Genomic DNA, 63,014 nt, shown 5'->3' on the forward strand with positions numbered 1-63,014 from the left:
GCTCTGAATATCTGCTTTTCTGCACTTCAGACATGTGTGTATTTGTTATGTAAGGTCAATAAACTTTAATAGAAAATGGAGTAAGTTAATAATTACCCATAGAACTCTGGGGAAAAAAAAACAACTAAAGATAGAATTTTGGCTAGATGTTGTGATTGTGAACTGGAAACTAGCTATATAAGCAGTCCTTTTTAAATCCCTAATTTCTGATTGCCTAAACCAATGTGAGAAACAAGTTAATTTTGAAATTAAAAGTAAACGAGCTATTCATAGCATTTGTCACAAGATCCTGTACAATTATTGATGACAAACTGATGACTAGCTGCAATTCAGAATAATATATGTATATACTGGGTATCAGGATCTTCTGTTATCATCCTGTTATGTCAAGTCTTTGTGCCTTAATTTCCCTAGCTGTAAAGTGGGAGATAATGCCTAGTTCAGCAGGTGTTGTGATGAAAAGTTAATGTTTGTAAAGTGTGCTAAAGATGTAAAACTGCTATATGGCTATGAGACAAAGCCCATGAAAGTCAATATGCAGCATTCTGGTGCCGTCAGCAGGCTCTGGATCAATGCTAAGTAATATTAACAACAACTAGGTAGAGAGAGATTTTTCAAAAGCATTTAAGTGAGTAGGACACACAGCTCCTATTGAGTTTCACTGAGACTTGGGCACTGGCTACCCTTCACCTCCCTTGAAAAGCCCAGCACTCATAACTACAAATGGAAGGAATGAAAAAAAAAACAGGTTAATAAAAGTCACTATTTTTGTTCTAAATGGCTGTATTTTAAACTAAATAAATAATGAAAAAGACAATATCAGTATTTTCCTTTATTTGAAGTTCCATAAAAATATAGAAATCACGGCAAAAAAGGTCATGTATAAAATCAGCATAAATCCATTTCCTCTACATGCAGGAAAAAAGAGCAGTTATCCATTCAAAATTCATGCTTGGGAATGAAATACAAGTCTATGCCATATACATTAAAAATTAAAACCAGAGATATAGACCCCAGTTCAGCAAGGTACTCAAGCATGTGCCAAATTTAAGCACATGAGTATTTTCACTGACTTACCTGGAACTACTCATGTACTTAAATTAGGCACATGCTTACATACCCTGTGCTGAACAAAGACCATAGTTCTCATTTTCATATTTTTCCCTATTTAAATATAATACAAGTTTCTGTTTAAATTGCTTTCTACACACTTCTTGGTACTTTCCCCCCCGTTTCAAATATATCTTTATTTAAAAAAATTTCAGGCAGAAAATAACATGGTAACACACACCAATGCAATTGGATGAAAATATTGATTAGAAATGGAGTGAAACTGAAAGTAATAATCAGAACCCCCACTGAAGTCCTGTCTCTGCAATCAAAGGCCCCAGTCCTTCACATACTTATTCATGTGCTTCACTTAACCACTGTGAGCAGTCCCATATCTGTCACGTGCATAAGTGTATGCAAGCTCGGGGCCTTAATACGTAGGCACTAAATGGTAATTAACAACACTCGTAATATTTTTACTGTGTCATAACTGTTCCAAAAAGCATTAAGGTGACTTCTCCTATTCATAACACCTTCCAGCTTTGATTTTGAAAAAAATTCACTTGGGTTTTCCCAAATTTCATAAAAATAAATATTTACATTCAGATATACATTACTTTCCCCTCCTTCTGAGTAAATGTGTTTCCCTTTTGCCAACATTTAAATATCAAGAAAAAAATGAACTGACTAATGGACAGTTCTGTAAAAAAGTGAGCTCCCTCATTTCTCACCAAATAGTGTATAAGCAAGGCCCCAGTCAGCAGCAGTTAAGTCAGCAGAAATTTTAGCATCAACTTCAGTGGAAGTGGGATCTGGCTCTTGATGTCAAATTTTAACCTGCACCTCCAGTTTTGAGTCTGCAATTTTACAACATGATTTAGGTCATTTACCTGATAGCACCTGCAAATCAGGTCCTATAGATGTCTAAGTGATCTCAATTATGCCTGAATCTCTGGCCCTACATTTCTGCTCACAGTGGTGGAAAGAAGAGGGAGAGCTATGTTTGCTTCATGTGTTATTTCATGACCAATAAAAGTAAGTAAAAATATGGACAATTAAAATGCTTGTGTGCATTACATCAAAGCTGGTGCAACATGTCAAAAAGTAACTGACTTCAGTATTCAGTGGTCTGCAGACAGCTCAGCTGTCTTGCTACTTACACTCCAAACTATGTGCCAAGGTGCAAGCATTGCTTTGAATGACAGGAAATGCTGATTTCACAGCTTCTGGCTATCACTCCTGTGAGTTCCATAAGCAGCATTTCTGGGAACATAACAGGTTTGGCTGCTTGGCTTCTCGGCAGGACTGTGCCCCTCTATTTTACTTTTATTTTGGCTTACATTGTGGCACATTTATTTTGGCACAGTGTGAAAAGAAAATCTTTACAGACAAGATCTGCAAATTATTTAGGCGTCTTGAGGAAATATTGCAACAGAAATTCTCATATTTTTCTCGGTGCCTGGACTGGAATCAGTACAGGGAAAATTTCCTTTTAATTTTATTATGTAAGCATTAAACCATAACTATAACCAAAATTCACGAAGAAGAGAGAAGAATGGCCATATTGGGTCAGACAAAAGGTCCATCTAGCTTAGTATCCTGTCTTCCAATAGTGGCCAATTCCAGGTGCTTCAGAGGGAATGAACAGAACAGGTAATCATCAAGTGATCCATCCCCTGTTGCCCATTCCCAGCTTCTGGCAAACAGAGGCTATGGACACCATCCCTGCCCAATTGAAATTACTTTTTCAAGGTAACATGTTAAATAGTTTTATCTTTTTCAAGTTTATTTTCAAGGCTACGGTATTAAAATGTTTCTTAAAAAGGTAAATATGTAACAGAAAGATGGGGCAGAAATCAAAATTCAGATTAGATGTTGAAAGATCTGGTCTCCTATGTGACGTCAACATATGCCGAACACCGATAAACCTACTACTCTTTGGGGTGCATTCACAGGAACAGGTTTTCCTAGCTCTGAGGTAGTGTGCACCTCACAGCTCGAGATCATTATCTGACTCAAATTATTTCTGAAATTCTGACAAATTCTTCCATTTGTAAATCTGCTACAGCCTGGGATATTGCATATACAGCCCCCATCTCTGTGGAGAAAAGTTGTTTCTGGTCCTTTTAAATGAGAGGGAATGAAACTGATGAGTAAAGGTCCAGAGCTCCTGCAAGACACTTTAGAACACAGGAGACAAACGGTTCATAGAAATTTAGTTTAACAACATTTTTGGTTGGTCATTACAGTGTTTTTCAAGACTTTTCTGGCTTTCTAATTATATCATCTCTGCATGTGGGTGATGGGTTTCGCCTTCATCAGCAATATCTTACTTATGATGAATTATACAGTAGGAGAAGGAAAAAACAAGGAAACATTATTCCTATTAATTGTCCACCATGAAAGCATTGCTATAAAACACTGTAAAGTCAGCTGCTTTTTTTCCCTTGGTCATATTTCTTATTTACAGAAACGACTAAGAAAATTCATGCCATTTTTACAAGCACAAGAAAATTGAGATCTTGAGATACTAAAAAGTTGCCAGTGTTGCTGGTAGAGATATAAATGATGCCTAGCAGAGCTGTCTGAGGGATATGTATTTTATGAGCGAGTATACTGTACAGTGCTGTATTTTGTGACCTTTGAAGACTTACTCAGGGTAGAAGAATCCTCCAAACCTAAGCCTGTTTGGTTAAATGGCGGGTCTGTGATTAGTATACGCTCCTGCCTTCTAGGTCCAGACATGGTGGTCTGCCCTCTTACGCTTTGCATCCCTGAAACCTCGGCTGGAGTTGTGTAACTAGCCTGCAGCCCTGAGGTGGGTGTAACCACTCTTTCAGTTATCACCACATTCTGCCCCTCTGATAAATCGGGAATGCTTAGCGAGGCCTTTAGATCTGAACTAGGTACAAGCAGCCTCTCCCTCTCCCTCACAACAATGTACTGTGAATCAGGGAAGTCGTGAACTTTTAAGAGTTCAGGCATAGTGTCATCTGACCTAATCAGCCTTTCTGTTACCCGAACATTATGTCCATTTGGCAAGTCAGGAATTTCTAACATGTCCTGCAAACCAGAAGCCGGGGCGAGCACTCTTTCTGTTACAAGAATGCTCTCCTTAAACTGAGGATCAAGAACACCTGTGGTGGGTCGCTCCGTGGGGTCAGCAGCATAGGATGTTTCTGTCACTATAACATTGCTATTAGCCAAGGGATCAACAATAGGCCTAGCTTGTTGCAGGCCAGGCCTAGAGGCATAGGATGTTTCAGTGACCACCTCCCGTGTCACAGTTTCTGAACCTATGCTATTTACTCTACGCACAGGCTCAGGTGGTTGGAAGCTGGTGCCTAAAGAATAGGTATGTTCTGAATTGAAAGCATTTTGCTGATCTAAGAACAGTGGCAATGCATCATTAAGACACAAACCTGACTCATTCATGGCTGGACTAGCATTCTTGTCTTTCAACACATGTGAACTACGCTGGCTGACTTCCAGTTCTGCATGTTTGCCCAGACAGATATCTGCTAGGGTCTTAAATTTATCTCCTAAATCATCCAGAAAACGGTCATCCAAGTCATCTTCAATAAAGCTGCAGCAGCCAATGGAACCATGTGAGGAGTCTGCTTCTTCCTGACAGTAAAGCAAGAGACAGTCTTTCGCTAGTTGAGCTTCATCTTCACTAGCAAAAGCATCAGCTTTCTAAAATAAAGGAAACAAAAGCAAACAAAAACTGTTTAACAAATGTTGTTTCAAAACTTTAAAGGGACATTACCAACTTTTAAAAAACAACTGCATTTTTGTTGGAATATTTTTTACTTAATATTGTTATAACAACATCTAAGGCCACATCTAAACTATGAGCTAGGGATGTGATTGCCCTGCTAACATACACATATTTGCACTAGCTCTCATTGTTCTAGGATGAGTATAAATCACAGTGTAGCCACGGTAACACAGGTAACGACAGCAGAGTCACAAGCTGTACTGATTACAAACCCACCTGAAACTGGTGGGTTTGTACTTGGCACAGCTAAACCATGCCTCCATTGCTGCTACCCATGCAACCCTGTCTACACTGCTATTTATTTTCATCCTACCTCAGGGAGAGCTAGTACAAGTATATATGCACGAGCAGGGGAATCATAGCCCTATCTTGTAGTACAGACTTACCCTCAACATACTATAACTAAAAGCCAACAGAAGAAAAGAAGATTTCGGTCTTTTTGCGTAGATGGCAGCAGTTGGTGTCAGTCAGTTTGCGGATTCCTCTTTGTAAGTGGATATTTCACAAAGCAATTGATGGTGCAGAGAAAAACATGTAAACCAAATAGGAAAATTTGACTAAATCCCCCAAAATTATCAGCAGGATTCAGAGACAGTAGCTAAAACCAGTTTGTACTCACTAGAGAGTGATTTAAAATTGATAGGGCCCTTAAAAATATTTCACTTTTTTGGAGCAAATCAACTATTATTACACTGGTGTCCATTTATGCTCTTCCTTCCCTCATCTCCCCAAAAATGTATCCCTTCATTCTTTTGGAGATGCGCTAGAAAACTTAATTGGTGCTTTTCATCACTAATTTCTATGATGTATTCAAATCATTCAGTTCATACAAGGTGTAATAGCTGGAAGTGGAAAACAGTGCATTCTGGTTTAAATGTGCAGCATTTGTGTAACACTAAAACCCTGATCCTGCAAAGACTTAATGTGTGTAACTTTACTCGTGGCAATCATCCTATTGAAGCCAAAATAAAGGCACATGGTTATGTCTTTTGCCAGATTGGGCCTAAGGAAAACATGGCAGATTGTGATGACAACATTTATTTTAAAACAAAATATATATCATATAAACAATCCTGATAATTCTATTTCAAACCTAAAAATATTTTAATGGCCTTTAACAACTTGTTTCCACAAGATTTACTTATTTTAAAAAAATAACATCAATATATTGATATTCTCAAGCAGGACTCTTACCTCACTGAAGTATTCTCTGAAAAATGCTTCATTTATGCCCACTTCAGGTCCTGTCATCATGGCCCGTCCAGCTCCCATTGCCATAGCCCCGCCAGCTCCCATTGCCATGGCCCCGCCAGCTCCCATTGCCATGGCCCCGCCAGCTCCCATTGCTCCATATTTTGCACCAGAAAGAAGTTGTCTTTGCTCTTCCCATCTCCCACTGCTCATGTTAGCATTACCATAGCGTCCGTCAATATGAGATCGAGAACTGCCTCCTCCTGTAGCAGCTGCCTCTGCACCCATCACTGCTGCTGCTCCACTGCGCACATTTGCTGCTGAGTTGTCCAATGCAGTGGGAGCAATGAGGGTTAGCATTCCCTAAAAGAATAATTAAAATACAACATGAAACATGCTCTGTGCTGCTCATAGAATTCTCTAAGCAGTTTGGCTGAGGATCCAGGAGTGAGGTGGTTGGCATGATTGTTTGGTTTGGCATTAGACACTTTGTTACAACGGGCAAAGTGCCCCCTGAAAAAGGGTGCAGCCTTTATGACGGTGTAGCCAAGGAAGCTCACAAAAGCCATTTTAGGGCTACATTATATCATTCCCTACTAAAACCAATAAGGGGTAAGTAAGAAAATCAGGTTTCAGAGTGGTAGCCCATGTTAGTCTGTATCAGCAAAAACGAGGAATCCTTGTGGCACCTTAGAGACTAACACATTTATTTGGCATAAGCTTTTGTGGGCTAAAACCCACTTCATCAGATGCATGGAGTGGAAAATACAGCATATATATACACACACACACGCCAAACATGAAAAGATGGGGGTTGCCATACCAACTCTAACGAGAACAATCGATTAAGGTGGGCTATCATCAGCAGGAAAAAAAAACTTTTGTAGTGATAATAAGGATGGCCCATTTCAACCAGTTGACAAGAAGGTGAGAGTAACAGTAGGGGGAAAACTTAAAGCATGGGGAAATAGTTTTTTGTTTGTGTAATGACCCATCCACTCCCTATTCAAGCCTAATTTGATGGAGTCCAGTTTACAAATTAATTCCAGTTCTGCAGTTTCACATAGGAGTCTGTTTTAGAAGTTTTTTTTGTTGAAGAACTGCCACTTTTAGGTCTGTTATTGAGTGATCAGAGAGAATCAGGAAACTCCAGCGAGCTTACTTGGCAAAATTTTTCAAAATGCTCCTTTCAGTGAAAAAGGCATGTGATCTCATGCCGCACCCTAAACCCTCAGATCCTAGAGCCTCTGCAGGTTCTGCCGGCCCTTCTATGATGCTGCCTGGCCTTCTTCTCTCTCATGGCAGCTTGGCCATATTGCCACTTTCTCTTTCACCAGCTGCTTTTCCAAGGGGGATGCAGGCTCTAAGGAAAAGCTAACGCCCCACTAATTCCACCTGGATATTTACCAGAGTCAGGAGGGATGATGCCAATGTTAGTAATTACTCATCGGTTCTGCACAGACCCCACCTGAGCCTCAGCCTTATGCAGTTGACACACTGGGGCTTTGTGGGGCAGCCAGCATGCCAAGTATTCACTTTTTCCCTCAGTTTCTCCTCCATGCAGCCATTTCTGATCCAGTTAAATCATATTTTCTCTCCTCCATACCTCACTGAAAGGGAACACTGGGCACTTAAGTTTGGATACCGCCCACAGACTTTAAATTAAGAGGCTATGAAGCTTCCCATTCCACCATTTTTCTGCTGCATTAATACACCCACCGACTGGGACACTTCTTCCCTTGTGAATGGAAATATTTCTCTCTTTTGTGGTTCAGGTACTGGACGCACCCCAGTATTTCTCCCACACTCCCACTCCTCACTTTCCACTCAGAAAAACAGCATCATCATGGCAGATGTGGCAATTTCCTGCAATACATAAATTTAAATTGCCCAAAGGTGTTATTGTGGGCTCGGGATTGTATGTAATTCCATGGGGTAGGATGACCAGAGTTCTTCCAGGAATTAAGAACAGTGAGGAATGATTAGGCAAATTCACCCAGGTTGTAACACCTCCCTAGAAGTACCAACATCTGCAAAGGCTCACATATACTGATTCAAACTGGATTCTCCAAAGGCCAACAAAGAAAGGGCTTTTGAATAAATACCCTGAGTTTACACTGACTCTCAGGGCCTTCTTTCTGATCCAGAAAACAGACAGGATCTTTTATCCAAGGTGGTCAGGTAGGAGGGAGAGGGTGCCCAGTCATTGTGGAAGGGTTTGAAGGAGTGACTTTTACCAGAGCTACTACTGGAGCTGTTGGGGATAGGGGGTGGTGAACTCTGGTAGACTTATTAGTAAAAACAATAAAAACCTATACATGTGCTAGGTTTTCTCTGGAATGCTTTCACCTTAAGAATATACGTGTATACTTTGGAAAAGCTTGCGGTAACTTGTAACTGTGAGCAACTGCAACTGTCATAGCCTTTGGGAAGAAAGCAAAGGATAGACGCAATCCTGTTAGGCTGTCTGGCTTGCTGGAGAACTCACGGTGTAGATAGAACTATGCAGCTTGGAAAAAACCCTGTTCGGTCTCCACCCAGGAGAGGTGATGGATGGGGAGCCAGAAGGCAAAAGCAAGTGCCATTGATGGACCACGAGGAGGAAATACAGGTGCAGTTGTCATGAACTGTGAGAATCACTATTTGCTTGATTATTTCACTCTTCTTTTCCTTTGCAATTTAGACACTTTGGTTGATATATCTAGAGTGACGTATGGAATTTAGCCACACATTTTTTAATTAATTAATGTTAACATGTGGCTAAATCTCCTGCACTGCTTTGAAATCTCAACCCACAATCTAAAACTGACACCAAGTGAGAAATTGAAATACTTAGGTTAAAAGAAAACAAAGATGATATTGGGCTAAGGTATACTTGCCTTGTCTTCAGGTGCTGCCCCTTCGCTGTTCCATTTACGTAACATCTCTTCACTACTGTCAGGTATTGCTGTGAATCCTTTAGCACCTGATCCACAATGGCAAAACAGCAGTAAGAGTGGCACAACTGTAGGGGAACACAATGTATCATTAAATGTCCAATAACTAGAGTTCAAATCATGTTTAGGTAACTGTCTGTAGTTAGGTAATAAACATCTGGTCTGTCTGCGCATGCACACAGGGTAGATGCAAGTTTTCCAGAAATTTAGCGATTTAATGCAGAGTTTATTTAGTTATGGTCAATAGATAATGAATGTGTACTATGGCTCCGATTCTGCAAATACTCATGCATGTGCTTAACTATGTACATATAAAGTAGTCCCACTAAAGTCACCACCTTGCCGAACTGAGCCCTCATTAAGTCCACCTGCTCCAGTTTTTGTTGTTGTTTTTTTTTTTTGCTATAAATAGCTGACTCAATATACAGAACATCTTGCCACTGCCTAAGTAGAGGATTCCACCCCAGTCTGCTTGTGTTTTCAGCTGGGTTACTGGAGTAAGGAAACAGAGTTGACACTTTGAAGAGGGGAGGCAGCAGCCATGGTGACATTATTTGAAAGGAATGGGAAGGCTCTGGTGGTGATTCAGTGGACCATAAGAGGAGCCCTAAGAAAAACCAAAAGGATTTCTCAGTGCTTTATTGTCTGTCCTTTAGCATATCATAAGCAAATGTTAATTGTTTGTTTAAAAGCCACTGGAAAGACTGAAACAGTTTCCTATTGCCGCATCCTAGTTCTAATACTTCCAGGGTGAAATCCTGGCGCCACTGTAAGTCAATGGGAACGGTGCCATTGACTCCAGTGGGCTCATGATTTCACCCACAGAGTATACTTAGATTATAAACCCCTTGGGGTAGGGACCATTGCTTCTTCATAGAACATGCAGTCAGTGCTTAAGAAATAATATAAAACAGTTACTTACGTAGCAATAATAAAATTGCCAAGATAATTAGTGCAATTGCTCCAGCTCCCAGCCCAACTGAAGAGTTGATTAGTCTGTCTTGACAGGAACCCCCATTCACACAGGTACAAACGGTCAGTGTAAGGATCTGCTTTTCAGCACAGCTTAAACCTTGCATATCTTTCACTAAAATTTGAACTTTATTTGTGCTGGCCTTTACATCTTGTGGTAGTAACAGCTGCATGGTTGTTGCTTTGTGGGGACAGGACCGGGGTAAAGGAAAAACATAAATCAGTGAAACAAGAACTGGGTGGAGAGAAAGTTAGTAATCACTCTCTAACTAAAGAAAAACAAACAAAAAATTCTACCAATGCAATAGAATTGACTTTAATTCACAACCAATTGCTATTTTCATCATATAATTCACACTCTGGCAAAAAAGAACCAATGTTTATTTCTAATTTCTACTGACTGTGGAAAAGCCTTGTTAAAATTTGAATTGTCCGTATGAACCCCCCCAAAATACTATTTGTCTTTGTAACAAGTTACAATTGTCTAGTCCTCTCCCACTTTCAGAAGGTAAGAAGGGCCCTGACATAATGGAAACACTGCAATTGTGCTGAGAAGGTGGGAGCAGGTTCCTAGGAGTATCCCTATAGGTATAATGAAGAACAGCTCTGCAACATGTCTGTGTGCATTGATTTTTTGGGGTGGGTATGGGAATCAAAGGATTCTCCCTCATTCCCTGATTAGATGTGAGCACAAGTGCTTGGGAGGATTTCTCCCCAGCCATGCCCTCATGGAGATTGTGTATTATTTGGGTTGGGCACTGCGGGACTGATTCTGGATAACACGGACATGTTTAACTTACCATCCAAAACAATGTAGCTGCAACTATGTGGGCTGCAGCAAATGTGAAGGCTGTAAACGCTAGTTAGGCAGCAAGCAAGCTAATCTGTTCTGGAGAGGTGTTACTCTGCTGTGGCAGCCCTCTGGCAAAGCTCTGCAGTGGTGAATTGTAGAGCTGCCTAGGAAGTGGAGGATCAGCAGTTGAGCAAAAGAGCTCTTTGATTTACCTGGAGCACTTCTTCTAAAGTACCTGCACAGGTATTTGGGTGTGGCAGTGTGCAATGGGAGGCTGCGGGAAGTGGCGCAGGCCGAGGGACTTACTGGCTGCCACTTCCCGCAGCCCCCATTGGCCAGGCACCGCAAACCGCGGCCAGTGGGAGCCGCGATCAGCCGAACCTGCGGACGCGGCAGGTAAACAAACTGGCCAGGCCCGCCAGGGGCTTTCCCTGCACAAGCGGCGTCCCAAGTTTGGGAAACACTGATCTAGCTCATGTGCAGGGCAGTTTCCTATTTCTCCATAGCTCAACTGTTGAACTGAACTGCCATTCAGGAATGTGAGCCCTGCAGCTGACTGCAGTTATATGGCTGCAAATTCAGTCACGCAGAGAGGAACATCTGTCACCTAAATGCTGTGGGGACACGGGGAGGGAAGGGGTCTTAGTTCCAACATCATTCTCAAGAGCCCAATTATAATACACAAGTGATCAGGTTACACAGAACCACTTCAACTCCAAAATACATAATTCTGTATTCCATGGCCATTAGAAATGAACAAGGGAGGAGACAAACTTCAAACTCTTGATGCGTCTCCTAGTGTGGCACAGCAGATGTGCATGTCCTTTTTGGCTGGATCAAGCCCTAAGTTTCTGATCTGACCAGAGTTAACAAAATGTGATATAAATGCAGAACTACAAAGAACTGAAAATTATTTTACTAAAATGTTTATTATAAATCAAATTGATACTGTCTTACCATTTATGTCTCCAATTACCCATTTATTTGCCATCCCTTCAGGCTCATCAATGACAGTAAAAGAGAAGGGAGCACTATTTGGATAAGCATCTCGATCCTCAGCTGTAAAACTGAAGAATTTTGCATCTGAACACACAGTCTGTGCTGGAGTCACAATGGTTGGACAATTATCATTGGCATCCACAACCTGAATTACAATGGTACCCGTGGCTGTTTTCTTAGAATAATCTGCAAATATAAACGTGAAAGCTTAAATTCTTGTGTGTGTGCAAAAAATTTTGCTTTTAAAAATATTTCAGACTTTTTCCAGGATTATAAAAAGCAGTAATAGGAATTTAGGATCTAATCCTGCTTCCATTGAAGTCAATGGTAGTTTTACCTTTGATTTTAATGGGGTCAAGATTTAACTCTTAATATTTACAGAAATATCTGCAAGGTTATACTAAATCTACATCTATTTCTAAATCTAATACATTTTAAAAACTAAGTAAAACAGAACTATAGTTCAAAAGTACCATTACAAACAACAAATGAGATACAAAAAGAGAACACGAACCACATACTTCAAAAGACAAAGACCATGTATTTGAGAGTTCTTTTTGCATTGTATTCAAACAGCATAGGACTACTGAGACTTTTCAAATTTTCTACTCATAATACTGAGAGATTTCAACACTTCCACTTTGACAAGCGGTATTTCAATTAAGCCTGTTCTGGACACAAACATTTCTTGCAATGTAGTCCTATCAATAAATAGGTAATAGCCCCTAAGCAAAAAGGGTTTAGGATCAAATGACAGATTTTAAAAAAAAACCAACCAACCAAATTCAAAACCAAATTTTACACTGTCAACAAAGCCTTTAGGTCAGATTCTGAGATGCATCTCTTTGGATATATCTATATTGCAAATGAAGGTGGGAATGCAGCCCGGTAGAATCATAGAATATCAGGGTTGGAAGGGACCTCAGGAGGTCATCTAGTCCAACCCCCTGCTCAAAGCAGGACCAATCCCCAGCTAAATCATCCCAGCCAAGGCTTTGTCAAGCCTGACCTTAAAAACCTCTAAGGAAGGAGATTCCACCATCTCCCTAGGTAACCCATTCCAGTGCTTCACCACCTTCCTAGTGAAAAAGTTTTTCCTAATATCCAACCTAAACCTCCCCCACTGCAACTTGAGACCATTACTCCTTGTTTGGTCATCTGCTACCACTGAGAACAGTCTAGATCCATCCTCTTTGGAACCCCCTTTCAGTTAGTTGAAAGCAGCTATCAAATCCGCCCTCATTCTTCTCTTCTGCAGACTAAACAATCCCAGTTCCCTCAGCCTCTCCTTATAAGTCATGTGCTCCATCCTTCTCGTACTGTGGGGCCCAAAACTGGACACAGTACTCCAGATGAGGCCTCACCAGTGTTGAATAGAGGGGAATTATATCCCACTACCCTCATTAACTTACACCTAGCAAAATTAATTATACAGCAGACAAACAATTAGAGAACCAGATGGATTAACAATAGAAAAGTAGGGGCCATAAAGATAAAATGTACAGAAATGAGGGTTTCACAACCACAACTATTGAGAAGTGATTTCTTGCCAGACAGGATGCTATCAAACTAAGTTTTCTTTAACATCTTTCTCTGGAGGTGATGGGCATTATCAGGACAGGATGGTATTCCGAACAGCCCAGTAGCACCTTATTTCAATGTGACCGTTCGCTTGCCAGCTTATGGCTGCCTCTGCTGCTTAGCCAAAGGCCTTAGCTGAAGAACAGGGCCTCAGACTGTCACAGTGAGAGAAGGCCCTTACACTGGCAGACAGTGATTTTGATTCTTTCTTTTGTACCTCTATAACTAGCTAAAGGATAAACATATACCTAAATTCTTAAAGTATCGGCCTTTACAGACAGGCCTGAAAAGCCCCAGCTCCTGGAAGCGTGTGATGAGGTGAGACTCTCGGCTTTCATTTTCTATGCAATGGAAGATTCTAGCCCTCTCGGCTGCAGAGAAAATCTAGAAAAAGTGACCCAAGTGCCACCTACAGGTCTGAGCAACCAAAACCCAAATAGAAACAATCTAATATTTATTATTATTACATTTCATAGAGTCATAGAAGATTAGAAAAAGACTTCAGGAGGGTCATCCAGTCCAATCCCCTGCTCAAAGCAGGACCAACACTAACTTCATGATTTTGAGGAGCCTGACTTGTGCTTTGTAAATGCAGGGGGTTGGCAATACTGTGCCACACTTCTAGTTTCCCCTGGAGGTGCTCCACTCCTTTGCCCCCTAGAGCACATCACAGAATATCAGGGTTGGAAGGGACCTCAGGAGGTCATCTAGTCCAACCCCCCAACATCACTTAGGGCAGGCCAGGGGGTGGTCACTTAAGGAGAGGAGGAAGAGCAGGGGTGTGGCCACTGAGAGGGATCGGGCGGGTGCAGGTAACAGTGATAGAGAGGATGAGGTAGCATGAGCTAGTCTCCCAAAAAGAAGCCTGCCTGGTTATGTGCTTGTGTTGCTGGCCTGAGCCAGGGTGCATACTGCCATATCTTCACTGCTATTGTTATCTGTGCTAGCTAGATTAAAAACTGGTGCAGGTATGGCTACCTGTGCGACAATCATGCTATCATTTGCGGTTAGCCACACCTTTCAGAGGCACAGCACATAACTTGCAGACCAGTGGGAGGAAGTGCTATTTGGCTTTAAGCCACTTCTATACTTCCTGGATTCTGGACTGCTCTGGGGGGCCAGAACCGCCCCCAGCATAATTTAGACAGTCTTGGGGAACTGTCCGTGTTATGGCAACCTGTCCCTGGCTTTCTACAGGTGTAGAATCTTCACAGTGGTATGTGCTGTGGCCCCACCCCCACTTCAGGCCAGTACTTGCAAGGTCTCCCACAGTTTTTGTGCCAGGAAAATTCTCCCCAGTTGGAACTGTGGCTTTCAGAACCCCTTTTTGCTGCTCCTACCCTTTTACCTAGCATACGGGTCAGAGTGGGGTGGGAATCTCACACTTTAATCATCTTGCAAAACAGCTACAAAAAGGAAACAAATCAAAATGTTGAAATAAAACAATGTACAGAATTTAGAAACCTTTTTATATTTATATGTGGTGTTAAAAATGACAGCAAAAACTTCTTCCAGACAAATTTCCAGAATGCGTAAGGACTTCAAACTGAACAAGGAAGTGACCATAATATACATAAACATTGCAGCCAAAGGAGCCCTGCCTGCTTATGCCAGAGAACCTGACCTTTACACTATTAAGGATTAGACTATACAGCCCTTGCATGGTGGTGAGCATTTGCTTTCATTTTCATGGGAGTGCTCATCAAGAGAAGGCTGTAATATTTAGCCCAGGGATCGGCAACCTTTGGTATGCGGCCCTTAGGGTAAGCCCCCTGGCGGGTTGGGCTGGTTTGTTTACCTGCAGGTTCGGCTGATCGCAGCTCCCACTGGCCATGGTTCGCCACTCCAGGCCAATGGGGGCTGCGGGAAGCGGCAGCCAGCACATCCCTGGGCCTGCGCCACTTCCTGCGGCCCCCATTGGCCTGGAGCGGCGAACCGAGACCAGTGGGAGCTGTGATCGGCCAAACCTGCAGACGTGGCAGGTAAACAAACTGGCCCGGCCCAGCAGAGGGCTTACCCTGGCGGGCCGCATGCCAAAAGTTGCCGATCACTGATTTAGCCCGAAACGGGTACTGATCAGATGGTAAGACTACTCTCTTGCTGTGCAACATTAGGGTCAGGCCTCAGCAATACAAAAAGCTTGTAAAGAAAGGTTTATGAATACACAGGACATGACATCTAATGCCTCACAACTTACCATTAGGTATGGCCAGAATGTTGACGGTGTAGGTACCATTAATTAAATAAGATGACTCATAATCAGGTATTTTTATTAGTTTGATTTCAGCTGTAGTAGAATCTATCATGATCCAATTATCTTCATCATTTCTTTTGACATATCTGTTAGAATTTTTTTTTTTTTAAAAAAAAATCAAATTATAATGAGCAAGACAACCATGGGGGCTGAAGCTGCTTTGCACGCACACACACACACACCAAATATTTGCTCTACACCACTGTATCTGCATGTTCATGGGATTTCTATAGGTTTCATCCTAAATTTAAGTCCACAGTCTGAAACCAAAAGTGTCATTGGTATACTTGTAGATTTACTAAATGGATACATCAATACAGACTGTTTCTGTAGGGAGATGCACTTCTCATCATATGAACTAACACAAAACCAAATTATTTAAAAATTAAAAAGTCCATACTTTTATATTACAGTATAAATGAGATGGGTATTCTACATAAAACCCTGTAGAATACCCATCTCATTTATACTGTAATAATTATTAGACACATCTATCAAACAGCATGACTATGAAATAATTTCAGCCTAGTGATTGTTTGATACAAAGATTTAATATTACATTCTATAAATGGCAACGTTGCTAATTAAAAAAAATATGATGCTTACGTGATATGTTCTGCTACTTTTGAAGTGTCTTCATCATAGGCTTGATATTTCCCAATAATCTGGTTTATAGTCATAGTCTCATGTGTCTCAATCACCATTGAGTGGGGTTTGAATACAAGGCCCTCTGGAACATTTTTTACCTTAATCGTTACTGGAATTGGTTTTACTTTGTAGGTACTACTAATTGATTTGTGAAATGCTGCTTTATTTGTAACGACAACGCTCAAGTTCATGCTTTGTATTTCCTCATAATTGATCTCCTGCAACAAGCGCACACAGACACAGACACAAAAACAAAACTTCACTCAAAAAGTAAACACAGAATTTGACATTGAAATAATGTTTAAAAGTTCAATCTTTAAAAACATTTTCTTTGTCAAAAAAAATGAATGGATTAAGGCTAGCTAAAGGTGCCCGATTGACGGCACCCGAAAAAATAAGTATTATTTAAACTTGTCAAGTCTCTTTTCAATATATGTCAGGTATATCAAATAGTATACAGAATAAGGATACAATATCTTGTTATTTGTATGGATAAACTAAAAGCAATAGCTTCAGGTTGCTGACTTTGGAGAGAACACTATCTTCTGGCCTTGGGGATGGACTCTCGCTCCGTGCGTCACAATTGGAAAAAGGAAGTAGAATGCACCAGTTTCAGACTAGCTGTCATATATTCTAGCTTTTGCCCTCTAATCATTATCATATTTAGTACTCAAAGTGCTTTTCATCTGTAGGTCTTAAATCACTTTATAAAAACATAGTTAAGCATTGTTACCCACAAATTAAAGAAAGGGAAACCAACCACAGAGATATAAGACCTGATATGCTGAGAGTTGCTGAGCATCCTCAACTCGTGTGGACTTTTGGGGAAACTGAGGATGCTCAACAGCCATAAAATCAGGCTCTAAAATGATTTACCTGATGTCACACAGAGAATCAATGACAGAATTAAGAATGGGACCCAGGTCTCCTAAACTGAAGGGAAACATGCTTTCCTTTGTTTTTATACTCTGTACATACAATTACTCAGTACATCGAGATAAAATATAGAAATGAAGGAGTGTTCCACCAGTACATTATTTGCCATTCACATGCTGGTAGAATGTAAATAATTTTCGTTAAAATTAATATCCAGTGTAATTTATTCTAATATTTAAAAAAGTCTCGTTATGATTTAAAAAAAGAAAGAAAGAAAAAAAAAGACACTCTACAGTATACACTTACCTTCACAAGAGTCAAAACTCCTTCATTTGTTTGAGCATCTGTCTCTATATGGAAATAATCCCCTTCATTCCCAGAGGCAATTGTGAAGTTTGCCAGCCAATTATCAGAGAATTTTTCATCTTTGTCAAATGCTTTCAGTCGCATAATTTCCACATTTGCTCTGTTTTCCTCGACACTGCCTTCATACTGCAATCATACAACATGGCTTTTAAAAAATGTTAAATCTACTCTAGTTCACTGTGGCAAAATGAGTCCTTTGTGTACCATGTGATAGTAAATTACCTGTTACTATCAGACATAGGAACATACAGAAGCTGTTAAACAAACAAATACTTACTGTCTGCCTTTCAAGAACAGGAATATTGTCATTGACATCCAAAATCTTGATTTTTACAGTACAGTTTGTAGCTAGCCCAATTTGTTCTCCATCTCTGTCTCTTGCTTCTACAGTCAAAGTGTAGCTACTTTGTTCCTGTGTCACATTCAAAAAATAAGTGTTTAAATCTATACAGAAACCAATTACAAAATATTTTTTGCTCCAGTACATTATCTCTATTATTTCATTGATACGGAATGGCTGACTATGGCAGTATGTTTAATTAATATTAAATTTCATTCATCATAACCATCCTGATAACTGAATTGTTCCACCAGAGTCCTGAGCTCAGGAATGCACTTAGCACTTTCCCAAATAATTGAGTAAATGGAGGGTGGAAAGAATTTGAGAAAGATAAAAGAAACAAGAACAACCACCCCAGCACAAAGGGCTTTGGGAATTTTATGATTGTCCTTTAATTGGGATTAGGAAATGGTCACTCCATAACTGGAGGAAAGGGAAAGTTAATGAATATTATATATGATAAAATAATTATTGTTAAATTATTACACACAGATTACAGAAATTAGTAAAGGTTTAGACTAATAATTTAGTTATTTCCCTTCAGTTTTTAGTGAACTTCATGATTATGGTACCCATGAAAATGTCAGACTGATAGTACTGGCTAGAGCTAGGCCTGCTATAAAGGTAGAATGTACAAAGGGGCTTAGGTGCCTACGTCTCCTTTTTAGGTGCCACCGTAAGCCACAAAACTCCTGCTCAGCTGCTGCCTAATGCTATAGGCACCTTAAGTCTATTGGCATTTAAGTTTTTGGTGCAAAAGTTCCCTAGGTGCCTACATTTCTGCCTCTGGGCATGTACACTGCTGCCTCACTCTAGGCACCCAGGCGCCTGTCTCCCCACTATGCCCCAGAGTGATCCACAGATGAGGGAAAATACATATGTTCTTCCACCTAAATTGTATGAGGGGCCCAATCCAGTAAGCGTGCCGAAAGCCCACTTAACTCCACACAAAACAGATGGGGGAAGAAAAAGAGGAGGACCTCCTTTATAACCGTTAGCCCAGTGGTTAGGGTACTCATCCAGGATGTGGGAGGCCCTCCATTCAAGCCCCTTTCTGCCTGATGAGGTGAAGGGAATTGAACAGGGGACACCGGGCCAATACTCCCCTCCCCTGTGCAGTTGAGGACAACTGGGTAAGCAGAGCCTTAACTCTTAACCCCCCAAAATGCACCAGCCAGCACAGCTGAGCAGACACAAAGGGAGAAGGCCGATGTAGGAAAAGGGCTAGACCTTCAGTTCCAGGAGGGCCATGGAGATGGAGGTTGGGGGTCAGAAGATCTATGTATCCAATCCTCACCTAGTGGGCAGGATGAAGCAGCAATGAGGGAAGAGAGTTGAAAGAGTGTTGTTAAAACTCTGGGAAAGAGCCAATATAAGACAGTAGTTTACCTCTCTGTCAAGGTATAACATTGCTGTTACAACCTCACCGGTGGTTTTCTTAATACTGAATGCAGGTGGCAGAGAAGAATCTTGAAGAATCTTGAAAGCAATTTTGGAATTTAGATTATTCTGCTCATCTGCATCGGTTGCTTTTATCCTCATCACAAGTGTACCTGAGAATTAAAAAAATTATATATATAGAGAGATTTATATTGCCCTTGTTCATGTATTGGCAAGTATCATTTATAGAATACAAAATGGAGAGTTTTCAGACCCATTTAACTGTTTTGTGTTGTACTTCTAATTACTGTTTTTATTAAGAGATGGAGAAATGTCTTATTTTTATTTTTTAACACTTTATGTCATTAGATAGTATGTACAACCAAACAAATGCACATCATGGATATACATACTACAACCTCAGTATGACAAATGGCCTAATATGGGTGGTCTTTACCTAAAAGTTTTTAAAAAATGATAGAAACTTCATGGGTATAATTTAATATAAACAGACAAAAAAGTCCTTTTAAATTATCTGCCCTACCTCCCATGCCTGACTCTCAAACTGGTTGCTTGATGAAAACAGTCCTTTGACCATCATGTACGTTTGCCACTACCCTCTGTTGGCTACGGTCAGAACTACTCATTTATATATCATAGGATTTATAGTGCTGGCATATAATGGGAAGTCTCTTAGCTCAAGTGACAGGAGTCTGTCCTTTTGAAGAAGGCGGATCTTAGTTCAAACTGGGGTCTCTAGTTAGACACTTAAATCTATATTTAATTTTGCCTGAATCCTACCTGATTTTCAAAGCTGATCACTAAAGAGCTCCCATTTGAATTGAGGAAGCTCAGCACCTCACAAGAGCAGACCCTCAATAACCTCTTCCATATGATCACCATCAGGCTGAAATGGATGCAGTATAAAAGATTTATCAAGCTGTTTTCCCAACACTCCTTTCTTAACTACTGACAACAGATGTTTTCACCTCCCAGAGGCCTGATTTGAAACCACTGAAGTCAACAGACAGACTGTAATTGACTTCAATGGGCTTTGGATGAGGCCAGCATTTGGTAGGGGTGAAATATTCCTCTCTAAACCACAGTTAAACATGCAAGTGAATATGCTTTGCTTGATGAACTGAAATGGGAATGAGGGTATGTGATCCACTCCTGAAAGCTGAACCGGAATGGGGCTGCAATCCCGCACACTCCTTATAGGGTTTTGTGGTCACTGGATACGGGTAATCTCAGACGCAGTGACCATTTACCTACTTGCTTAGCTGTATATCCTGGGCTATGCAATGCTCATGAGGAGTCCAGCTGCAGCATCACAGGGGTGCGTGGAGTTCCCCTGCCTACTTGCTCTTCAGCCACCCTCCCAAATCGCCACTTGAATGTCCTGAGGCCTTTCCACAGCCCACATTATCATGTGTCAGTTTGATTTACTATAGGATCAGCTACAAGCATTGTCTTTGGGGTGAGATCTGAGGTACAAATTGATCTGGAGTAAGTGACTGGTCTCTTAGGACTGGAAGCAACCTGAATCTTTTGTGATCTTTGGTGTACAGCAACGAACTATCACCAGTCTATCTTGCCACCCAGGCAAGCTGGATGGAAAGATAGACTGGAGTGTCTGTAACTCTATGGTAAGACTGTTACAGTGTTTCAGGAGCTCACATTTGTTATGGAGTTGTGAAATCTAATTTCAATCCAATCCATTTGGGGTGTCTGCCCTGCTTTTTGACAGTCTGCTCTGAGGTTGGCACTCACAGTTGTGAACCACTCCAGACAGAATGACAGTGCTATCTGCTGATACAAGTGTCTGTGGTCACGGGAAAGGTTTTGTGCTACACTGCAGGCTTAATGAAGCAAGAATCCCTATTGCTTTTCAGTATCTGTTGGACATGGACATGAAAGCCTTATGTAGTGTTAAGAGTGCTATGGGCTATATGAAGTGATAAGGAATGCAGGAGACTTTTCCTTTAAATTATTTCCATGCTTTTCAGGTTTTGAGTTGGTAGGGTGTGTCCCGATGCAACCTTAACTGTCACTAAAAAAGTTTGTGTCTGTTTACTTTCAAGAGTCTTTTTCCTGAGAGAATAAGTAAAATCAAATATACTGCTCTAGGTAGGAAGTGATGAAAAGCATACCATACAGGACTGTTATAAAAAAGTAACGACAGGAGAGGTTAAGTGACCACATAGCACCATTATTTAATATGTTAATACAATTAGAAAAATAGTATTTTACCTGATTCACTTAACTCTTCAACAGAGCCAATAAAAACTTCCTCTGAAAACACTGGGTAATTGTCATTTATATCCTTAACTTTAATTCTCAGGTCTATTGGCTCTTCCACGTTTTTCCCATTCTGATCATGTGCATAACCTTTAAGCTGAAATAGACAAATAAATAATGGGAAAATAGGAATATCCATGTTGATAGAAATTGTTAATTATCACTTTGCATTGGAGAAAAAGTCAAGAGACATTAAAACAAAACGATGGCAATTAATTTGAAAAGTTAAAGAGAGCACATATAGAAAATAGAAAGTTATAGCCCACTAATTCAACTTACATTGAACATTGGAGTTTTTTCTCGGTCAACTCTTCTTGTTATGTTCAGTTCTCCAGTTTTTCCATTGATAACAAACAAACCATCGGTCACTCCTTGGCCAGAAATTGAGTAAGTAATTACCACTCCTGGATCGTCTGCATGATCAGAACTTATCTAACAGGAACACAACAGAGTTAATTGCACTCAGTAAATGGAAGTTCTTTAAAAAAAACATATAGAAACATACTATGGACAACAAGCAAGATATATATTTGTATGTAGTAGTACATGCCCTTACTATGTAGAGGAAGCTACGCTGCATTCACTTTAATTTTCAGGAAAAATGTTTAAAAAAGGACAAGAAAAGATGTTACTCATATTTTTACAATAACTAACTACAAAATTAAGGGCTAGCTTTTGCCTGTCCCTTCTTTAGGTGCAAAGAGGTAGTGAAGGATGCAAGGAGCTCAAATCTCTCATGTCTTGTGCAAGGACAGAGTGCAGATACTATTCCTTCCTACCATACCTGAGAAGCACAAACTACACCAAAGGGGGTGTGGAAGAGGAAAATCACGGCCTCCCTCACCACTCTGTAGTGATTCTCAGTACCAATTGGGTATGCCACAGTGAACGTACTGTACCATCATTAGGATTGTAGCAATTTTGTGCACTTTGCTGTGTATCTGGGAGCCTCCTGAGGGCATGTCTACCCTTACCTCTGGAGCGATCGATCCAGCAGGGATCGATTTATCACATGTAGTGAAGACGCGATAAATCGACCGCCGAGCACTCTTCCGTCTACTCTGGTACTCCACCGGAGCAAGACGCGCAGGCGGAGTCGATGGGGAAGCGTCAGCAGTTGACTTATTGCAGTGAAGACACCATGGTAAGCAGCTCTAAGTACGTTGACTTCAGCTATGCTATTTTCATAGCTGAAGCTGCGTAACTCAGACCAACTTAGCTCGTTCACCCCCCGACTGTAGACCAGGCCTGAGACATAATTCATCTCAGAGCTGCACCTACAATGCAAATTATACAATCTGGTCCTAAAACATTTGCTTTATGTCATTATAGGCAGGGCTGATAGCACCGTCTATTATTAAGATTGCCCAACACTTCCTATTATAAGATCCTCTTTTCAATTGCTATAGCTTTGCCAAACTTAAACCATTTGGCTAAAATTCTTCATGCTGGGTGTTTTCATCAGGCTGAATTTTTTTTGAAAGTTTCCGCCAAAACAGTTCAGCCATTTCTGAGAACATGGTTGGGAAAAGTATTTTGCAATATTTAAAATGTTCTAAGGATGCATTTTTGAATAGATCTAGTGCCCTCATGCTATGGACCAGGGGCATAAAATTTGATATGAAGGGTTGTTTTTATGTCAAGAATATGCCTTTTGCAGTTCTTATGAAAATCTGTCTAAATTTGGCCAAGTGAAAAGCCTTTGAAAAACATCAGTTCATGCCTATGCTTAGTAGACACTTCAGAAGATTCAGCTACTAAACTCTAAGAAGATTCCAGACTTAATGTGCATGTTTCATCCTCTCATGGTTCCTATGTATGGTGGAGTATTACCATGTGCCATCACCACAGAATGACTGAGCATGTTCTGGTAGCCCAGCGCTAAAAGGGCAAAGTCAGACTTCCCTTGTAATTAATACTCCGGGCTGGGATCATGCTGGGCACTGTAACTGAGAGAAGAGAGCCTGGCTTTCCTGTGCTTTCAATGACCATCCCCTGCTGGCACTGGCAAGGCAGGGAGCCTGGGTGCGGGGGGAGGAAGCAGGAAGATTGGGACTTCTTGGTCAAGAAGACTCAGAGCTGGTGAGGGGATGACTGGAAGCCAGTTGGTGGGCGTGGGAAAACACTAAGATCAGATGAAAAAACTGGGAAACAGGGGAAGATCTGGAACTGGCTGGGCAAGAAGACAGACTGGGAGGAGAGGTGGAGACTGGGACTCAGATGGGGAGCCTGGAGTGGGAGACAATAGTGACTGAGCAAAGGGCTTGGGATGCGAAACCTGATAAGTGGAGACTGGGATAAGGACATGGTTGGGGTGGGAAAGAGAAAAGTTTGACTAGACAGGACACAAGTGGGGAGGGAAGGAAACAAGAAGAAGGGTCTACATTTACCACAGCACACCTCCCTCCAGAGACCAAAATGGAATCCAAGATTGATGAACCTTACCAGTCCTCTGCTGTTAGCAGATATCTGTGAATGCCACTGTCAAATGTGTGTTTCATTCCCTTGTTGTTCTGATCCACACACAGGATGAAAAACTATTATTGCTATCAGTTACTCCTTTAGCTCAAGTGCCTGAGAACTGTGCAAGTGGATCTAAAGATTCTAGTCCTGCTGTTGTCATTATACCACATGATGGAATTTCTGTTTCGGATGTTTGCTTTTTTAAAAACCTAAGAAATTACATGCTAAGGCTGCAAAGTCAAGCACTCAGAAGTCAGAAAATGCTCCCCGAGTGTACGCATTATGACAGTATTTAATTACATCATATTTTTTCCATAGGACCACTGCCTCATTCAATGAATAAGACAGACCTGCTCTAAGGATGACTCAGGGTAGAGAAGTAGGCTGTAGAACTGCTTCCTCATTTGTTGTGGAAGTTGAAAAGTGCGTAGTGAATGAGGCAGGGAACTGCAGGAAAAGAATTGAGGATCTCATGGATAAGGCAGTTGGATGTTGCCCTGGAGAACTGGATTCTGCTCTTCCTTCTGCCACAGACTTCCTATGTGATGCTAAGCAAGTCACCTAAAACAAGTTTTTCACTCGTGGCCACTAACTGTGCATTCCTCATTTTCTGAGTGCCCAACTTGACACTGTGAATTCTGATTTGCAGCAGTGCTGAGCACTGACAGCTGTAACAGAAGTCAGTATTATATAGCAATCAACTCCTATTAAGTACTCTGAAAAATTAGGTCTTACGCATCTTAAGTGGAGCACCCAAAACATGAATACTTTTGATTTTAATCTCTCTGTGCCTCTGCAGCCCATCTGTAAAATGGGGATATCACCCCTCCACACAAACACCTCACAGAGGGTTATGAAGATTGATTAATCAATCTGTCTGTGAAGCACTCAGATACTCCAGTGATGAGCACCATATAAAAGTCCAAAGGAAAATTAAAAATTCCTTCTTCAGATCAGAGTTTGAACAGTGTGCAGTAAATAAGACCTGAGGCCACATATTTAATAATGAGTAGGGACACACACACACAGTTCATTAATAAAGCACCAACCTTCCTGTGCACTGAATGAGGCTGGGTCATGTGCAAAAAATACTATTTGATCAGATAATTAAACACTGTATCATAATGCATACACAGAAGGCAGGAGGGGCAAATTAAGGTTGCACAAGCAACCTTACTTCTGGCATTTCCTAACTTGCAGTGATTGACTTTGTAATGTTAACATTCTTTTAACATAGTTTTTTTTACAGGTAATGCGAGTATAAACTTTGTGAACTAAGAAGAAAAAAAAAATAGGTAAAAATTGAGGCCAACCAACATTAAACAGTGTCCACAGACACCATTTTTTTTTTAAAAAAAACAACCCACTCTTAAAGAAACACTGAAAATAAAGGAACTTGATACATATACTAAGTACTGCACAGATAAAGTTGTTCAGATGTTGTGTAGAACCTACAGCAACGGTTACATTTGTTTGATTTTTAGTTATTTATTACGTATTATTCATTGTTGAACAGATACATTGGGGAAGAAAACCCCAATTTTGTAAGGCATAAGAGTAACAGTTACTGTTGGCCTAATCCTGCAAAGCATTCATGCTCAAAATTCCATTTTGGGGATCATTGCCAAGGTAACATTTTCTTTAAATTGCTGGCTTAAAGAACTGGAGGGTGGTTTTAACAGTGTGTGTGTGTGTTTAGAGTAGGCCCCAGCTATATTTTACATGCAACAATGTACTTTCAATAATGTTTCCCCGTGTCTTACTGGGTTTCAGCTGTTCTCTGACTTACTTTAGCAATTGGATTAATCTTCAAATTGTCGTCCTCTTCTGAAATCATGGCAGGCGGAACAACCCATTCCCGCTTCTCTCTGATTTTACTATTCTGATTAGACAGGTCATCATTTTTGGCAGCTTGATTAAAAACCTAAGAAAAAAGCAGGTTTAAATTCCAACATTACATTTTAGCCATTAAACACTAACACTCCTCTCAATTGACCACTGCTGTGCCTAGAACTTCTGGATGCCATTTTTCACATGTAATTTTAATTAAACAAGCTGATTGTTTAAATTTACACTCTGATTTTACTGTAGATTTTTTTTTTCCTAATAAGTATGCTTTATTTTAATGGTAAGGGTCAGACTCTTCCCTGAAAACCCATGTAAGAAGGAAATGTGTCTGTTTCTTTTAAACACTCACTTAAAAAGGCCAGGTTTAAAATAAACAAATATAAATTATGTGACAACTGGGAATTAGTCAAATCTCTCAGAATGGGTGTGAATTAAAGTGGTAGCTATCAGATCAGAGGAGAAAGTTATCTATGCAGTCCATTTTAAAGAGCTGAGGCCTCTCACATTTCCTTGTTTGCCTTCCCCTCAAACCTCCCTCACCCCAATCAAATGACCTCCATCTTCTCTCTTTACTGCTCCTTCCACCCTGTCCATAGAGCCTCACATCCATCCTCCCACTGGCTCTTTGTCATCCACCCTTATGTTATAATCTTGTCAACCCCAGAGACTTGCAAACTACTTGCTTCCACTACCTTATCCTCTTTCCCATGGAAACCCACCTGTTCTCTCCAACTGCCTGGCTTACTCAGTGCAGCGGCTCTCAGTATCCAGATTCAGATTTGGGATGGGATTCATGACAGAGTCTTAGGTGCCTAAAATGGCAGCTAGATGCCTAAATCCAACATACAGGCACCACTGGCATTCACAAAACCACTGCTTAGCTGCTGCCTATTCCTGGAGGTGCTTAAACTCCTTAGGTACCTACGTTTCCTCCATTAAAGTCCCAGAGGTTCCTAAATTTTGGTTGCTGAGCATGAAGACAGCTCCCTAACTCGACACTGCTGAGAAGTTTGGTTCCTTACTCGTGCCTAAGCCCCACTGGGACTCTCAGACTAGGTGTTCCTCCACTGTCTTGCTTTCAGGGCCCGGTGCAGTAGGAATGCTCTGTGCATACCTAAAACTGCATAAAAGATGGTGGTGGTGCAGTGCCTAAGTCCCCCTTGTGACTCTTACCTTGATACCAGCCAGAAACTAACAGTCACTACCATTAACTCAGAGAATCTCAAAGTTGATTCATCACAATCATAATATTCTAGGGAAGTTTTCTCCCAATGGAAAATAGCATTAATGTTGATGGGTTTAGGACTAGGCCTATTCAATTATATTTCTGCAGTAAGCAGTAGATATGACTTTTGTGTTGTGTCTACATCAAAGCAACTCAAGCTATTTACCAGTTATAAGTAAAGTGGTCTTTTCTTGTTTACTGTTTGCTCAGAAAACCTTTTCTACACATGGACATTGTAGTTATTTCTCAACCATTGCCTACCTCTAGGTGAAGTCCATTTCCAAAGTTCAAACAGATCTGTCAAATAAACGATATAGTCAATGTTATTCATTCTGCATCTGTTTAGTAGCATTAAGGTACAGTTTATACAACCACACCCAAAACAAACTTCAAAATATAAAAAACAAGTAACAGTCTGATATTGCAAGGCAGGGTGGATTTGATTTAAATCACTAGTCAGGAAGACTCAATTTAATCATATATTTCTACATAAAAGTGCATTCTTTTTGGTTGTTATAACCTTAATACATATTCTTCAGAACTCAGAGATAGATGTAGACTTCATTTTTAGAAGGTACACACTACAAATTTTTTAAGTGATTTATTTTGAAAACTTTTCAGATTAGTTTTACAGCTATATCAGAAAATGGTAAATGAAATAACCAAACAATCATTCAAAGGTAATTGAAGCAGATATTTATGAAGTCATTGGGTGAACTACTTCCAATTCAACAGGTTAATCATTACTATTTGGAGGATTTTCTTGCCATGCTGTATGAGGAGGAGAACATCATCAGACAGACATTTAAATAGTTTTATTTAACTAACGAACACACACACACACACGTTATGTTTTCTGGATTTTTTCTTCAACAGCAAACATATAATATTTTAACAAAACAAGCATATGAATTTTTGAATTTAGTTAAACATTCAAGGTTTTTTTAAATCAGGTTTGTTTTTATTAAAATTGTTTTTAACTAAAATAGTTAAATGAATTTAAAAAATAACAAAACAAAAATTAAATCGACTGTGTCAGCCAAATCAACATGAAAAACTTAAAATATTGGCTTCTGCAGCTAACTCAGTCGTCTTCACCTTCATTTTCCTGTTTGTTCATAATCTGCAAAAGGAAAAACAAGTTTTTCTGCTTTTTCAGGTCCCAAACCATTTCTTGATTTGGAATGAATTAGTCCAAAGGAAGAAAATATTCTTTCTACAATGGCTGAAGAAGCTACTGCTGTTAAAAGTGAGATTATCACTTCAACACTCTCTGAATCCAAGTGCTTAAGTGACTTCCACCAGTTCACAGGTGTGACTTTCTTTAAAACATCATCAGCAAACATATATTTCTTGAATGGTTCACTCTTAGCTCTGAAGTTTATTAGAGTTGACATTATGAGGGATGATTGCTGGATGTCCATGTCATAACCAACTCCTCTTCTTCAGCAGTTAAGGTTTGACCCTGGTACCAAGTACTGAGAATATCTGCAAGAAAATGAGCTGAAGATAGGGCTTGTCTCATTTGTTTTTTTAATGCTTGTAATTTAACTCTGTCATTGCAGATTTCTCTTTTTAAGATCTCACCCAGTTCCTTCCAAATTTCAACAGCATAAGCAATAAAACAGCTATTTCCCTGCATTTTGTTCAAGGCTACAGAAATAGGCTTCAGGGTACTCAGCATGTGTTCAACACTTCTCTTCAGCCCAACATTGAGAACTTTGGCTGTGAAAGTGTCATCTATTTTTTCATGATTTTGTTCACAAACTGCCATCAGATTAGGCCAGTTCTTGATATAGTGCTCAAAACATTCCACTACTGAGTTCCATCGCATGTCTTGTGGGAGAGTTAGCTTGGTTCCTCCCACTTTTTTCAGAGCGGCTGCTGCAAAGTGGTTGTTATGGAAGTATTTTGCAATTTCAACAACATTAGCCTTTATTTCTGGAACACTGAAGTCTTTGGCTAGGAGGTGTATCAAATGAACACTGCAATTGTAGGTTATTAGCTTTGGACTCTCTTCTAAATAATTTCTTCTCATCTTGGATACATTTGGAGCATTGTCTGTGACCAAGCTGCGTACTACACATTTGAATTTTTTTCCATAGTTTGTTATAGTTTTTACTGCAACTTCTTGTAAGTATTCTGCTGTGTGAGCATTTCCTGATGTATCAATTGTTTCTGTAAGGAAGACATTCCCTTCTTCTGTCATCACACAAGCACATAAAACAGGATCATTGTGGACATTGCTCCACCCATCAAGACTCAGGTTAATAATTTCACTCTCTAGACATTTTGCACACTGCTCAATTTCTCTTTCATACACTTTATCCAGCAATTTGGCCTATGACATCTGCTCTCTTGGGTGGACTGTATCCTGGTCTTAATGACTGAACCATGTTAATGAAGTGTGGGTTCTCCATCATATGGAAAGGAAAATTTGTTGCATAAACAAACCGGGCAATTTTTTCATCAATTGCCTCTTTTTGTAATCTGCTGGTTCTTATCACAAACTTATCTATGGTTGTTTCTAGATAATGGAGATTTTTTTCTTTTTGCTACAGGTGATATACTGTGGCTATGTGACATACATGATGTGACTGAAACACTATCATTGGCAGATAACTCTGAAACTATAGAAAATGATGCTGATCTTGAAGGTTTATAGTTTTCAGAATCCTGTATGTTGAGGATGGATTCTCCTAAACAAAATAAGTCAATGCAGTTATTATTATTACCATACTGCTCATTTAGTATTACTCATTGTAATCACTGACACTCAGTACTACTTTAAAGGTGAAATTGTAAAAGGAAGATCTGCCTATTTCAGCTATTTATTTTTTATCACAACTGCATCTAAAATGATAGTACCATAGAGTAACTACATTTTTTGCTCAAACATGAGAATTCAAGAATAGTCCAGAAGGAAGACAGGCAGTCCTTAAGAAAGAGGTATGAAATAAAAAAAAGTTTACCAACCTGAAGATCCTGCATGTTCAGACATGTTCCTTTCATCTTCAGCGCAGCTTCCTCCTGAGACGGAATGCTTCTCACGATGTTGTTTCATTCGGGCAAGCAGGCCTTGCATTTCTTTGTTGCACTGTTTGCATTTTGCACGCAAGCCTGTCTTACCCACAGGTAGAGGAACTTAATTAAAATATTCCCAAACTGGGTCTCTTTTACGGACTGCTGCCATTATAGCTTTTCCCTTCTAGTGAGAGAATGGTATGGTAGATCACAGATCAGTGAAGGCTACACTCAGAAAGACCTCAAGACTTCTGGAATATGCTGCTCAAACACTTTCACTTTTGTTTCTACTGCCTGTTCCTCTCTTCTCATTTATCTCCAGACTTCTCCTTGTCCAGATCTATTCCACCCCCAACAATCTTCTATTCATTGAACTTTTTGAAACTTTCCATTTTTAGAGAGAGGTAAGGGATTTACTCTGTGTACACAAATTTGCATAGAGATAATAGGGTTGAGGTCTATTATTTCTCACCTCTATATATTATTTATTTATTTAAAAACAGTTTTGCTGTTAACAAGCATGTTATCTCTTGAGACAAAAACCCACAGTTTGAGAACTGCAAAACTAAGCATCTGTGATGGTATCTTCTAGACGGAGTACTGAGTCCCATTGGGTAGATAGAAAGATTAACCTAACTAATCTATACAGAAGCCGCCGGAGCCCCATAAGATTGGGTCCCTAATCCATGAACTATTGGAACTCATTTACAAAATGTTTCTTAAACATTACATGAATATATTGTCTCATACTATAGAATTAGAATTTATAATTCCTACTCCATGATGAGATATCTTTGAGCTATAGTGTATCTTAATTAAAACTATCTTTAGATAAGTTTTTTCCTCAAAAAGCATTTTATCAAAAAAATCACTTTTTATCCACCCTCATTGCAAGTCATTTAGGTGCTTTTGAAAATTTTACCCACAGTCTATAAGGTATACAAATATTTTATAATTAGAAAATTAAATAAGGTTAGGATCTTTGCAAGCCTTTATTTTAAAAAAGCAAGGAAGCAAGCAAGAATTCTCTTTTTCTTATGCATAAGTGATCACCTCTTGGTTCAACAATAAGTCAATGGGAGCCTTCTATTGACTCAGACGGGTGTAGGATCAGGCCAATAATGCTGAAACTAGCAGTATTAGGGTGAAACTTTGTCTCTCCTGGAGTACCTCTGCTCTGTTAGGCCTTGGATCATGTAGGAGCATCAAAAAGGTTTCAGGTAATGTCTTAAAGCAAGGATATATCAAAATAACTTCATTTATATTTATGAAGTGAAAGAGGTAATTCTGCGCCTAGAAACCTTTACAGTAATAGCCTTCAGCTCCATGCCCTATACTCTAAAATGTATTAGATATTTTTTCCAAACACACGTGTCTACAGTGTGTGCACAGTTCAGGGGAACTGCACCTGTATTCCCCCTCTGTGATCCCTTAAGCGCACCACTGTAGACTCCCAGCGCCTCTCTTGGGCTAAGGCCTTAGGAGAAGCTTAGCTCCCCTAGAACAAACCATGCTATTTCCAGGGCCTCAGACGGATCAGTCGAGATTCACAACATTGGTGAGGCTGCTCACCTGGTATATTTGTTATACCTCACCTGGCGCTGGACTCCATCTTGGGATGTCAGTATTTTAAAGAATCCTTATTGAGGTTACAGGGACAAACCATCCCGATGTGTAGAAAGAATAGTAAATATGGCAGGCGACCAGCTTGGCTTAACAGTGAAATCCTTGCTGATCTTAAACACAAAAAAGAAGCTTACAAGAAGAGGAAGACTGGACAAATGACTAGGAAGAGTATAAAAATATTGCTCAGGCATGCAGGAGTGAAATCAGGAAGGCCAAAACACACTTGGAGTTGCAGCTAGCAAGAGATGTTAAGAACAAGAAGGGTTTCTTCAGGTATGTTAGCAACAAGACAAGAGTCAAGGAAAGTGTGGGCCCCTTGCTGAATGAGGGAGGCAACCTAGTGACAGAGGATGTGGAAAAAGCTAATGTACTCAACGCTTTTTTTGCCTCTGTCTTCACAAACAAGGTCAGCTCCCAGACTACTGCACTGGGCAGCACAGCATGGGGAGGAGGTGACCAGCCCTCTGTGGCGAAAGAAGTGGTTCGGGACTATTTAGAAAAGCTGGACGAGCACAAGTCCATGGGTCCAGATGCTTTGCATCTGAGAGTGCTAAAGGAGATGGCGGATATGACTGCATATTGGCCATTGGCCATTATCTTTGAAAACTCATGGTGATTGGGGGAGGTCCCGGATGACTAGAAAAAGGCTAATGTAGTGCCCATCTTTAAAAAAGGGAAGGAGGAGGCTCCACGGAACTACAAGCCAGTCAGCCTGACCTCAGTCCCTGGAAAAATCATGGAGCAGGTCCTCAAGAAATCAAGTCTGAAGCACTTAGAGGAGAGGAAAGTGATCAGGAACAGTCAGTATGGATTCAGCAAGGGCAAGTCATGCCTGACTAATCTAATTGACTTCTATGAAGAGAAAACTCTGTGGATGACGAGAAAGCAGCGAACATGTTATTCCTTGACTTTAGCAAGGCTTTTGACACGGTCTCCCACAGTATTCTTGCCAGCAAGTTAAAGAAGTATGGACTGGATGAATGGACTATAAGGTGGACAGAAAGCTGGCTAGATCATCGGGCTCAATGGCTCCATGTCTAGTTGGCAGCTGGTATCAAGCAGAGTGTCCCAAGGGTCAGTCCTGGGGGCGGTTTTGTTCAATATTTTCATTAATGATCTGGAGGATGGTGTCGATTGCACCCTCAGCAAGTTTGCAGATGACACTAAACTGGGAGGAGAGGTAGATATGCTGGAGGGTAAGGATAGGATACAGAGGGACCTAGACAAATTAGATGATTGGGCCAAAAGAAATCTGATGAGGTTAAACGAGAACAAGTGCAGAGTCCTGCACTTAGGATGGAAGAACCCAATGCACTGCTACAGACTAGGGACCGAATGGCTAGGCAGCAGTTCTGCAGAAAAGGACCTAGGGGTGACAGTGGACGAGAAGCTGGATATGAGCCAGCAGTGTGCCCTTGTTGCCAAGAAGGCCAATTGCATTTTGGGATGTATAAGTAGGGGCACTGCCAGCAGATCGAGGGACATGATCGTTCCCCTCTATTCTGCATTGGTGAGGCCTCATCTGGTGTACTGTGTCCAGTTTTGGGCCCCATACTACGAGGAGGACGTGGAAAAATTGGAAAGCATCCAGCGGAGGGCAACAAAAATGATTAGGGGACTGGAACACATGACTTATGAGGAGAGGCTGAGGGAACTGGGATTGTTTAGTCTGAGGAAGAGAAGAATGAGGAGGGATTTGATAGTTGCTTTTAACTACCTGAAAGGGGGTTCCAAAGAGGATGGATCTAGACTGTTCTCAGTGGTAACAGATGACAGAACAAGGAGTAATGGTCTCAAGTTGCAGTGGGAAAGGTTTAGGTTGGATATTAGGAAAAACTTTTTCACTAGGAGGGTGGTGAAGCACTGGAATGCATTACCCAGGGAGGTGGTGGAATCTCCTTCCTTAGAAGTTTTTAAGGTCAGGTTTGACAAAGCCTTGGCTGGGATGATTTAGTTGGGGATTGGTCCTGCTTTGAGCAGGGGGTTGGACTAGATGAACTCCTGAGGTCCCTTCCAACCTTGATATTCTATGATTCCCTGGGGAGGGGAGACCCAGTGTGTGGGGGCAGAACCCCAAAGGCACTGGGGCCCAGGAGGGATATGGGAGCCATGAGGCAGGCAAGCCACCAACCAGCAGAGGGTGCTCTGGAGGCTGGAGAGCTAATTCCCAAGACGACCAGCAGGAGGCACCGCAGTAGTGAGTCTTCACTTCGCTACAAAGTGCAACAATATTTAGAAATTAAAAGAAAAGGAGTTAAATTGTTGGAGACAGTGAGATTGTTTTGATTTTGGAACCTGAAAATTTGAGTTTTTTAGAAGGAGATTAGAGTAGTTTAACTCTCTTTTCCTCTAGCCCCCTAGATTTTGCACCCTGGAATAATTTTTGGCTTTGTTAGTACGCATCACATGACAATCTCTGGCGTGATTTCAGATTCAAGTCATTCAGTGAGTAATTCTTTATCCACTCTTCAACTGGGATCTAGACTGTGACTAAGCTCTGCAAGTTAATTTCTCCTCTGATTCAGAATTAGTTGCTCTCAGTTTCTCTGCAACTATTCTTTCAACTTCTGCAGGAGGCTTTATTTCTTTTCGCACACTATTTCGTGGGTGCTGTTGGGAGATTAGACTGAATGTTGTCTCAGCCTGAGAACCAAAAAACTGTTCCTGAAGAGGTCTTTCCTAGCATATGTATCCTGAAGGATAATTCTGCCAAGTAAAATCTGGTTTAATTTGTGCGAACTGGATGCAGAAACATAAATTGGGTATAAATTCAGGGTGGCCACTCTGAGAAAGAACCTGAAGTCTGATATCGGGAGAGGCGTAACAACCAATGCATTTACTAAAGGGTAACACAAGATGCAATCGCAATAGCTGAACAGTGACAAAAATGCTGGCAGGCGGAACATCTCCCTACACTTTAAAACCCCACAAAAACTTTAAATACAAGGAACAAAAGACTGAAAGTGAATAAAAGTCGGGAACTATGCGTGTGTTGAGCTGAGTCAGGAAATGGCAGTCTCCCCCAGGATTGGGAGGCAGTGCCCATAGCGCTGAAGTAGCCTACAAAGGCCTGCTGTAACTCACCCTACATATTGTCTAGCATATCCAACCCTCTGGTGGACACACTGGCCATATTACTACCATCCCAACTAATCCCCTACTGCAACAGAGAGATTGGTGTGGAGCCTCAGCTCTGTGAGAGGGACGGAGATGCAGAGTTCCCCTTTTTGAAACTTCTTGGCTCCCTGGTAACTACACACAGCATTCTGGTTATGTAGAGGGCTGCTGATTGGAGTCAGAAGGCCCTGATCTGGTTATTCTTAAGTCTTTCCAATGTGTTCAATGGGAGCTGGATTAGTGATCACGTGATCGTTCCCCTCTATTCGACATTGGTGAGGCCTCATCTGGAGTACTGTGTCCAGTTTTGGGCCCCACACTACAAGAAGGATGTGGATAAATTGGAGAGAGTCCAGCGAAGGGCAACAAAAATGATTAGGGGTCTGGAACACATGACTTATGAGGAGAGGCTGAGGGAGCTGGGATTGTTTAGCCTGCAGAAGAGAAGAATGAGGGGGGATTTGATAGCTGCTTTCAACTACCTGAAAGGGGGTTCCAAAGAGGATGGCTCTAGACTGTTCTCAATGGTAGCAGATGACAGAACGAGGAGTAATGGTCTCAAGTTGCAGTGGGGGAGGTTTAGATTGGATATTAGGAAAAACTTTTTCACTGTGAGGGTGGTGAAACACTGGAATGCGTTACCTAGGGAGGTGGTAGAATCTCCTTCCTTAGAGGTTTTTAAGGTCAGGCTTGACAAAGCCCTGGCTGGGATGATTTAACTGGGAATTGGTCCTGCTTCGAGCAGGGGGTTGGACTAGATGACCTTCTGGGGTCCCTTCCAACCCTGATATTCTATGATTCTATGACCCAAGACAATGGTTAGTAGAGCAGAATGTTTTACTAATGCTAATTTCAGTTTAGTTTGCAAACAAAAAATCTGCTGCAGCACACATGAGAATGCAGCCCACAGAAATCACACTTCACTGACAGAATATGAAACATACATACAAACTTGATAGATGAAATCCTAGCCTCAGTGAAATCAATGAGAGTTTTTCCATGGGTTTCAGTAAGCTCACAATTTCACCCAATGAGTAGAAAATGTACACTTGCAAGGATTCATGGGTAGGCTGTTACAAAGTAAAATTAAATATGCCTCAGTCGTGACTGTATTTTCTTTTATTAAAAAGGCATACAAAGCTTCCGAAAATCCGTCTCATATGTTTAGATTGTAAAATTTTTGAGTTAGAAACTGTATTCTTACTTTATGTATGTAGAGTGCCTAGCACCGTGGGATCTTGATCCTCAACTGGAGCCTTTAGACACTACCCCCAGTATAAATAGCTTCCATTATCAAAAGCCATATCACTGGCTTTTTGTCAAGGAAGCAGTTTGAAGGGAAGAATATGACTGCTTTATGGGGGAGAACCTGGTCCCATTGATGTCAATGGCAAAAATTCTTATTGAGTTTTATCAAACTAAGATTTAGTCCTATATGCTTTCCTAAAATAATTAAATCTAGAAGTCCAGCATTTCTAAAACTTAGATATTTCATATTTGCTTTGTGTTACAAGTATCACTGAGAAAAAATTAAGCTTGTGACATAATGAAATAGTCTTATTGTGATTAGAGAACTTTCCAAACACACAAAGTGTCTTTCACAGGTGCGTCAAAATTTTTGACTATAATGCTAAAAACACATACATGTTCTTAACTTTCTGCATGGAGGGCTTGATTTCGCTGGGCTTTGGCTCAGGATCAGCGTCAGAGGGACTACTTAGCTGTGTAAAGATAGTCATATGCATAAGCGTTTATAGGATTTTACATAGTGCTGTGAAATCTGTGTTCCACGTGTCAGCGTATTAGATGGTGCCAAGAGGGGGCTGATAAAGAGATTATCCAAGAACTAAAATGAGAAATTTAATCTTCTTGTCCATTGCATAATAAACAGTCTTTTGGATCCACTTTTTATTAGGAGGCTCAAGGTCCACGTATAAGATTTTGCAGGCATTTCCTACAACCAGCTGCCTAGCTAGCCATTTGCTGATGCTTTCATCCTATCACAACAATAGTGAAATTGACAAATACAACTTATGGCAAGTGGCAGGCCTTCTAAAATCTAACCCCCCTCTTAAGGGCTGAATGAGAACTCCTCAGGTTGAGGGCATCTCCTACACCCTGTTGACAGAGTCTCTGCATTAGCTATAATGGGGATGAACAAGGGAGGTGAGCTTGCAGTGTTCCAGTAGCCCCAGTACCCTGCAAAACTGATACAGAGGAATAGCTGCCACATCAGCAGCAGATCATCCACACTGTGCTCTTCATGTGGTTTTTTTTTTTCCCCTCCCTAACTGCTTTATATTCTATTTCCATAGAGCCTGAACGCTTGGGCTTTGTGCAAGTAAAATGAAACTCAACCTAAGTATATAACCATAGGTTTGCCTCAGACACCTTATTTTTTTAAGTTTGGCCTTTATGTTTTTGGAATGGGGGAAGGGTTGACAATATCCCCACCACAGGGTTTTTTTGATCCATACATTTTAAATTTTAAAAAAATAAATGCAATGTGCTTAACTTCTCATACCAATGAGCACTGATTGTTTTAAAACTGCATTTAAGTCAATGTGAAGTTTATATCTACTCACATGTGTGAAAGGATGGATTCTGAGAATTGTTGAATACTCAGTTTTCACTGAAACCAGTAGAAGAGTTGAAGCCACTAGGTGAATCAAGCCAATAATGATTAAGAATCTTAACTCATTTATGTATTTCTTCATTACTAAACCTTTTAAAGCATATACCTTTTCATTTTTGTTACTATTTTAAATGTTTCTGGGATGTTTTCTGAGTGTAGAGAGGTTCAGTTCTCCCTATGAATCTGATGGTTTACACAAGCCCTTTTTTGGTACTATTGGGTGACAGAGATCACAACCTGTTACCTTTGAGTAAGTGCATACATTGTTATGCAACTCCTGACCCAGGGCTGATCTACACTAAAAAATTAGACCGACCCAACTACATTGCTCAGAGATGTGAAAAATCCACAACCCTGAGCGATATAGTAAAGCTGACCTATGCCCCCATATAGATACGCTAGGTCAACAGAAGAACTCTTTTATCAACCTAGCTACTGCCTCTCAGGGAGGTGGATTACCTATGCCGGTGGGAGAACCCCTCCTATTGGCATAGGTAACGTTCATATTGTAGATATATAGACTACAATATAGACATTTTGCACTTCAAATGTAGACAAGCCTTCAGCCTCCCTGGTAGTCAGACTTCACATTCTATCTCTGAGGTGCTCCACCTGGCACGGTCTTGAATTTGTCACCACACCCAATTCCAGTCATTACAAATTAGATCAGGTTTTATTGATAGCATAGGGAAAAAAAGACACAAGAAAATCAAAGCTGGTTAAATAAACATTTTTATTAAATTAGAAATAAAATAAAATCTGGCAGGTCACTACAAAAAAGGCTCCTATGGGTAGGTCTACCCTGTATTTTGGAGTGAGCCTCCCAGCCCACGTCCACAGACTTGTGCTAGCAGGGCTTCAGCTAACATGCTAAAAGTAGGTGTGTAGACATTGCAGATTGGGCTCTGAAGACTGGGTGGGGGAGGCCTTGCCAATGCCAAAGGGTCATCTACTCAGCTATTTCTAGCACACTAGTGAGAGCTTCACTAGCATGAGTCTGCGGACATGCAGGGTATATATACCCTAAGTGGCCAAGACTTAGTTACAGGCAGTTGTTTAAGGAAACTGACACATTATCTAAAAGTACTTTCCATTGTTGTCTCCCTGTGCTTAGCGCCATGGTCAGTGTGTCCATAGACCCATGGACTCTCTCAAGCCCCAGCATGCTTGAAGAAAGATGAATATCCACCCCAAGGTACGTGTCCGTTCCAGGATGGATCTTTGTTTTACGGGAAAAAATCCTCCACAGACACCATTTGCCTATTTCACAATCACAAACAACGTTTCAAGTAACACTAATATTAAGAACAACAAGGAGTCTGGTGGCACCTTTAAAGACTAACAGATTTATTTGAGCGTAAGCTTTTGTGGGTAAAAACCCCACTTCTTCAGATGCATGGAGTGAAAATGCATCTGAAGAAGTGGGATTTTTACTCACAAAAGCTTACGCTCAAATAAATCTATTAGTCTTAAAGGTGCCACCGGACTCCTTGCTGTTTTTGTAGATACCGACTAACCCAGCCACCCCCTGATACTAATATTAAGCCAACTTTTATCAAAAATAATGAAACCAGATTCCACATTTGAAATTCATCTCCAGAACTCTCAATATTCTTGTATTGCTACAATTACAATTTGTAATCAACATACTGACCATTCTAAGTCCCAATCCTGAAGTTTGTTCTATACAAATGGAGTCCTATGCCTGTGGACATCCCTTTGAAATTAATTGGAATCTGCATAGGTTCAGGAGGTCTGCCTGACATTATCTCTCATATCAGATTAAAATACCTGTGTTATTATTTTCATTGAGTTAGTGATACAACAATATTTTAGTGTAGGACTCCCACAAAATTTCCCTCTGATTAACCCTATTTCCCAGAGGTGCAGGACTGAAGATACTATTAATTTCCATGTAAACAGTATCACTTTCTCAGAACCACACCTAAGTAAGAGGGCAACATCTATGGCAGGAGTAATTTTGCCATAAAATCACCACTAAAGACAAGGTGAATGAACTTCATTAAAGGTAGGGAACTCACCTAAAGAATCTCTTCCATTTGGTGGGAAACTTTTAACAAAGACCCCCAGTGGCTCCTCCAGAGAATCACTGCTTTGAGTTCACAAATGAACTAAAAAGAAAAGGAGTACTTGTGGCACCTTAGAGACTAACCAATTTATTTGAGCATGAGCTTTCGTGAGCTACAGCTCACTTCATCGGATGCATACCGTGGAAACTGCAGCAGGGGCTATCACCAGCCGGAGAGTGAATTTGTGTGGGGGTGGTGGAGGGTGAGAAAACCTGGATTTGTGCTGGAAATGGCCCAACTTGATGATCACTTTAGATAAGCTATTACCAGCAGGACAGTGGGGTGGGAGGAGGTATTGTTTCATATTCTCTGTGTGTATATAAAGTCTGCTGCAGTTTCCACGGTATGCATCCGATGAAGTGAGCTGTAGCTCACGAAAGCTCATGCTCAAATAAATTGGTTAGTCTCTAAGGTGCCACAAGTACTCCTTTTCTTTTTGCGAATACAGACTAACACGGCTGTTACTCTGAAACCTGTCACAAATGAACTAGTCAATCTGATTTCAGGTGCATTGTCATGGTTCATGTATATTAACATATATTAAAAGAGTATATTCTGAAATTTGACAAGCCAGCGTAACTACCATTCATGCCAATGGTGTTAGGTATAGTGAGAGAACAAGTTCTATAAAGGATGCATATTATGGAAGCTACGGAATCTTAAACTGTATGACAATTTGCTTCCTTAAACTTTTTGCATCTTCGCTGAACAAGTTTATTTATAAATCAGTGACACTGAATGGATGTCACTGAGAACAGAATCTGGCCATTGGTCCCCCCCCCCGGAGGTTGCAACTTACCAGGGAAATCACAAATACGTGTCAAGAGGGAAATTACCCTGCTCTTACCCATACTTTTAAGTGGGAGGTGAGATGAGTCCTGTGTAGATTTTGACTAGATTGGAGTGCTCAGGACAGGCTGTGCCCCGATAGGGAACCTTTGCAAATGATTGTATTATATAAAATCTCTGAAGTGCATGAATAACCATGTGCCCTCTCTTGATACTTTTAAAGCAATGTATAGCAAGTAAAATAGAAACAAAACACTAGACAGTTAAATATGGTAAGTGGGATTGACATCTTTTCATTTAAAGAGCCCAAACCACAGATTTGATCTGATTGACTGATATTTCGGTTTTTGTGTTTGTTTTTTTATTAGTAGAAAATTTTAAAGGGCTGTTGGTTTAATATTGGCACTTCCTTTGTCTACAACTCTTCCAAGTGTTAGTGAAGAGTGATGTTTCCAAATAGGTATTGACTTCTGACTTTGTTTTCACATCAAAGTATTGCTTTGCATTAAAGGCTTTCAGAGGATTAGGAAAACTGTATACATCACAAGGTCGAGAGTAAAGATTTCTCAGTAGTAAAAAAATGTAACGTACTGCTCTGATTTCACATAAATATCTAAAATTAAAATCAAAGTACACAGGCCTCTTCAGTGTTAATTTAAGATTTCTTTAACAGAAGCATATTTTCTAGGGAAATCCCTGAAGGCCTTTCACTTACCCACCTGCCATTGGTGGTTCTCAAGCTTCATTGGTGGACTCAGAAGCTCAGAATTATTTGCTGGGGAACTGCTAACAGAAAAATTATCTATTCAGGAGGATGAGAATGAGTATACTCCACCCTTGTAACAAAGCCCTCTATTTAAACACCATGAGTCAGAGTCTGATCTCATTTAAGGTATGTCTGGAGCTGGAAGTGCGATTTCTAGCTTGGGTGGAAGTACGCACACTAGCTTTGATCCAGCTAGTACACTTAAAGCAGAAGTGTGGCCACAGCAGCGCAGGTGATAGGATGGACTAGCTGCCCTGAGTACAATCCTGCATGGAACCCTAGGTACTTACTTGTGTGGCTAGCCCATCTCTTTGCCCACACCTCTGCATCTACACTTCTAGTTTTAGCATGCTAGTGCAATCAAAGCTAGCGTGCATATATCTACCTGAGCTGGAAATTACACCTCTAGCTCAAGTGTAGAGGTACACTTACACTGGTGTTAATACAGACTTACTCCTCCAAAGTTACTTGGGTGGCAGAGCCAATATACTTAACTGTGGTGAAGTTACTCCCCATTCACACTGATGTTTCTGAGATCAGAATCTAGCCCCAACTTCAACATACAAAGGGCCATCTAGGTGCATCCCTTTATTGGGGATAAGATGATGCACAGCAAACTGGAACAAGCTCTATGCCGTATAAGGGGAATGTTCTCTCTGCTATATTCTTACGTGGGTTTAGAGAACTCATCTGTCTGCTGCATGGCTAGCACGCTCTGCTGACTGGTATGTGAAGCTTTGGTTCTGTTTACATGCCAATTCTCCCCATCCTTTGGGGCACTGCATAGCCAGGGAAACTGAATCATAGAAACATAGGGCTGGAAGGGATGGTCATCTCCACCCCACTGTGCTGAGGCAGAATTAAGTACACCTAGACCATACCTGACAGATGTTTATCTAACCTGTTCACGATAGTTATTGCAGGGACTGTTGGTAAGAAGAGACAGGGCTGGCCAAGGGCACAGAGGAGGACTGATGCACATCATCCTCCATCCAGCCCTACAAAAGATGCCCAAAAAGTTAATATAGCTCCAATCACTTATAGTAGCCAAATTCTGAAATCTTTATTTGGGGCCAAATTTTACTATTGTTAACACCTTGTTGACTGACATGGGGTATGCAGTACTGTATTAACTTTTCTGCAGGCTGCCAGGGACCAGAGATCCTGAAGAGGTTCAGGGCCTCCAAGCAGACAGTCCTGGCCCCCCACATGTCGCCCTACAACTGTGAAAAACTTGGGGAAATCCATCAGGCTGCATGATACTTTTCTATGGGTTTGGGGAGAAAACACTGCTCCTGACAGGATGCTGTGGGAAAAATCTCCACAAGGATTTCTTTGCAAATAGTTTCTTCCCATGGCTTTCATCACAGAAGGGGACAACCTAATCACCACGTTTTATTTCCACTACAAGTCAGTGTGACAGAAACTAATATTATTTAAGAGACAGCATGAGGCCAAACTTAAAATTTGTAAAAACTATCTTTTACAAAACTAACTTTGCCCTTCAAAGTTAAAAACAAAAACAAAACAAAAGGCAGGGAAGGAAAGAGCCCATATTTGCTTCCTTGGGATGTATAAAGAAGGCCTGAAAGTTTGCCCCACCAAATGTTTTTCACATTGGAGAGTCACATCTTGTCATTCCGTTTTTTGTAAACAAACAAAACCCTCTGTGGATACCTGGCCTTCTCTCACTTCCTTGATACCTGTGATGTCATGATTGTGAAACTTGAACAAATGTTTTGGGAACATAATTTAGCCACTCCTTAAAACTCTTGTTTTTGTTTAGTCCTCACTGACTCAGATGAGACACAAAATGTTGAAAGAAAAGATTTCTTTGTTACAGATTCAACACACCAGCCCCTTTAACTAAGAGCTAAGAAATCTCCCATTATTTCCAGTTCTCCAAAGATACCTTCAGCAAACCAGGGAAGAGAAGAGAGAACATTCCTGATATTTCTAAGGTAGAGGACATGTAGAATTTAAACCTTTCAATACCTTCTTTATACATAATAAATTTAAAATATTATAAAATGACCCTGATCTTCCAATCGGATTTGCTCAGATGGACCACTAGGAAAAAAGGTGTTTTTTTCAATTGAGCTAGCTTTATCTGATGGAATATCCCATCTGACACTAATGTAGACGCAATTTAGCACTATTAGCTTGATTTCTAACAAGTTGGGTTATAGCCTATGGTCCTGCCTAGGCTTGAGCTAACTCAACTGAGAAAAAGCACCCTTTTCCTAGTTTAGCAAAGGCCAATGGTCTGTGCATCAGAGCACGGGGCCACACATGTGTATCCCCTGCACGATCGGGAATACTGGTACAACTAGTGAAAACTTCAAACCAGTTAAAATTTGTAAGTTCACCCATTGTAACACTTACAACAGTGAATAAAATATTTTCCAACAAAGGTGACTGTTTAAAGTTGACTGTGTCCCTATAGTTTGCTGAGCTTAGGAAGCTTGGTGACTGTTTAAAGTTGACTGTGTCCCTATAGTTGTCTGAAGCTTAGGAAACTATAAATGGCATGGGTCAAAAACATTTCAGCTGAACAGTTTTCCATTTGAAAATGGAGATTTCAGTGGAAGCAAAATCTTTCATAGGAATGTACCAATTGCATCAAAACTTTTAATGGAAGGCTGGCAGGGAGGCCAGTTGACCCAGTTCCTAACCTGATGGGCTGCGCAGTCCCATGGCTGTTCCATGACATTTTTTGAAATTTTGACTTTTCATCCCAACGCAGGATTATTTTCCCTCCTCACACCACAACCCCAAAAGTTTCCATAGGATGGCAATTATGTTTCCAATCAGCTGGACTATAAACAGCCAGCAAAACCACTGAAAAGTACATTATCTTATTAAGAGAATTTTTTAAAAAATCTAAGATATTAATAATGTCAGTAAAAGGAGTTCTTTATTTGGAAAGTTTTGTTTAACTTAGCAGTATCCATTCAAGATAGGTGAAAACAAAACCAATAGAACTGGCAAGGTTATGGAAGCCTCACTGGGTTAAAACAAGGAGTAGTCCTTGTGGCACCTTAGAAACTAACAAATTTATCTGGCCATAAGCTTTGACGGGCTAACACCCACCTCATCAGATGCACGGAGTGAAAAATAATCCAACAAATAAATCGGTTAGTCTCCAAGGTGCCACAAGGACTCCTTGTTTTTGCTCATACAGACTAACAGGGCTACTACCCCTCTGAGACCTGGCACGCAGTTAAGAGTCCTGTCCAAACACTCAAGGCAGACCCGCCAGGGTGAGGGGTGGGAATGGTCACATTTAACAGCTGGAAGACGGAGTAAAAGAACCGCGCCCGCCGCCAGGCACATTCCTAGACGCACCCCAGGCTACTCAGCAACTATTTAAAAAAAAAAAACAAAAAACCACACACCCCAAACATCTCGGTACAGGTGCAAAACCCGACAGTAACGAAGCGCTGAGAATGCCCCCCCCCCCCCCAGCAGGGCTCCCCGCCCGCCATTACCGCCGCTGCTGTCTGAAGGCAAGAACAGCCCGCCGAGGCGAGGCGAGGCGCGGCTGCGGGCCGGGCCGGGCGTGGCGGGAGGGAAAAGGTGCAAGTCGCCCTCGGCCCCGTGCAACCCTGTGAGGCGCTTCTCCCGCGGCAGCTACGCCCCGCTCGCCCCTCCGGCCGGGCTGCGTGACCGCGGAGCCGCCTGCCGGCCCACGCCGCCCCGCGGGGCTAGGGACTCACCGTGACGAGCAGCAGCGCCTCCAGCCCTCCGGCTCCCGGGACCCGCGCCATGGCCGAGTCAGTCAGTCAGCCGCCCGCCCGCTGCCCTGTGCCCAAAGCGGCCGCCGCCCGGGGCGGAATTCCTTCCCCCGCCCGCTGAGGCAGCCGGCACGCGGGAGCCGCGGAGGGGCGGAGTGCGGCGCGCGGGGCGGCTGGCCTGACATTTGTACACCTGGGGGGGGGGAGGGGGCAGGTGAATCCCGCCTTCCTCCGAGGCAGGGCTGGGAGGGGGGAGCGGGGAGGTGACGTCTCCCAGGCCCCTTCGGGACAGGGGGAGGGGCAGCGGCCGCCCTGCTTCCCTCCGGGCTGCGGACTAACCGGAGCCGGGGGCTGGAAGCTGCCGGGCCCCTCAGCCGCCGCCGCCTCTGCTTGTAGAGACCGCAGCGTCCCGGTGGGAACGAGTCTCCCTTCGCCCCGCGGCGCGGCCGAGCCCGGTGGGAACCGCTCCTCGGGCTTCTGTCCGGGGAAGACACAATAAGGCCGGGAGGAGACAGCGTCCGAGCGGCCGGCCATACGCCCGTGAACTCGAGCGCTGGCTGCGCCACAGCCGCCCCTTGCGCCCGACGGCGAGCGCCGGGGCGGGGTGGGGCCGCGGAGCGGGGAACGAAGGGGGGTGTTTTGTGGAAGCGCCAGCCACAGACGCCGCCGCTGCTTACCTGGGAAAGGCCCCGCTGTCCCAGCGAGCCCTGGCCCGTTTCCCGGGGCGCTCCTCGGGTTCTTGCCACGCACTCCGCAGCGCTCCTGCAAGGGAGCAGCATGGGCCAGCCCTGGACGCTGACCGGCTCTGTTCCTTCACCCGTCAGCTACAGCCCTGGCAGGCGCAATACTTCCCTCCCGTCCTGGGGGGACCACTGACCGGGATCGGGGGGTTGTTTATCCTCTAGGCCTGGTCGCTCCTTGCATTTTTTCTAGGGCGAGAACTTTTATGAAAACTTTTGTTTTGTTTTTATGTTGCAGCTACTCTTTTTCCGATGGGGATCTGGGCAAATCTATCTATCTCCCCACCCTTGTCCGTACCGAGTTTCTCTAATAAACAGACTTGTTTTCTATGTTGATCTTTGATTGTTACGTGCCTCTGCTTCTCACGTCACAAGGCTTATCCCCACTCGCTGCGGGGTAGCTTTCCCAAAGGATTCTTCACACATAGTCATGCTTTTGTCTCTGGGCAGGTTTGGGCCGAACAGGTGTTTGTATGAGGGTTTCAAATATAGGGAAGGCTCGTTCCATTCCCCCCCGCCCGCAAGAACACCACAAGTCATAGCAAGCGGAGTATGCTTCACAGCCAATCCTTTCACAAAGAGGCAGCCTTCATTAACGAGGAATGCGGCTTCCCAGGGAAAACATGGACTCATGGAAAAGTGGTAAGAAGAATTGCTCCAACACAGCCTGCCAATGTTGATGATGCTCCTAATCTGTGTTCCATACCCTGCAAGCCGTTTCCTTTGTATCCCTTTCTGATACTGCTCTCTGCTCAACACCACCTGACTAATTAGCACCGAGCAGTCCAGAATCTAATGATTTCCAAGGGGGGGGGCAATTAAGGTAAGCATGCTTCTTACTTTTACAAGGATTGGACGCCTTTATGCGAATAGATGCTGATTAATTAGCATTGATTAGGTCAGATTCAACTGTGGTAAATACCTTTTCACATCATTTCTGAAGCAACCAATTCTAATATCATGAACAGAATTCGGACTCTTTCAGAGGAATAGCCACCCAGGAGCATTTTGCATCGTACATGCAGCACCTCCGTAAATAACTCCATCTGAAACAACTGCAATAGTTAGACACAAAATGGTAAATTGAGGCCAGAGAACCAGCATTACCTCAGAATGTATTCACTTTTGTTGATTTAGGAAATAGTGATATAGAAATTGCCGCTGCACATCATATTGCTGCTTAGAAAAAAATCAGTGACACCACATGTCCAAGTGCAGTGGCTGCAGTGTTATATTCCTAGCTCTGCCCCGCCTTACAGTCTCACTGGTCAAGGAACATAACTTCTCTATGCCGAAGTGTAGCTACTTGTGAATGGGTGCATTAATGGTTTTGTTCCTCACAAACATGCTTTGAGGCTTACCTAATGTTAGTAAAAGTGCTGCAATCCTATTTTAAAGTTTTGTAATTCTTGAATGAAAGAAGCAATATAAGTGGAAATTATTATAATTTTAAGGTGTGCAGTGGAGAATAGGACTGAAGCCCTTAATATGATCTATATACAGTATTTTTAATTGGGTGAGCTATACCAAGGTTCAAAGCTCTGGGTATATTATGACTGACGGCCTAAGAGTTCCAGAATCATTATAATGTAAATGAACGTGTCTCATGTCAAAGATCTGTAAGGAAAGCTCATTCATTTGCAGATTAATAGACTACTACAAAACTTTTTGGTAATTTTTTGTGCTCTCCAATGTAGCCAAGTGGAACCTTGATGCAAGTGCTAATTATTTGTTAGGGCCATTTGTTAGTGGAATACATTTCTACAACTAATCAAAATAATTTCTGTGTTAAAATAAAGTGAAACCTTCTCATTTCCATTTAAAATCAATTAAAAATAATAGACCCATGTCAAGTATTGAGGCCCCAGTCCTGCAAACACTTAGTCAAGTGTGCAACTTTATTCGTTTGTGTAATCTCACTGATTTCACATGCATAAGCCTTTGTAGGAGTAGTGCCAGATGCAGAAATAGTGAGCTGCCAGGAAGCAGCAGTAACTCTTATCCCCCAGAGTCCAGCCAGAGAAAGATCAGCCACTAGAGCCAGGGAGTATGTGGAAGCTGTGCTCCCAGAAACTTCCTTCTGCCAGACCTGCTCTTGTGATGCTGATAACATTCACATAGGTCAGTCAAAGCTCCTGCAAATACTTTCAATTACCACTAATGCTGAGCTTCCTGATTTCTTGTTTATCATTTTTATAGCACTCATTATTGACATACCTAAACATTTTTATGAATTTATCTGTATATCAGCTTCCTTTTAAGATAGGAAAATATTATTCCTATTGTATGGAGGTAACTTTCCCAAGTTCACATTTGACATCTGGCAGATCCAGGAGCTAAATTCACATCTATCTGTTTCCAGCCTAGTCCCTTCACCACATGACCATCCATTCAATTTCACCGATATATGCTATAAACTAGCCTCCCAGCTTTCCTTACGGATCTTTGATATAATGAGACACTTTCATTTACATTGTAATGATGCTGGTGCTCTTAGGCTGTCAATCATAATATACCCAGAGCTTTGAATCTACCTTTAACTCACACAATTAAAAATATAGATAATATTAAGGGCTTCGGTCCTGTTCTCCAAGACATGGTATACACCTTAAAAATTACAATAATTTGCACTTATTTTGCTTCTTTCATTCAAGAATTACAAATGTTTAAAATAGAATCTCAGTACTTTTACTAACGTTAGCTCTAAAACTGGTCTGCAATTATGGCCCAGGAAATCAGTTTATACATGATACAGGTAAACAATACAAGGATACAGGTGCTTGTATCCTTCTGCTAGCTGGTATAGGTTCAAAGTTCAAACATGCTGAAAAACAATACGGAAGTGCTCCAAAGCTGAGCTCAGCTCAGGCTGAGTTTCTTTGCATAACACCCTGTTCGTTATTGAAATCTACAAATGACCAAGCCCCATCCACAGTCCATGGAAGACAGTGTAAGTCTTTCCAATTACAGGAGAAGTGCGGAGTAACAAACACACCAGTCAATCACATACCTCATTTGGAACCGTAAGTACACAATCAGGCAGCAGCTGAGACAAAAAAAAAAATAAAATAAGGAAATACCATACAGTACTGTGTTAAACATAAACTACTAAAAAGATAAAGGGAAAGTTGAAAAAAAAAGATTTGCAGGATAAGGAAATTATTTCTGTGCTTGTTCCATTTAAATTAAGGTGGTTAAAAGCAGCATTTTTCATCTGCATAGTAGAGTTTCAAAGCTGTATTAAGTCAGTGTTCAGTTGTAAACTTTTGAAAAAACAACCATAACATTTTGTTCAGGGTTATGAACATTTCAAAGTTACGAACAGCCTCCATTTCCAAGGTGTTCGTAACTCTGAGGTTCTACTGTACTTTGATGAGCATTGGAGCAGGCCCTAAATTGCTATTCCTTTCTAAAAGTTTAAACATCCATATAATTTTCTTCATATAGATTGAACAACAAATACACAATTTCATAAAAATATTATTTTTGTAATAAGTCACAGTATTACAGTATTTATTATGAGCACATCCAGCGCCATCTTCTGAGTGACAGTAATGAGACCTGTGTACTTCCAGTGAAACATTCTCATGTGATCACTCATGAGTGCCAGTCTCATTTCATGCTGAGTAAAGCTAGAGTAACAATTTTAGCATATGATTAATTTCTTTTTTTGGGGTGGGGAAGAAGGGAGTGGGGGGGAGGTTAGATTAAAACATCCAGGGTCCAACCTACTTCCTTATGAAATCAATGAAAATCTGTTATAATGCCTTTAAAAGTGTTGAAACCAAAGACTTGACAATCATCTATAATTTTTTAAAATCAAGTTGTTGAATTAAATGGAACAGGTACAGTATTTAACAAGTTTCAGAGTAGCAGCCGTGTTAGTCTGTATTTGCAAAAAGAAAAGGAGGACTTGTGGCACCTTAGAGACTAACCAATTTATTTGAGTATAAGGTTTCGTCAGCTACAGCTCACTTCATCTACAGCAGGAAATCCAGAGTCTAGCTGTGATGAAATGCTCCGAGCTCATTGTATGTCATATTAAGGTAATATGAGAATATTTTTCATTGTCTTAAAAATCACACTCCACCCTGGTCCATTGTTTTAAAATTCTTACCACATAGTTCTTGTGACTATTGTCAATGATCTGTTCAAGTATTTGCAATTAAAGGGCGTTGCCCAGATTTCACAGAGTTGCACAAGAATTCGCTTCTAACTACTATTAATTTTAACACCTATTGAGTTTAAATATTACACCTGTGTCTCAGATTCCCCAGCTGTAAAATGGGATAATGATACTGATTTCCTTTGTAAAGTGATTTGTGAGTTACTGATAGAAAATGGTATCATAAGTAAAAATTTTAAGTAAAAAATTTATTATTATTATTTATTTATTTATAAATTTATTATTATTATTATTAATAGGATTAAGAGAAAAACTTTTTGTATTAAGGCCCTGATCCATTAAGCATGTTTAACTTTAAGCAGGCGTAACCCCATTAATTACAAAGTTATGCCTGTGCTTAAGAGCTTACGGGGTTTGGGCCTGTGTGAGAATATTGGTTGAAAAGTATAAAGTACAGACAGGGAAGAGTGGTTCAGTGTCATTACTTTCTACTAAACAGATTATAGTTGGACACGTACAAAAATGCTTCTGATTCTTCTGTGTTCATAAACTGTATTTGGTTGATCCTTTCTGTGTCTCCTCTATTCAGATCTTTTTAATAAATTCAGGGTGTTTATTTCCCTTTCACTGGCTGGAATAATTTCCCTCCTCCTTCTGTTCTACCTCTTCTCAAACTCAATCTCTGTCTCCTTTCTTTCCCACTTAACTTTCTTCCCGTCCCTATTCTGTGTTCTCTCTGTCATAATTACTGTCCGTTTCCTCCTCCTTTTCTTTGTCAACCTTGTATTTTGTGGCACCAATGGATAGTAGCTAGATGTCAGCAGCTGTGCCATACTCTGATCCTTTGGGCTCCGTGATTATGGCAGGCTGCAAAGGGAATGCTGTTGATAATTCTAGAAAATTTTACCTGTAATTCAGGGAGACACTGTAGGGAGATACTACAGAACAGGGTGCCAAATGCAGAACTTGGCTTTCATGGCATGATCCAAAGCCCACTGAAACCACTGGAAAGATTCCCATTGATTTCAATGAATTTTGAATCAGGCTTTTGCTTGGGCAGCATGGATATAGGAAAGGAAGTGTGCAGTCCCTGTGCAGGAGTGTTACTAGAAAACTGATTGTTCCCTTGTATAGCAAAGTTGCTTAACTATAATTCATTTAAATTATGTGAGTTCTAATTACACATTTCAGTTGGCATGTTGAACAAGTGACCTGTTTGCTTGGCAAAGCTGTTACAACCTGACAAAATTATTTTCTTTAACACAGGTTTCTGACATTGTACCAAAGTCCGAAAAAGAAAGGCCTTTCCACTGCACAGAAAAGAGAGTGGCAGAACAATTCATTTGTTGTTTCAATCCACTCTACAACACAGCTCATTTGATATGGATTTGTATGTTATCTAAAACGTCTTTCATTAAAATACACAGTGATGCTCTTTATGGGTAAGCTCAGGTAGGGTAGCCAGACATTGGAAGGAGTAAGCTAAATTAAAGCTATTGATAGACATATATGTTGTGAATCAATCCCTTTTTTCTGTTTGTGAATCATTCACAAACAGACTTTGATATTTACAGATCATCTTTGTAGTTATTCAATAAACAGCTTCTGCAAACAAATTGCAGCCTGAATAGGGGAGGAAATTACTACTGCTCGCATTGAAGACAATAAGAATTTTGCTGTTGACTCCAGTTGAAGCAGGATTTCCCCCTTAGTGTTAAAGGCCATGTCTATGCTAGAAACTTTTTCCAGTATAGCAATGTTGGTTGGAGGAGGGGTGATTATTTTGTGACATTTCTACACTGGCTAACACCCTAGTTTAGGCACAATTATACTGATACAAAAATCTTTTTGCTGGCATACCTTATTACAGGTTTGGTGACCGTATAAGATATACTACCTACCTCACTTTTTACCAGTATAAACTGCTTTAGCCTAAGAGTGTTCGCTGGTATAGTTATACCAGTATAGATTTATCAGAAATCCTTTTCTAGTATATACCTGGCCAAAGGCACGGGACTTGAAAAAAATGTACCTAGAGATCAGGAAAAAATGCCTAAGGCTTGGAAACAAGCAATAATATTTTCATTGTATAGTAAGTTTGGAAAAGGGGACGAGAGACTGACAAAAGTATTAGTAATCAAGAGGTTAGAGAGTTGGTGTTCTTGCAATAGAGCTGAGGAAAAAGGGAAAGACAGCTGAGTGAAAGACTACATGAAAATCAAGTCTACTTCTGAATGAGACATAGAAGTGCTGATCACTTCTTCACTCTGAGACAACTCTCTTTGGAACTATCAAATGCAAATTGAATGCAACAGAATGCTTTGTTCAAGGAGGAGATCTGTGCAAGTGTTGTATAGATTTTGAGAGGGCATATCACATAGTGTCAAGTGAATTAGCCTCGGAATTGCTTGAACTCTTAGGATATGTCTTCGCTGCAGTTAGCCTGGGTTCTTACACTGGTGTTGCTCTTATTTCCCCTCTGTTCCACACACAAAAATGTCTCACTCAAGGTAAGTGGTGCTTTCAACACCGGCTAACTTACGTGGCTGAGGATGAAGGCAAGAACTTGGATTCCACTTTCAGTTGGGCTGGTAACCTGTCCATTCGGCAGTAAAGATGCACACTAAACCACTCAGGTGCTGATAGTCTTCTAGTACTTTCTCAAAATTCCTTCCTGTGTGCCCCAAAAGTCAGATAAGTTCTCCCACAATTCACTGGGAAAAAATGATAGAGTGACTCAGCTTACTGCAGCACAAAAGAAACACAGGATATGCCCCCCAAAATCCTAGTGACACACATGGTTGAATGCAGCACCAGTGAGGACACAGTAACTCAGATAGGACTTTGCAGTGTGGCTGCTCACACCTGGGCTAAGCTAACTCAGGTGCTCAGACCTGAGTGGCAATTACCTGAGTTAACTACAGGGAAGCTATTCCTTAGGGAACACAGCTATCTATAGGAAATGAAGGTGGTCTGAAGGGAAGACAGGAGCACAGTGTTGATCATCCTTTTCCTCTGCAGTACATAATAGCTGGCATTTAGTTGAAGCAAAAATCCCTGTAATGTCCCATGCCAAAGCTATTAAATACTGATACTTGCATGGCAAGCTTTTCATTCACATAACTTCACATATCCCAGTAGCTCCACATCAGAACGGACTACAGAAACCAAGCTGTCCATTCCAAAAGGCATATTTGAATAGTAGGCAAAGAACAGTGTCTGAAGGCAGATAGCATTGGAAGTTGTGCAGTTAGTCTGAAATTCTTTCTCCTAACTCCTATCTCCTTTTAAGGATTGGAGAGTACAAATTGGAAGACAGAGAGATCCATTATAGTAATGGTCTCAAGTTGCACTGGGGGAGGTTTAGGTTGGATATTAGGAAAAACTTTTTCACTAGGAGGCTGGTGAAGCACTGGAATGTGTTACCTAGGGAGGTGGTGGAATCTCCTTCCCTTGAAGTTTTTAAGGTCAGGCTTGACAAAGCCCTGACTGGGATGATTTAGTTGGGGATTGGTCCTGCTTTGAGCAGGGGGTTGGACTAGATGACCTCCTGAGGTCGCTTCCAACCCTGATATTCTATGATTCTATGATTATCTTTCAATCAGGTAGAATGTAGTCATATCAAGATTTTTCTAGAGACTATTGTGAGCTGCAAAATCACCCCAAATTATCCTCTTGCCTAGATTCTGTGGTGAAAATTTTAGGGTAGAATTTGGACCTTTATCTGAATATTTTCTGGGAGAACAGGAAATTTGTACTCCTTGTGGTAATCTGAATTTATGATTTTTTCTTACCCAAATCCCTCATAATGGCCTGGATTGCCCCCATATGTGGTCTATTTTTTTTCCAAGCAAAAGGAGGAATTAATCTATCTCCAGGGCAACTTTCTACCCACTCTTTGGATCATATAGACTGTCCTCTGTGGGTCTGAGTCCACTCTCGGGGAAAGGGAGGGAGAACAGAGGGGCTGCAGGACCACACACATTGTCCTCTCTTCAAACCTGTAGAGATTTATAGGGAAAGTAAATACAGCTCAGGTTTGTTTTATCTTTTCTATATACCCCACCCCAATGGGGCAGCTGTGGCTGGAAGGGGTCCCCGATAGTGTGGTTTCAATGAGAGCCACTGGGAGGCCAGAATCCTTGCAGATCTTTGGGGATCAGCCAGGTTTGCCAGCAGACTCCATGGCTTTTTCTAGTGGGATCTCTTCCCAGTGCCCTGACAGAGTGACATGGTGGATCTTCATGATGTGATCCAGTAAGAGATTTCCTTCTGCACTTTTAACCATGGGATGATTTGCCCCATTAGTTCATCTGAAAGAACTTGATTACACTGCAATTTGAATAAGAAATACAATTTGACCAATTTGTTTGCTTAAACTGCTAGGAAATACCAGATACAATGAAAACTGAATATATGAAGGCACAACAGGGGCTTCGAGTTTTGGAGTCCTACTAGAGAATGAAGGGAAAAGATACTGTCATTATCTAGAAAGGAGAGAGAAAAACTATTATTGCAGGGAGGTTCTTATTCCTGTACTTATCAAATGGTATTTGCCATCAGACAGATTTTCTGTACAGGAGATGCTCTCTAATAAAAATCTTCATAAACCTCAGCATTTCATTCTATCAGCTGTTAAAGTTGGAATTTTACTTTTAAACATTATTGTTTTTCACATTTTACATAAGTTCAGCCTTTGAAATTAAATGTTAACTTACATCCGGTGATGTCTGAAACCACAGAGTCCACCATTATTCCTTTGTTGTCATCTGTCCAACATACTTTTCTTTCTTTCCTTATTTATAACACAAACTGATCTGTTTTCTCTATTTGGGCATATACTGAATGGAAATGAACTAGAAAAGATATAACATTAAGGATAAAATATGTTAAGAAGAAAAAACTGTAAGAGTGGTATAGAATAGCCAAGACTTCCTAGGCAAATGATTCACTGAATACCCAGTTACACTGTCTTTTTCAGTAATCTTTCTCACCCTCGGTATTCCTGTGAATTTTGATGGGATTACGCATGTGAGTAACATCCTACTCAGTGGTTGGGCTTTTCAAGAGTCTAAGTTACTTTGGAGCACATGTTTCATTAATTTTCAATGGGAGTTATGCTCCTAAATCACTTAAGTGCTTTTGAAAAATCTTACCCAGTGCGAGTAAGGGTGGCATTTTGGATTCTGATGAACATTAGAATAATGAAAGGAAAAGGAGTACTTGTGGCACTTTAGAGACTAACAAATTTATTTGCGCATAAGCTTTCGTGAGCTACAGCTCACTTCATCAGATGCATCCAGCATCCGATGAAGTGAGCTGTAGCTCACGAAAGCTTATGCGCAAATAAATTTGTTAGCTCTAAGGTGCCACAAGTACTCCTTTTCCTTTTGCAAATACAGACTAACACGGCTGCTACTCTGAAACCTGTCATTAGAATAATGAGTTCATGACTACCGGTAGAATTCAAAGAAATTGTAAAGACAGCATGATGTTTGGCTCTGTAATGTCTAATGGTCAGTTAAAAATAAATATAAAATATCCAGACTCCTTACTTGCTAAGTTTTTCTGTTTTTTCTACAAAATAACTTTAAACTACAGGTATTGGTAAACCACAATATTGTTACGCTAGGGCCAAATTTCTTTACTCTTGTTAAGTAGCATCTTTCTCCTTAAGAAAACTCATTTACTTCACTGGGGCTACCCATACAGTAAGGTGCTGCTCATTCTGTCCCCTAGAAAGTATTACTTTATGTGCAGTGAAATTTTGCTTGAGCCTACCCATACAAGATGCTGGGCTGCAGTCGAGAGGACCGCAGGGTGCTCCGCACTTCTTAGGATCAGGCCCCAGGTTTCTCTCTCTCTCCGTGGAGTTAAAACCTAAAACAAAAGACAGACAGTCGCAGAAAGAATAGTCACCTACATTTTTGTGCTTCCCTGTTAGTTCTTTACCACATTGTTGATGGGTTTCAGAATGATTTGGTGATTGGTGGATTTCAGCTTTATTGCACATTCCTCATGCTCGCAGTAGTTGGGAGCTTTATGTAGCTGACTCTGCACTCCAGAAACAGGGATTTAGATCAGAGAAATAGTAGACTGAGGAGGAAGAAAATAGCACTCTGAAAAGAGCCTTAACTCTTATTGTGTAGAATGAGAATACCATGATGCTACAGAAGCCTTTAAGGGTATTGGAGAGAGGGGTCAGTGTTGTGCCCTTTGTAGCAGAACTTATTCTTAGTTGAATTGGATTAAATACAAGAACAAATAAATCCTTTTAAGGATACATAAGGGTAAACCTAAATCACTCTGTATAGGGCCTGAAATCCATTATGTCTGATTCATCTACAGTTCAATCTCACCAAAAAGGCCCAGTTGTTGAGAAGGAAAACTGGTGAGACGCTCAACAGCAGCTGTATGGTTTGGAGATGCCATGCATTGGGGGAAAAGAGCCTTGCCCCATAAATAATCAACATTGCTACAGATTACAACATTATGCAACAAAATTTTGTTTTATTATGTAATGCATGACAGGAAAGCGAGAGGCCTGTCACACCCATTCATTTTGCTGAACCTGTTCACGGTGGTGCAATCCTTTGTGAATAGAATGCCTAATGAAGTCAAGGGGACTTTCAAACTTGAAGGATTTACTAGGTCTTTACCATGATACTGCTAGTCTGTGGTATGGCATAGCCTGTGTCATATCACAGCTGAAAAGCATGTGTGTAGAAGACAATATGCCATAAAATGCTGCAACCCCCATCTCACACTGAGCCTGCTATTTTTGGTTACACATGGCTTTATCAAACTAGTAAAAAAAAAACAACCTCATCCCAGTTACTTTTCTCAGAGGTATGACATTTTAAAAGTTGATGCCAAATTAATTGTATGTATGTGTATAAATTCATATGTATACTTAGAAGTATCATTTCCTTTTGAAATGTCACATTACCGTACTGATGAAAATGGTTAGTTTTCTTTTACATACCATGAACAGTTTGAAGCAAGATAGTATCTGTCGCAAGATGACAGTTCTGCCAGACATAACATGCCATGTATTTTTATGCCAGATTCCCTGTGTGGAATGATTACAGGATACATACTCTCACAATCTATTTATTGGTTTATGTAAATGCACAATAAATTCTGGTTTAAATGGCAAATATAAAGAAAATAACACAACCCAAAACCAAACAAACCGAAATGGCTCCCACTCTGTTCCCACTGAAGTTAGTGGCAAAGCTTTCAGTGTCTTCAGTGGGTTCAGTTCAGTCTTCAGGATCAGAACCATGGACCCATAGTCACTAGACTCTCAGGATTTCACAGCTTTGTATGCTGTAGAGTGCAAGCTATTCTGGTTAATATCAGTGATAACATATACTTTGTTGCATATTTGTTGTTTTATGATGTTTAAATATTTTTGACAGTTTAGGTCCATAACCTCAGTGGGAATTTTACCTAATTAAAGATGTTGGGGCTGGACTTTTTGTTCATATTTCAAGTTTCAATAAGTCATATTAGCAATGATAGTAACACATGTGGAGTAATATATTAAATGAGTAAAATAAATGTACTAAAATATATACCCCAAATAATGATATTGGCAGAACATTAATATCCAGTCATTTCTGGCACCATTATATATCAATTAGTTCTGATTTTGCTTCATAAAAATACCGAGGGTTCTTTTGTCTTACATCAGAACTGTAGTATTGGAATGTTAACTGAACAATATGAGGCAAACTTTCAACTCCACAGAAATAATTTAGAAGCTAGCTCAATACTGTATTTCTGAGCTTGAAGTAATGGAACTATCAAATACAAATTGAATGCAACAGAATTATTACAAAATGTGCTGGCAGCCCTCAACTTCCACTGGTTTTAATGGGCGCTGAAGGTAGATTCTCAGCATTGAAGGTTGCAGCAGGTGTTCAGTAGCCTACAGTATCAGATGGTGAAAGATACATGGTTGGAAAATCTATCTAGGTACTTATATGATGCCCAGCACCATAGTACCTGAATACCATACAAACATTAATGCATTTATCCTCACAACACCTTAAGGGTATGTCTATACTGCAAAGAAAATCCATAGTGCTGAGTCTCAGAGCCCAGGTCAATTGACTCAGGCTTTCGGGGCTCAGGCTGCTGGGCTATAAATAGCAACATAGACATTTGGGCTTGGGCTTCAGCCCAGGCTTTGAGACCTTCCCTCCTTGCCGGGCTTCAGCCTGAGCCCAAATGTCTACACTGCTATTTTTTAGCCTTGCAGCCTGAGCACCACAAGCCTGAGTCAAGTGCTCTGGGCTCTGGGCCTCAGTGCCACAGGTCTTTTATTGCAGTGTAGACATAACCTAAGAGGCAGGGAATTAATTATCATCCCCATTTTACAGACAAGGTACTGAGAGTTCTGAGAAATTTAGTGATTTGCCAAGGTCTCACAAGAAGTCTATTGCATAGCCAAGTCTCTTGAGTCCCAGTCCAGGGTCACAAGACCTCCCTTTCTTCCTAAAGCACTGATCTAGCCATGAACTCCACGCAGACAGATCCATGCACCTGTGCGGAGCGCCACTGAAACCAAGAGGGCTCCATACACAAGGACTCATTGAGGGATTGTGAACTATGGGAGTAAAATTACCATCTGTTACGCCTAGAGTTTGAATGACTTTAAATAAACCTTTAATGAACAAGCTGAAAAGAACTCTGCAACAAAAACAGTGTATTTAATATCACTTTATTAGGGCTTTTGAGAAAGTATAAAAATATAGCCAATCAATAGACAATACATATAAAATCAGCGAAACAAACTTATTTGCAAATAAATCTGCTAATGCATAATCAATATCAAAAGTCAGTCTACATGGTAAATGTCAGTTAAACAGCTTCAGAGTACTTATTTCGCTTTTTAGATAAAATACTTCATTTTATACTTTATTTAACTACATCTTGAATTACATGTTCCTTTTCAAAGAATACCTCTGATGGCCTTTTAAATATCAACGGCAACAAGAAAGTGACTTTTTTATGGTCAGATGATTGTTTTTTGAAAATATCACAAGTATATTTTTGTCATTGTTTCCTTTAACATAAGTTTTCAGTGCAATTGGAATATGGTGTTATTATTTAGGGCTATAGGCTATCTATAACTCCCATAGATTTCCATGGGGGTTGCTTGTGCAGAGAAGGGGCATAGCTGATCCTTTATTATGCCTTTGTTTTGCTTCCACACTGAAAAGTAATGGGAGCTTCTCAGTACACTGAAAATGAAGGGGAAATGTTGCCAGTTCCAGTACCTCTCTTTGTATTATATTGCAGTCTTCCCAGGGAAGTCACTATATTATCAATATATATTTGAAAATGATCAGTGACTAATAAAAGCTAGAACTTGTTGCTCAGATATTTAAATCAATTGTTTGCAATGTTGTATAAAATACTGAAGGAATGACTGTCGAGATTTAACAACAAAATATAGTGCTAAATTAGATTTTTAAAAATTAAGGAATGTACTTTTCTAAAAAAAAAACCCCATACTACTTTCAGATAGAACATTTTAAAAGTAGTGCTAGTTGAAATTCAGAAATTGTGTCCCATGGGAAATTCCAATGTTTCAAAATTTGTTTTTGTCACAAATTGAGTAGAAAAGTTGAAATATAAACATTTTTCATAGAATGGAAATTTCAGAAAATGATTGATTCAGAAATGTCAGAATGTTTTGTTTCCATTTGTCGAACTGAATTGTTTTATTTTATTTTGACTTGATTCAACACTAAACTGTGTCTTTCTGAGTTGCTGCAGTGTCTCATGGGAGTTGTAGTGTAGGTGTCTGATGCCCCTATTCTTTTGTATGGGCTGGCCTACGTGGCTGGCCTATATTTCCCAAGATGCACTCCAATAGTTCCCCTAAAAGGGAGACTGTGGGATATCATAGGAAATATCATCCAGAAAGGGAGCTTGGCTCATAAAGGCAAATGAGGGCATGTGAGGCACTGTATCAACACAGACATACACAGATTAATGCTGAACTGACACAAACCAAAATGTTTTGATTCAGGTTGATCTGACCGCAAATAAAATATGTCATTTCAATTTTTCTGACTGAAAATCCAAACATTTTGGCATAATTGAAATTTTCTTGCAGAAAATTTTGCAGATACTGTGTTTTTTGTCAAAAGACATTTTGGCCAAAAATTCCTGACCAGCACGTCTTAAAAAAGCATGACATATTGTAAATAGATATTTGTCTCAATCTTATTATTTCTGTGCCATTAACTGACTATTAACAAGTAAAATTTAGTTTAAACATATAAAAGAAATTATGCTATTTGGGAATTCATTAGCAGAAAATATTTCAAGGGTATGGTTATACTATCTCAGACAAAACAGGAAGACTCTCTAATGATATGCTTCATGTTTAAACTGTAAGCATGAGTCTTCTTGAGTTACAAATAATGGGCCCGATTCTACTCCCAATATTAAAAATTCTATTTATTCCAAAAGAAGCAGGAATGAGACCAAAGAGTTAAATCCTGCAGTTCCAAGGCAGGTAGTGCTCCAGTCGAAGTAACCAGGCCAGATCCTCTGCTGGTGTAAATTTACATACCTCCAGTGACTTTAATGGCATTACATTGTTTATACCAGTTGAGGATTTAGCTCATCCTGTGTAAAATTGCAGGATCAGGCTCAAATATAAAAGCTGTGGACCTGCTTCTCCAAGCCCTTCACACTTTAGCAGGAATACTTTGTGGGAAAGGCTTGCAGCAGGATTGAAATCTACATATTCGCATTCAGTTTCGCCCTTCTAACTTGAACAGCCCTTAGGTTGCATTATAAAACAACATTATTAAACAACCGAGGCAGAAACCACACTTTTATACAATAATTGAAGGAAAGCAAAATTAAACTAAATATCTCTTAATGAGGATTAAACTATATGCCATTTCCAGCAATAATAAGTCTAGCAAAAGTGTTTGTACAGAATTTTTAATAAACTGAATAATTTCTCACATTTCCAAATACATTTTTGTTCAACAATTTGTAGTAAGCTAAAAACTTCCGTATCTTACTAACAAAACTTTTTTTAAAAGCTGAAATTACACAGCAAGAGAAATTAATATTCAGAAATGCATTGGTAGTGCAGTTTGAAAGGGAATAATGTTGTTGCTGCTTGATCCATGGGAAATCAAGTGTTAAAAAACTACACTAGCATATTCTTTCATGACACTTCACTAAACATCAAACTACTGTTCTTTAAAAAGAGTTGGCAGAAATTATTACTAACAAAGAAAGGCAACTACTGTATAATCAAACAGATCCAGGTTTTTTAACATTTTTTCCTGTTTTTAAAACCATTTCTATTCCTAGACATGCAAGAGACTATAGCTAGTTCAAACACTGATACATCATACAACATTCCTGTTCAACAGGGTAAAGAAAGAATGCAGCAAGTGTTTCTGAAGCCTAATTTTACAACTAGTGAATATCATGGGGGGAAGAATATTTTTGATTTGCATAACATGATTAGAGAAATACTTAGACAACACTGATATTTTGGAAAAAATCCTTTTTTACATCAAAGTCATTTTTGTTAATAATAGCTTTTTGGTTAGTGAAAAAGGCAACATTTGATTTTTGTACTGAACTTTATAGTTTGCAATACTCAGTCATGAAACCATAAGCCTGTGTACAGTAGCAACCTGTTTTCCTTCTTCAATGAACAATCCTGCAATCCTTACTCACACTACATAGGACTTACTGGGGAGAAAATTTTCATTTAAGTCAATAAAACCAAAGTGATACCCAACTTGAGTGAGGATTGCAGAATCAGGTCCTAAGAGACTTACACCAGCATTAATGTGTAGAATATGTAGCACAACAAGTGGCTTTATAAGAGGTTTGAAGCTGGATACAATACCATGGGAGAACCCTTTTGTGAGGCAGCCTTGGGCTTTATGATAAACTTCAGGAAGCCACTGGAATCTGTGGCTGTAATGTCACTGCAGAAGGCACTTCACACTGTCTTTGACAGTGGGCCAATTTGCATTTCAGCAAGCATAATTTAGAAAAGCCTTTAAACGACATCAGGCTCAGAAACTCTTTGTCCAGATCTTATGAGATAAATCAATCTAGGTAGGTGACTAAGTCTCCTTCTCCCTTTTAACCCATGGGAAGTGATGTCAGAGAGCAAGTGATTATCCTAATAAAACTCTCGTAAACTCCTCAATAACTTACCCATCAGCATTGAAGGAGCAAAGCAAGAGGGAAAAGAAATACAGATTTTATAGTTTAGTGACAAAACAAGCCCCATGAATAATTTTATTGTATTTACACTAAAGTATTGTTGTGTACACTAGTTACTATACTTTACATATGGTACAGAATTGAAACAAGGTAGTTACTATATTTCAGTATTTTGTTCATTCAGCTTCATGTATTCTATGATGTATATATGCAATTAGTAAGCTATCCACAGAGGCACTAAGGAATGGATAAAAGATTTCCAACTTTTTGTTAGTATCAGCTGAAATCTGAGGCCAGATTTTTACTGTTTGTATTTATTTAGTTTCAAGCAAATTGAGATTTTGGCTGAGCTGGCGTCTTGTGGAAAAATAGGAACTAAACACCCAATTTAATTTAGATGATAAAATCCATAAGGACTTCCATGTAGTTTTCCCATTTAACATATTCAAATTCACTTTCGAAATACAATGCAAAGTACAGACATGATATGAAATATCTAGTCTCTGGTACTGTGCGCTAGCAAAGCTATGTTTTCTCAAGTAGTTTTTTCTTCTCCTGAAAGACTTCTACTGCCAAAATCAGAATTATAACACTTTGACTAAACTGCAGTTGTACCCACAGAACATGAAGCTAAGATGATATTTCCTTGTGATTTGTTAGTGCAGAGAACTAGTAAGATATAATATAATACTCAGAATATACCCAGAAATTGGAGATTATCTTCTGGTTAGTAGATGGCAGCAAGCCTGACTAAGAACCTCTGAGTCACTGAGGATAGCAGTCATGGCTGATTAGCCTATGGAAGTAAGTTTAGTGGAGACACAGACATGACTAATAGTTTCATACCCTTACCAGATCAGATGGACTAGTTGTGGTGTGTTTTGCGTCAAACCCTTCAGGATGGAAGTCCTGGTATTTACTGAGAGGAGTGGTGAGTAATGAGAATATACTGTATTTATATGCTTGTAACTATTTCTATACATTCTATTAGGTTAGTGGCAAGGGAATAACTTAGGATAAGTAACTTTCTGTAAAACGTATAGTGACAACATGCAATGTAAACCCCAAGCAAATGGAAGTGATTAGTTAAACACTGTGTTGAAAAGTCACAACGATGACCCTTTCC

The 63,014-nt window shown here is 40.5% G+C and overlaps 1 protein-coding gene across 4 annotated transcripts; it reads right to left on the bottom strand.

Annotated features, from left to right (window-relative positions):
* Positions 1–819: 819 nt before the first annotated feature.
* DSG2 (desmoglein 2) lies at positions 820–45,582 on the bottom strand. Of its 4 annotated transcripts, XM_073331322.1 has the most exons (16): positions 45,128–45,356; positions 27,266–27,301; positions 25,721–25,855; positions 21,748–21,900; positions 21,421–21,565; positions 19,177–19,340; positions 17,725–17,859; positions 17,388–17,573; positions 16,164–16,423; positions 15,501–15,643; positions 11,681–11,908; positions 9,881–10,111; positions 8,902–9,026; positions 6,026–6,385; positions 4,307–4,746; positions 4,185–4,271 (listed from the first exon to the last, which is right to left on the bottom strand). In XM_073331322.1, exons 1-16 carry the CDS (start codon positions 45,320–45,322, stop codon positions 4,262–4,264), a joined length of 2,946 nt encoding a protein of 981 aa, XP_073187423.1. In that variant the 5' UTR covers positions 45,323–45,356; the 3' UTR covers positions 4,185–4,261. The 4 variants fall into 4 exon arrangements, with proteins under 4 accessions (XP_073187420.1, XP_073187419.1, XP_073187422.1 ...); XM_073331319.1 differs by lacking the exon at positions 45,128–45,356 and adding an exon at positions 45,466–45,582 and having other exon boundaries at positions 820–4,746; XM_073331318.1 differs by having other exon boundaries at positions 820–4,746; positions 45,128–45,355.
* Between the last annotated feature and the right edge of the window lie 17,432 nt (positions 45,583–63,014).

Source organism: Lepidochelys kempii, chromosome 2 (genome assembly GCF_965140265.1).
Source record: "Lepidochelys kempii isolate rLepKem1 chromosome 2, rLepKem1.hap2, whole genome shotgun sequence".
Classification (NCBI taxonomy): Eukaryota; Metazoa; Chordata; order Testudines; family Cheloniidae; genus Lepidochelys; species Lepidochelys kempii.

Coding starts and splice junctions, on each gene's coding strand:
- DSG2 (XM_073331318.1), bottom strand. CDS start 45,322: ATGGCCGGCCGCTCGGACGCTGTCTCCTCCCGGCCTTATTGTGTCTTC. Junction 15,644..16,163: donor AAAGTAGCAGAACATATCAC/GTAAGCATCATA, acceptor AAATTCTAACAG/ATATGTCAAAAGAAATGATG. Junction 4,747..6,025: donor TCAGAGAATACTTCAGTGAG/GTAAGAGTCCTG, acceptor CCTTTATTTTAG/AAAGCTGATGCTTTTGCTAG.